Source organism: Desmodus rotundus, chromosome X (genome assembly GCF_022682495.2).
Source record: "Desmodus rotundus isolate HL8 chromosome X, HLdesRot8A.1, whole genome shotgun sequence".
NCBI classification, from domain to species: domain Eukaryota; kingdom Metazoa; phylum Chordata; class Mammalia; order Chiroptera; family Phyllostomidae; genus Desmodus; species Desmodus rotundus.
This window is the reverse complement of record NC_071400.1, coordinates 40650839-40701823: the sequence shown is the minus strand read 5'-3', so window position 1 is coordinate 40701823 and position 50985 is coordinate 40650839. Positions and strand designations below refer to the sequence as shown.

Genomic DNA, 50985 nt, shown 5'->3' with positions numbered 1-50985 from the left:
TGCAGCATTAAGTGTCGGAAGCAGTGCTTTTGCAGCCACTCTGGCTTCCATCTCCCTATTCGCGATGGAAGCCAGGACTAGAGCCAAGTGGAGGGGCCCTTCACCTCACGTTCCATTCCTGTTCCACCTCAAGGACACTGGGACCATCTTTTGCAGCCAACTTCTGGTTCACTGAAGGCTTGGAGGGAGCCAATGCTCTAGTTCACCTGTCACATGGCCAGTTCGTCCATTCAACAAATGTGTTGGGCACAATAATCAAATAATCATGCTAGTAAATGTTTAATTACCGACTAAGTACCTTGTAAAACAGGAACAATGATCAGCATTAAAGCAGCCCATTTTTGTTGAGGGAGCAAGTTGGCTGTCCGAGGCTCTGAAAAGTGAGGATGAAATCGTTGAGCTCCTGCATTAGCAATAATCAGGTCAAGGGATAGAAAGTATCCAGCAACTCTTCTCCTCCCTGTACACCTGTATGAACAAAAAAGGGGCCACATACTAAACCCGACAAGCTCGGGGGAAGGCCTGCATGGCAGAGCTAACAAACTCGATGACAAGAAGTAACCGCAGGAAGGTCCGATCATTAAAATTCTTAACTGGAGTAATTAAAGTGGGGGGAAATGTTGAAAGCAGTATTATTACCTGGATTCTCTGCAGACTGTCTTCTTCCCCAGTGGCCCACCACCAGTGGTTTTCCTTCAAATCTCAATGGTCTGGCTGTGTTAGACTGTCGCCCTTCTTTTAAAAAACTGGTACATGCAGCACTATTCATGGTTTTATTTTAGTCTCAGGTAGAGTTAACCGTAATCATACTGTAGTAAGATTTATATGAATAACAGTTACTAATTTTAGGATTGGGTAAATGCTATGCCACTGGCTATATCTGGCTGAATTCGAATGACATTTCCTGAGAATGTCTGCAGTCTATTTTGGGTCTTCGCTAAACTTCCTAAATGGCTTCCAGGGTCTCCTTTCAATGCATTCCTTTAAGTGGTACCAGGAAACATTGCTACCCATTTTTAGCTTCTCTGCCCCTTATCTGACAGAGGGACAGAAGAATTGGGCAGATGTTCACATTTAAGGCTGCAACTACAACTTCAAGTTGCTGCAAGTCAAATTGTCTAAAAGTGAGTGAGTAATCTCAGATACTAAAGTCATCCCCCGGGAGGAACAGGGTGAAGACATATTCTGGTGTCTAACATCTGCCTCAGGCTGTGCTCACTTAACCATTAGAATTCCCAGGAAAAAGAGAGTAGGGAACTCAAGGCAGGCAAAGCCAAGAGATGGAAGCTTTTGTGGACTGTGAAAAGTTACTTTTCTTACCTTTCTAGCAAAACCAAGTTTCAGGAAAATAACTCTTTTTCAAGAGACTTTCAATTTATTTTTAGAGAGAGAGGAAGGGAGGGAGAAAGAGAAAGAGAGAAACATCAATTGGTTGCCTCTCACACACACCCCAACCAGGGACCAAACCCACAACCCAGACATGTGTACTGCTCGGAATTGACCCAGCAACCCTTCGCTTTGTGGAATGTCGCCCAACCAATGGAGCCACACTGGTCAGGTCATGGAATAAAACTCTTTACTGTTTGTTTTTAGTGACACTTTCTTCTGTAAGGTCTTGTGAGTTGTATCTATCCTTTACCTGGCACTATTAAGCTTTCCAAGGTATCTTTGCAGACCTGTTGGTGTTTTGCAGTCTGTGGTCGCTGTTCTGGGACACTACAATGACTGCCTCTGGCACAGATCTCTTTAGCCTGTCAGTACCAACATCATTCTTCATCCAGAAAAACAAGGGGCTGCACTTTTAAACATTTCAGTCTGTTTACTGAGGCACTGGCAAGTCCTAGGACTAACATGGAGCCTTCCCTAGAGGGAATACTGGAGTGAGCTGGGTATGAAGGTGGGCCAAAGGAAGTGTCAGTGGGTGGGTGGAGGAATGAACAAAATGGCAGTGTTCCTTTGATTCAGATTCCTAGAGTGTTTTATAAGATGGAGTTTTGGGGAAGAATATCATCTCACCATAGTTACTTTTACTTTTTCCACTTTTGTTATATATGTATTTATTAGATCATTTGCATATTGGTACCTTTTATTAAAAGGCTCAATGTGGCCCTGGCTAGTGTGGTTCAGTGGATTCAGTGCCAGCCTGCAAACATGGGGTTGCCGGTTCGATTCCCAGTCGGGTCACATGCCTGGCCAGGTCCTCAGTTGGGGGTGTGCAAGAGGCAACCACGCATCAATGTTTTTCTCCCTCTCTTTCTCCCTCCTTTCCTCTCTCTCTAAAAATAAATGAATAAAATCTTTTAAACAAAGGGCCAATGTGGTGTTTTGCTGTTGGAAAAAAAAGTTCCTAACTGGGCACGTCATAGCGAGTAGTGGTGTCCCAGGCCTATAGCTTCTTCAAGTCAATCTTTATCTTAAGCAAGTGCTGCCCATTGTTCTTATACATCTAGAATAACATAGCTCTGAAATGTCAGAGTAATTTTCTTTTCTAGGCTCCTTGAAGGCACCACCACAAGTACCAGAGTCCAAGACCACTAGAGCACAAGACCACAGAAGACCCCTCATACCATCTCTATGTACTGTAAATGTTAACTATCCTCTACCCAGCAATGTAAAAGACGTATGTGTTTCTCCATTTTTCTTTGTGTGCAGTCCTAGGGATTTCCCCTTTTTGCTTTCTCCTGCCTCCTTAATTTACCACCAATGGATTTCATGGACCGTCCTTAAAGTTTTCTACTTTGATTGTAAATGCATAAAAGGAAATGCAAAACTACCATTCTTCAGAGAGTTTTCTAAATCCATTGACATCTTGCTTCTAAGCATGTCCTCAAAATTGTGACTCAGATAAACTCTTATGAAACTTTCCTATAGGTTTGGACATTCTTTCGATGACACCTGGCAGAAGGCATGTGATAAGTTTCGAAAGAGTTACTCTAGTAGAGAAAGACTTCAGGGTATTTAAAATGGATTGTCATAATATTCTCACAGTAATTTTAAGGAGGTAAGCATTACTATAATTCTCATCTTACAGATGAGGACATTGAGACCATAGGCTGTTTTTTAAAATTGCCAATTGTTAACATATTTAGTGGAGCCAGGTTACAAACACAGGTGATCTGATTCCAGAGCCTGGGTTCTCTTACCATTCATTATACAATATGACTATTGTGGCCTGGAGATTGTAACAGCTAACAATTATTGAGCATTTATTATATGCCACACATTTCCCTAACCACCTTATATACTACTTCTTTTAATCCTACCAACCCACACAGTTTATTCTATTATTATAGTATTTAACAGGTGAGGAAACTGAAGCATGAGAAACATTAAATTTGCCTAACCAAAGTCACACAGATGATTATTTTGTAGAGCTGGAATTTTTCCCAGGTAGTTTAATACCATAGCCTTGCACTTAACCAGAACATCACACAGGGGAAGCAGGGGAATCTGTAGGGCACAAGAGGATGAAGAGAGAGAGTTGGGCAGGGATGCAGGAGGTGGTGCCAGTGGATTAGGGGCTGAGGAAATATGAGAGCCTAGGGTCTTCTGTTTGCATAACCTTTGAGGAATACCCATGGGTCCTGAGCTGACTCTCTGATAATCCCATCCCCATTTTGTTGGATGGTCTCTGGGAGTAAGAAAATAAAAATGTTACCACTACTTGCTGCATTTCTTAAAAGTTTCCTTGCCAAACAGCCAGCCTGTAGTGTCACAACATTTTCTTTTCTTCAGGCTCTTAGGCAGTCTCACTGGACTTTGAGGAGTTTCTAGAGGTTTTAGATATTAATAACATGGAAATATGAAGACAGTGAACATGGCTTCTGTTAGTTCTTTCTATTATATCTCGTGTGACATGGCTTTTGGTTTCTATTCTCTTCACCAATCCTGGTGTCTGTTTTGGACATACTCCTGCTCATTAATTTTCCCTAAGGTGAGGCCCTTAAAACTGAACACAGGACTCTAGATATGGCCTGGCCATGCAGAGCAAGTGGCTTGTTCATGTTCCTCTATCTAGATATGTTACTTCTGCAAGGAAGTAACACATCACCTTGTATCACCTAATATCACCTTGTAACTTCTGGCAGCCATGTTACTGACATGACATTTCTCTCTATTACTATCAGCAAAAACCTCTGAAACATTTTCACAAGTTTTAGTGCTGCCCAAATTTCACTTGGGTCATCTGAAATTCAATGTCAGTGCCCAATTATGGGATGTAACCCTTAGCCCTGGTAAAATACACTTTGTTGAATTTGGCTTATTACATCAGGTGATTAAGATCTTTTGGGAAACTGCTCTGTTCTGTCATCCCATCTAGCTCACAAAAGCCTTATACCATTCACTGATTAGCTAGGCTTCTTTTTATAGATTCCTCAAAGTTCATTAATAAAAATGTTGAATATGATAGCACCAAGCACAGAACTTATCTTACATTGTGAATCTTCTAGCCAAGTGTGTTAGAGGAGTGCTAATGGACAGAAGGCAAAGAAGCACCTAGGTTTACTTTCCCCTTTCCCTTGCCCTGCTCTCCCTTGTCCAACCCCCCATTGTATGCTTATCAATCTCCAGTCTTCACCCCAAGATGCACCTTGAAAAAGGACAGGGCATGTGACAAGAAGCAGAATGTGACTGAAGAAAGAGGGAGGAAAGGCAAATTTCTCTGAGCAACTCTCAGGCAGGCGACTGCAGCAGCTGTTCAGGGGTGACTAGTTGAAAGGATATAAATTGTCAATTAAATAGGAAGATCACCCCTGGTTTGTGTGGCTCAGTGGATTGAGTGCCACAATATGAAGCAAAGGGTCACCGGTTTGATTCCCAATCAGGGCACGTAACTGGGTTGCAGGCCAGGTCCCCGGTTGGGGACGCTCAAGAGGCAACCACAGACTGATGATTCTCTCCCTCTCTTTCTCCCTCCCTTCCCCTCTCTCTAAAAATAAATAAAATCTTCAAAAAAATTTTTAAATAGGAAGCTCATACAACACTTGTTGCCCATCTATGTTATCCAGATGTGAGGATAAACCACTGCACTACCCTACAAATGCTTTTCAAAAAGAAGTCCTGTTGTCTTAAAAATTCTGACAAACTTCTAGTGGGATCTATGATGTGTTTTTACATTACTATATAGCACCTGGGTCATGTAAACATGGCAGTCCCTGATATGTCAAGAAGGGCAAGCAGGTCAGTTATCAGGGGCTCTACCACGATCCCAGTCTGCAGCCAGTACTGGCTGAATTGCCTAGGAGAATCCCCTGGGAGAAAACTTCTGCTGGAACATAGAATAGGAGGTGGCTGAAGATACATTCAGGCTTTAAGTAACACACCTAAATCAGTTTCTCACTTTATAGGATTAATGAGAAAGGTGTAAATTAGGAGTTAATCCCTGAGACTAACTCTTTAAAGGGGAAAATTAACATACACAGAAAATGGGGAAGGTCACAAGTCTTCGTGTGGGCTTACATTTAGACATTTTTATCTGTAGAAAAAGTGCTTTCTTAGAAAATGACTCAGCAGGGGAAGTCTTGTCTCTCCTTCTGTCAAGCTCTGTACTTTGGGGTCCCTTCATGAGTACTCCCCATCCTTCACTATCAAGTTTACAGTGTGACCCAGCTCTCCTCTGCCTTGGATGACATAAGACTAAAGGCACTCTTCCCCTTTAGTCCCTTTGTTTTGTCTTCGTGGATCTGCATTTTTCCTCTTTCCTGTAAGTCTCCATTCCCTCTGCTGATCATCCCCACAGTTCTTTAGGTATGTTGTCCCTTTACCTTGAAGATGTGGGCCTGAGAAACTGCTCAACCCAGCCCCATCTACAGTCTCACTAACCCTAGTAATGTTGAGAAAGGTTCTTTCAGAGGGGACTGGAGATAGAAGTGTCAGAGGTCCCAAGCAAATGAAGGGCGGAGACAGCTGAGGTAGGGGGGTAGAATAGGGACAGCAGCAGGGAACCAGATACCATGTTGCTGAGAAGAAGAAAAAAAAGGCATTGGTTTAAGTCAGGAAACAAAAAAAGGGAACTGAGTGGCTGTGAAAGGGTGGGGTTTGCTCAGACTGTCCTTCCTCTCTGGACTGTAAGAATATGTCTCCAGGACCAGTGTCTTCTGAGATCGAGTCCCACCTTCAAAGTCCTGGCATCTCAATGCATCTGGGAAGCTACCTGCATTAAGTCAGGACTGAGGTGGGTTTGAGGTATGGCAGGGGCTGGGTGGTAACAGCAAGTACCTTTTGTGGGACCCCTGAAGGCCAAAGAGAAAGCATGGCTGCTGCTATATAGTCGGCTGGCAGAGCAGGCTGACTGAGGGTGGGAGTGTCATCAGCACAAGGCTCTGACGACGCCTTCTGATGATCAGAACAAGTTGTAACAGTCCTTTCTGGGTCTGGGGGGGGGCAGGAAGAGAAAAAAGTGACGTGAGGTGACTATCTGAACAGGTAGCAAATGTTATAAAGGGGCACCTGTGCAAAACTTGTCTGAAATGTAATATTGTAGGTGGCAGTAGGATAAAAATAAGCCCTTTGGTCAAATATTGCTTGGAGACCCAAAATGCGTACTTCTGTCATTGAGGTCCGTAGAAGAAAAAAATTTAAGATGCGGATTGTCTGAGAAAGCAGTAAAAGCTCACATGCCACAATAGACTGTTGACCTTTATAGCTGGAGAAAGGCACCAGCTAAACCAGGGTTTAGGCTACTTGCCTTAAGGCTGCACTGGGTCAATGTTACCAGGATCAGAGCTGGCTTTTGGAAGGACTGTGTGCACTAACCTCATAGTATTAGTGGGTAAGGGACTGGGCCAGAAGAAGGCAGCTTCAGCATTAGCCTTAGCCCCAGTCTCAGCCCAGACTGTGTGGCCAAACCCTGAGGTTTTTCCTGTTAACATTGTCTGCCATGTGCACGGCTTTCTTTTCTCTTGTCTTCATCATTTCTCTTCTCCTTTCCTCTCCCCTTCTCCTCTCCATCCCCCTCCTCTGCTCCTTCTTTCTCTAGCTGTATCCCCTCTTCTTCATTCTCTCCTTTATTTTGTTCATTACCATATCTCCTGGAACAGAGTTAGCATTTAATAATTGTTGAATTGCTTTTCTTGCCCCTTCCTTGCCCTGCTCTTTTCATTTACTTTCCTAATATCTTCCTCATAGGATTGTTGGGATCAATAAGTGTGTTAAAATATGTAAAGAAGTTAAAGACAGGGCCTGGCAACAGTAAGTGCTAGCAGTAATTGCTAAGTATTGGTTATTATTTTCATTGTGCCTGAAATCTGCCAGTGTCCCCAGACAGCCTGCCCAGAGCAAATGGTGTGGCATTTAGGACAAAAGAGATAGCTGGCCCTGACCAAGACATCATTGGATGTCTTGCTGGACCTCCAAAGGGAATCCTGATCCAGTTTCTACGCTACCCAGTTTCTATGCTCTCCAAGCTCCGAATCTCTATTACATGCTGTGCATTTCCAGAGGCAGGGGTCTACTATCTCAGGGGCTATCTTCTATGCTGTTAGTTGTGTGCTAGGTCTGCTCCTTCCCTCATTTTGCATGACAAACCTCTGAACCAAGGGTGCTACAGCCGTTTTGGAGTCTCCGTTATTTGATAAAACAATGTCACCCTCCATATAAGCCACAATATGCAAATATTCATGGAACCTAAAGTATTCTACAAAAACAGTATCCCTCAGGGCTAGCCCTACCTGCTCTATTCTGAACCCTTTTATATTCAGATGATTTAAACTATCAGCTTGTGTTGAAATCCAAATTCCTGTTGCTTATGAGTAATGATGTGTTTGTTTAGAATCCTTTGTAAACTCCTTTTGGTGAGAACTAGTACAACTTTCCATTCACTTCTAGGGTCTCAGCGCCATCTTAAATTATCATCAATATGATTTACTATTTCCATTAGAGCAAATTTCCTACAGAGAGTTTCCTTTCAGTGGGCTAGATCTATACCAGGAAGTGACTTAGGTATAAGGAGAAGATATGGCTTTTGAACCAGTTTCGGTGTTCTCTACAAAGTCCATAGATATCTGCTGCTTTTCACCCTCCAGGGAATACGGGAGAGCTAAAATTTTCAGTGAGGCAGTGCCCAACAAGAAGCTAGAGACAGGCCTTGACCTAATTCACTCCAAAACTGCTTGGTTTATGCAAACGAAGCCATCAGGGGAGGGAGATAGAGAACCCCTCTGAGAACCCTGAAACAAATGGGCCACGTGTGACTTTCAGTTTCTATAGAGGTTCATGTGCACTGACTGAAGGTATTCAGAGAGCACTGGAAACATGAGCCTTAATGTCAGGCTTCCAATCTCACCCTCTGAGACCCATCATCAGATGCCCTATGGTTAATGTTGGTCATCTGAACCTCAAGGATTAGCTCATCTCACTGTCAAAAGAAGTTAAATTTTAAACAAGTTGAAGGTTGGAATATAATGTTCAAGGTCATTGGTTCAGTGAGAAAACAGATTAGTCTGCAGTAAAAACAGTAAAAAATGATTAGAAATGAAGCACAAAAGAGGCAAAAGTAGAGGGAAATCAGGCTCTCAAAACCTACTAAAAAGAATGGAAATTGGCATACTGTTTCTGCAAACTATTTTATCAATATGTTTCAAACTGCAAAATATACATAGTTTGACTTGGTAAATGATGCTTATATAGAGATCCAAATATCATGGGAAAACAATCAGGAGTAATATTAAACAAAAATTTGAGATATTTTGGGGAAAAAGTATGTTGGATGGATGAATGAATGGATGGATAGATAGGTAATGTTAAGAAAAATAAGCAAACTACCAATAATATGTGCAATATAATCTCAAATATAAGAATAATGCACAGAAAAAAAGTGGAACATTTGGCAAAAGAGGAAATGGTGGTAAGTACAGAGGACTGTGGAACACTTTCCTCTGGTATACTCCTCCATGCTAGAAAAGATGATTTGTCCTTATTACTGGTTAACTGTACTTTTTCCCACATGAGGATTCTTGTCAATCCTGCCAGGTTTCCTCACATTTTTCTTTAAATCTTCGACAAGGAGATCTTAGCTGGTGGACTCCTGTACTTACTTGCTGTTTCCTTTTTAGGATTTTTCATTATTGATGGAATAAACTCTCAGGGGTTAGGTGGAATGCCCACTTTTTTGTCCCTTAGGTTGTTATTGCTCACAGTGGATGTAAAACTTTGAATGAACTATTTTTATATTATGAAATATTGCAAATAGACAAAAGTACAGAAAATAACATTACACTCAAATACTCACCACTTAGGCCTAACATTGTGCCATAATTCTGGTGTTTTTTAGAAATACTGTACTGTCCACAGAGTAAAAACCTTCTTGTGTCCTCCTTCACAATCAAATAATTAGGTCCCCTTCATCCTTAGAAGTTAGCAGTATCTTGACTTCAGTGTTTGTCATTCCTAGGTGTGTTTTTATATTATTACTATATATGTAAGTATCCATAAAAGATATTTAGTATTAGTTTGCATGTTCTACAGTTTTATGTAGATTGTACATATTCTTCAACAACTTGCTTTCTTAATGTCTTAAGATTTATTTATGTTAGTAGCCTACAAAAAATCTCATCTCAGTCATAAGAAGCATCTCTCAGGTTCTGACTGAGGTTTTGATTGAGAATTTCCTGGCCTTAGAACCAGAAGAGAAGTGTTCTTTAAAATATCATAATCACGCCCTGGCTGGTGTGGCTCAGTGGATTGAGTGCTGGCCTGTGAATGAAAGGGTCGCTGGTTGGATTCCTAGTCAGGGCACATGCCTGGGTTTTGGGCCAGGTCCCCAGTGGGGGGTGTGCAAGAGGCAACCACACATTGATGTTTCTCTCCCTCTTTCTCTTTTCCTTCCCCCTCTAAAAATAAATAAACAAATCTTAAAAAAATAAAATAAAATAAAATATCATAACCATAGCAAAGAAACAAAGCAACAAAGAAATTTAATTACATTTGTTAAGATCCCCAAAAGCTCTATTCAGGCCCTAATGAAACCTAATTATTTAATGATAAGCTTCAGGGTCAGCACTACAGATAACCAAATTTATGGTGAGGACTTCCAACCAGAATTAGTTTTCTGGCTGTGTGTTAATGAGAGAAATTCTCATCTGCTGTAGTCATTCCAAGAGGTCCTGGTGCTCTGGTTCTTCAGTATTTTATGTTAACATTTCACATTTTCTTCTGTGGTTTTGGAAACTTCTGGATCTCTGGGATTCATAATCTCTTCTGCCCTGCACTAAAGAGTAGATGCTGGCCAAGTGATGATGAAAGGAGAGCCAATTCACAAATTTACATTCAGCATCAGATTGAGGGTGACTGCTGGTGTGCCCATCTTTCACTCTGAACTTGTGTGCTCCTTTGTTTTTTTTTTTTCAGTGTTTGTTTTCCCTGGTTTAAACATTTTAATTTATTTTTTCTTTGATATCAAAATAGCATATATTCATTATAGAAAACGATTCAATTACAGGAATATTAAAAACAAAACATCAATTATAAGCTCATTATCCAGAAACTATTATTTGGACATATTACCTTCCATTTTTTTCCATGCATTACTCTTATATTTGAGATTATATTGCACATACTATTTGTAGTTTGCTTATTTTTCTTGACATTATATCCATTCAGTCATCCAACATACCTTTTCCCCAAAATATTGCAACTCCTTGTTTAACATTACTCTTGATTATTTTCCCATGATATTAGTATCTCTATATAAGCATCATTTGCCAAGTCAAAAGTATGTGTATTTTGCATTTTGAAACATATATGATGACTGAATCACGCTTTGTTTATCCACTTTCCTATTAATGGATATGGAAATTGTTTGTTTTCAATTATAAACAATGGTGCCATGAACATTCTTGTACATGTGGTATAGTTTTCTTTTCTCAAAATACATTCTTTTATTCTGATAAAGTGGCAAACCCAAGTCTGGCTTATTTGTTGGACCATACACTTTGTGTTACTCTTTGTTCCCTCCTAATTCCTACCTTCCTAAAGTTTTACTGTGCAATTTCATAGAATCATCTATCAACCATATATAGAGTATAATCAATGGACTAAATTTGGCCTACAAAAAAAATTTGTTCTCAGTCGCAAGAAGCATCTCTCAGGTTCTGATTGAGATTTTGATTGAGAATTTCCTGGCCCTTGAACCAGAAGAGAACTTTTCTTTAAAATATCATAACCATAGCAACAAAGAAACTTAATTACCATTGTTAAGTTCCTAGAAGATGAAGAAGGGTAGGTCCAAACTGCTGTTTGATGATAGCCACAGGAAATGACAGGATGTGAGGTAGATGGCATCACACCTGAATGAAGTGGGGAAAAATCCCTCTGGGAGGCAATGAGGTACCACAGAAACAGCAAGGGTTGTGGAGTACAGATGGATGATGCTGGACAATCATATAATCTCCATGAACCTAATTTCCCTTGTCTGTTTGTTGTAAGGAATAAATAAAATAATATGTGTAAAATGCCTGACAGGTAGACTACACTGAGAGAAAAAGGAGTTTCCTTCCATTTCCCTGGGGAGAAAATGGAATAACCAGAATCTTGTTGAACAATTGAGTGATGCTTTAAAGGAGAAATAAAGAAAAGTACTGCTTCTTGGATATTCTGGCTAAGTAGTCATTTGAACTATGATTAACTGGTTATTTCTAACTAGCATCTCCTGGACTCTTCCTAATAATAGGCAGGCTATGAAATTTTCTGAATTTTGCTCTGGTGTTGTGCCTAATAGTGTTTTATCTTGTATGAGTAAAAATGTGAGCCAAGGGTGGTTTAGTTTACTGATTCTGCAATGATATACATACATATATATATATATATATATATCTGTATATCTGTATAAATGTATATATGTGTATATACATATATATGTGTATACACATATATGTATATATATCTATATACCTCTCTCTATATATATAATGGAAGTGACATGAATGTCATATATATACAGATATATATATATATTCTGATTCTGCAGTGATATATTACTGATTCTGCACTGATATATATGCCAAGGAATATATGTATATATATATGAATATATATGTATATGAATATATATAGTGTATATATATTCCTTGGCATAGTGCAGTCTGTAAGATGACATCCTCTTTCTGAATTCTGCTGCTCCGTGGGGAGCTGGGAGGATGAAAAAGGAGGCCGCATGAAAATCCTTGCATTTGCACTTTAATAAAGAGAACATTATAACACTGGAATTCTATATTCTAAACGAAGAGCTCTGTCTTTCTATTATTTTTCCTCCTCCTCTTTCTTTCTCTGTATGAACAACAGTGTGTGTGTGTATGACATTCATGTCACTTCCGTTTCCACCCCCTGAGTGAGGTGCAGGGTTAGCCCTCATGGTGCATCTTTCATGATCAAATCAACACTGTAGGCTTCTAAAATTGTTAGAAAAAAATTATACCTGCTACAATACATACCCAAAGAAGATGCAAGTGTTCTTTAACACACAGAGTCTATTACATACCATTCTTCAGGAACAATTAGAGATGGATACCTCTCCTTTCACATTATTGCTGCATGGACCAGTGGTGAGTAAGGACAAATCATTACAATTTCAGGCTGTGTTTCCAGACTGCATCACAATGAAATAGGAGGAAAGTTGTCAAAGGAGGGGTGACCAGGCCATGGAAGTCCTAGTAATCCTTCAGCTCAGTGTGGGTAGAGGCCATTTCACCCCTTGCTTACAGGGGCGATGGTTAATAAGAGGCTTACTTACTTCCTCATACTTAGGCCAACAACACTAAATCCTACCCCAGCGAAGACACTTGAAAGAGAGGAAGCCTCCCTTTTGTACAAATTGGATCTGTTCTAAAAATGAAAAAGAGCAGAGGAAGCTTCTAGAATGATCTGTCTTATTAGAAATAAGAGCAGAGATCAAGACTGAAGCAGATGTTATGTCTCAGGAGGGAGTGTATCCACCAAGAGTTTTCAACAAACCTGAAGGTAAAATGCTGGATGTGCTTTACTCAGCTAAATAAATAAATAAATAAAAATAAAAGCATACCTGGACATGTTTTGTTGGGAAACTTCAGAGCCAATTTACTGGTTATGCTACTCAGTTTCTTTAGGATTTTATTTTGTCTTCTGTAATTTGAATCTTTGCTTGTGAAGAGGTACTTAATTGGAATTCATCATGGGAACAAATGTGATGTTATTATAGAGGTCTTGATGAGTTGGCAGTTCCAGAGAATAGAGTATTATCGGTCGGTTACCAGTACTTCTCTGTAAATGAATATTTTTAACGTCAAAAGAAAACTCTTTGGAGTTTGAGTTGAATGTGAACGTTAGGAAGGATTCTCAATGGTTGTAAACTCTTACAAGTCTGTAATTTCTGTGAGAGACCATTTAAACCAGGGAGTCAGGGAAGAGAGCTGTGTGGCAGAGTGTGGGGAAAGGTTTGCTCCTTTGACCAATTTTTTTCTTGAAAGATCACTTACAAACCATGAACTAATCCACCCCCCAGAAGATAATGGCATCCACATAGTGGATCATTCTGAACATCTCTGGTGTTCCATTAACCTATTTTTGTTTCCCCAGTATGAAAATAGACCCTTCTACACCAAAGAAAAGAGCAATAAAAGGGCACAGAGAGCCTGAGGCTTCAATAAAAACCACTCCCTTAACTTCCCCGGTGTGAGCAATAGTCTGTGCTTCATAAGTAGAAAATAAAAACCTTGCTGACTTTATTTATTCTGCTTCCCTGGTGCCACCAAACGTGTAAGGAGTTTAGTTTAAAAATTAAATCCACCCCCCCCCAGGAAAAAAAGTGCACCACAAACAAAACATGTGGGGGAATGGTGATTTTTTCAGTATTTATTTAGTGCTCTGTATTTGTGACAGTATTTATATTTTCATTTTGTATTTCTAATGAAGGTTTGAAATTAGTAATGTAAGATCTTGATATGAGGTGTTGGTTGTTTTGTGTGAATAAAAAAAGAAAACAATGGTGACTTTTTATAACTTCCTTTCCTTTTCTGTATTTCAGTTACGTAAACTAAATCTTTCTGGGGTATTGTAAGTTTGGGGAGGCTAAACAAGTTACTTTTTATAAATGACCACAGATGACATACCTAAGACTAAGATTTTTGCATCATTTTCATGATGCTGTTTAAGAACTAATCTAAGCAAAAAGGTGGGGAAAAGTCAAAAAACAAAAACAACTCCCTCCCCCCAAATTGTTATTTTTTTAATTTTAGATCACAGCTTCTATTATTTGTAGCTCAGCTAGTGGGTGATGGGCAAAATCGGTTGGGTGGCAGTTAGTATTCATCCATAACTGCAGGTGCAGCCTCCATATCCTTATTAAACCTCTCAGTTACAGACCCTAGTAGGACAATGTTTGAAAAATTACATTCACCATCTAGGAAACTAGGAACTGAAAATCCAATGTCTGCTTCAGTAGAGTTCTGGCACCTATATTATCTCTGTTGGGGATATCAGAGTCAACAGCTACAAAGAGACTTTTGCTGTTGACAGATTCTGCACCTATCATAAAAGGGTGGTTAGTATAAATTTGTCTCTAAACATTACCAAGCACACAAGTATATGTCATTTGACATCCAGAGCATTCCATTGCCTTACACAAAAACTCAGTTTATGTGAGCTGACAATGTTGAACCAATTCTCTCAATCCAATGAGCATCCATTATACCTGAAAACAGACAGAGATAGGGAATGTGGAAGGAGGACCACAAGGTAGGAAGAAGGTCCTTTGTTAGCTTTGCACATTTCTGTTTCATTTGAAACTATGTGCCTAGGCTGAAGGGAACCAGGAGGGGTGAGGATTAATGTCAAGAACTTTCATTATCAACAGGACATACGTGAGCTCCACAAAGACGAAGCTATGGCTACAGTGATACTGGAGAGCATCTTTCTGAAGCGATCCCAGCAGAAAAAGAAAACATCACCTTTAAACTTCAAGAAGCGCCTCTTTCTCCTGACCATGCACAAACTTTCCTACTATGAGTATGATTTTGAACGTGGAGTAAGTTTCTCTGCTGTGAAACCTGAGTATCAAGGATTTGGCCTTAGATATTCCTTGGGAAGGAAGCAGAGGCTTTTTGGTTGGAGAGTGATGGAAGGGACTTCAGTATATTTCAAACTTGGCAAAATGTTTTCTAGCCTAGAATTAGCTACAGCCATGTGGGAGCAAAAATTCAAAGTTACTAGGTAGCCGTGGGGGAAAACTTACCAGGGGATCTGGCCACTGGTGAGCAATAGTTAAATGATTGTTGAAAATGAAATTCAAGACTTGAAAATTGCTTTCTTATTTTTTATGATGAAAACACGCAGTCATGCACTCTTCCATAGTATTTGCCCTCCATCTGGTAGTCAAAAAAGAGTGAGATTAATAGATCTGAAAGTTGTGTTTTGTTTTGTTTTTTTCAAAATGGTAGGTCCTGATAATAGAGTGTGGGTGCCACCTCACTATGTTGAATGATTAGATAACAAAGTCTAATCATCCGGTTGCTTAATCACTCTTAATCTTTCTCCATTTTCTTCCTCATTCTCTTTCTCAGAGAAGAGGCAGTAAGAAGGGTTCAATAGATGTTGAGAAGATCACCTGCGTTGAAACAGTGGTTCCTGAAAAAAATCCTCCCCCTGAAAGACAGATTCCGGTAAGGAGAGACCATTGACAAAGCAGGGTGTTGGTAGACGAGTGGTTAAGAAATTTGGAACGCTTCAATTCTCTTTAAATATGCTGGTGATGCTGTGCAATGTGGAACACACACACAAAAACTTCTTTATAAAATTATTCACTCTGCCATGTACTGATTATATGGAGTCTCAGCATCTTTCCTTCAGATATAGAACAACTCATTTATCCTGGAAAATTTGTAACAAGATGGCATCAAACCAAGTTTTCAAACTGATCAGAGATGGTTGGTTTTACTCCCTCAGTTACCAGGATCAGATTTACAAGCTTGAGTTAGTCTGAAAGCTAGAATCCTGAGGCCCTGAAACATGTGAGATTTTTAAAATAGCTAATTTATTCTCCTCTCATTTCCCACAGCCTCTCCTGGACATACCACCTACTGAATTACTTTTTAAAACATGATTTATTTTTCTCTGGATTACAAGAGTAATGAATATGTATTATAGAACCTTTAAAAATATTTAAAAGGCACAAAAAGAAGATAAAATCATGCATAATCCCATCAACCAGTGAAAACAACTACATATTGGTGCATGTTTTTCTCCACTAGCAACACATACATCCACTCTAATATATGTGATATATTTCAAACATAAATTGTACTATATATCTTGCTTTGCAACGTACATTTTAAATTTAACAATATATGAAAACTTTTCTCATGACAAGAGATACTCTTTAATATCATGAGTTTTATAACTGCCTAGTATTACTTGTCATGGATATACTGTATTGGAATTTGTTTAACCAATCCCCACGTTTGTTTCCAATTACTTGATATTTAAACCATGTTGGAGGAACATCCTTGCGTACATCTTTTCCTTATAATAAATTCCTAGAAGTAAAATTTTGTCTTCTCTTTATGGAATCTGTGCACTTTGAGTTTTTAAATCTTTTTATTCTATTTTGTTTTCTAGGAGTGGAATTTGAATTTCATACACTCCTACAAACTATGTATGAGAATATCTATTTCCCCACATTTGCTTCAATAGCAGATATTTTATTTTATTTTTTTTATTTTTAATTTTATTTATTTTTTTATTCAGTTACAATTGTCTGCATTTTCTCCCCTTCCCTCCACCCCACCCCAGCCAATCCCACCTCCCTCCTCCACCTCTACCCTCCCCCTTGATTTTGTCCTTGTGTCCTTTATAGTAGCTCCTATAGACCCGTCTCCCCACTATCCCCTCCCCACTCCCCTCTGGCTATTGTTACATTGTTCTTAATTTCACTGTCTCTGGTTATATTTTGTTTGCTTTTTTCTTTTGTTGATTATGTTCCAGTTAAAGGTGAGATCATATGGTATTTGTCCCTCACCGCCTGGCTTATTTCACTTAGCATAATGCTCTCCAGTCCCATCCATGCCATTGCAAAGGGTATAAGCTCCTTCCTTCTCTCTGCTGTGTAGAATTCCATTGTGTAAATGTACCATAGTTTTTGGATCCACTCATTTGTTGATGGGCACTTAGGTTGCTTCCAGTACTTGGCTTCTGTCCTGAGGTGGGTCTCTTGTAGGCAGCATATGTGTGGGTCATGCTTTCCTATCCATTCAACTTCAATAGCAGATATTTTAAATGTTTGTTAATTTGGCAACCAAGAAAAATGGTGTTCATTGCTGCCTTATTTTACAATTTTTTTGTAATTCATAGGGTTTATACATCTACAGCTAAATTGTATTTTCCATTTGTGAATTTCCTGTTAATTTTTCACCCATTTTCTATTAAAATATATACCTTATTCCTAGTATTTTCTTAAAGATCTTGATATTTTAAGCATATTAATCATTTAACTGTAACATATGTTAAAATTATTTTTCCTGATTTTCATTTATCTGTATATTTTGTTTATGGTATTTTTACCATACTGGGTTTTAAAGTCTATATCATCAAATTAGTTCACATTTTACTTAATCATTCTAACTTTTATCATTACATTAGAAAGACTTTGCCCCACAAGATTATATATAGTCAGTTGTTTTTTCCTCAGTTATTCAGTTGTTTTTATGTTAAGCTCTTGAATACATTCATAATTTACTTTAGTGTATGGTATGAAATAGCTACCTAACTCCCCCCTACCACTAATATTAGTGGTTAAATGTCCCAGTAGCATTTATTGAATAAACTCCCTTTCCTCCATGATTTAAAATGTCTGAGGTTTTTTAAATCAGTGTATTCTGGATCCTATGAATATATGCCTTTACTGGGTTATAGGAAGCAGTCAACAAGAATCTGCATTGTCTGTGAAAGAGAGCCTTCTGGAGTTACTTCAAAGAACTCATGGTACCAAAGAAAATCCAGGAAAGAACAATGAATGAACGAAAAATCATGGTTCTTTTTTCATTACAGCGAAGGGGTGAAGAGTCTGGTGAAATGGAGCAGATCTCAATCATTGAAAGGTTTCCTTACCCCTTCCAGGTGAAGTATTTTCTCCCACCAGCTCTCAACAGGACCTGTAATGTAATCATTAGGGGTAGGATGAGGGGCAAAGAGAAGGATACTAAGTTCCACGAAACAAAAGTTGAAGTGGGCAAGGAGATTGGATTGAGAAGTGAGACTGGAATGATCTAAGAATGTTTGCTTTTTTATTTTCCACATCTAACATAGTTTCTTTTAGTCTTTGCACTTCAAACAGACTGCATAATGGCCTTAATTCTGTTACAGTATATCTGGTATATGATAACTGCATTGAGAAAGATGCTCTTTTTGTCGAGTGAGCATTTCACTTCCTTCTGGTTCTGCCTATCTGTTTAATGGTGGTCATGTGGGTTGAAAAGTCAGAAAAGGGGAGGGGAGGTGTATTAAGAAGTTTGATATGGGGAAGGCTCATTAGACTTACATATAAACCTAAATTCTATTCTGGCCTCATAAACATATATTTTGTAGATGCATTGTAAGCCATAAAGGAGAACAAGAGATTAAATCTTCAATTTGGCTTGCTTAAGTCTTGAGAACTCTCTAGGCTACTTGTCTTGAATGTAGCAGCCTCTGCAACAGTGAAAGCCAGAAAAGGAAGTGGAAAGTCTCAGGGGAGGGGGCTTTCTGTCATGGATTTGTGAGCACAGCAAGACTAACAAGCAAAAAGAAAAATGTAAAAGGATCTTGTTAATGTCCTTAACTATATCAAAGTTTACAAAACCTATGAAGGAGTGGTGTTTTAAACATAGTTTTACTACCATTGTGTTTTAACAAGATGATATTTAGGTGGGCTAGTGGAAAAAGTGAAGCAGGAGATAAGTCAAAATTAATTTACATTTGACTTTAGAGTGAGGTCTATTAAATCTGTCAAACATGTAATATGTTTTATACACCTCTACAATACCTAGCAAAGTGCCTTGTACTTGTGAAGTGTTCAAAAATATTGACTCTTTAATTTGATGAGAGTGCTTAATATATACTTTATTCTTTTTCAAGTACATTTGTAGTTCCATGTTTGGTTTACAGTGGCTAATATTGGCAAGGGGAGGCCACTCGTCAGTGAGGGGAAAATTAGTCATGAGTTAAAATTTGGTTGCATATTATCCAAGTGAATAATCCATATATACTAACCAGGACTTAAGTTATATAAATCATTACTTCAATCCTCCTCTACAAAAACTCAAAGTTTAATAGGATCATAAAATACCCTTTTATGGATAAACAAAAATCCTCTTTCCACCACAGGCTGAGGGAAACATTATGAACTAAGTTCGGACACAAATTGAAACATAAGTCAAGGGAACCTAGTATTCAATAGGCTAAAAGTTAAGGCTTTCTGAATCCTACATCCCTGGATATGAATTGCTTAGGGATTGTACAGATAGTTTACATGATCCCTGCCCAGCCGCTGACTGAAGATCCCACCTTTCTTTGTTTTCCACTGTGAATATACAAAGTTGTAGCTTAATATTAGTTATTTCAAGGTCTTTCTTCTTTTATTCTGAATCCGAACTGCTAAAATCTGTGTGTCCATTGCTTCAGGTTGTATATGATGAAGGGCCACTCTATGTCTTCTCCCCAACAGAAGAACTGAGGAAACGTTGGATTCACCAGCTCAAAAATGGTGAGAATTATTTGGAAAATAAACAAGTTTCCAAAGGAAGAAAGAAGGAAAGATGGAGGAATGAAAGGAGAGATGGGTGGGTGGAGAGGGAGAGGAAGGTACCACACACTAGGGTAACCCAATTCCACCACTCTCTCTGTAGGGCAATGTTGTAATTGTAGGTATTTCCATTTATTTATTTATAAAAATATCCCATTACTTTTTTTTATTTATTTACTTTTTTAAAGAGAGGGGAAGGGAGGGGGAAAGAGAGAGAGAGAAACATCAATGTGTGAGAGATACATGGTTGCCTCTTGCATGTACCCAACTGGGACCTGGCCCCCAGCCCAGGCATGTGCCCTGACTAGGAATCGAACCCATGACCTTTCAATTTGCAGGCCAGCTCTCAATCCACTGAGCCACACCAGCCAGGGAAAAATGTCCCATTCTTTACACTGATTACAAGGGTAGTATGGTGTGGCATTCCATGGTTATTGCAATATTTTGAATCCTAAGTATGTAATACCTAGTTCCAAAAAAAGATGGATGATTACGGGAGTGCTTGAAGTCAGAGTACAAAACCTGGTTCCAAGCCCTCTTCCACCACTAATAAGCAAAGTGATCTCTGGCAAGTAGGCCAACAAGTTTCTTTGAAGCTTGCTTTCTTTTTCTGTATTAGGAATAATAATAATGCCTGCCATATCTACCTCCAAGTTTGTCCTAAGGGTCAAATGATGCAATATATGTGAAAGCACATGAAAAACTGTAAAGCACTGTACATATTTCCATTGTGGATAGTTTCCAAGGAATTATTTCATATTCTTAGCTTTATGAGGATCTAAACTTGAACATAGTTTCAGCATTTCATATAAGCCATACAGTGTGCTCAGATAAACTTGACCATAAATGCTTGTAGCACAGGATGCATGCACACATATTTGCGTGTATATATAGCTACATGTCAAGTGACTGAGAGATTAACTGGTTGACTTGACATCAGGAAAGGCTGCCTAGAGAAACAGGAAGGATGGCAGACTGATAACGGCATGGTTGAGTTGTTGCATGACAGCCCTTTGTGTTAATAACATTTAGATTCTGATACTCAGTAGCGGGCTATACCAGCTCTGTCCAATCCCTTGAATGCAAGTCAATTGCTTGAAATAAAAATTATCAAATTTTTCAAGCTAAAAGAGGAGTAAAGAAGATAAAGGTCATTTATTGGACTCTTGCTATGTGCCAGACACCAAGCTAAATGCCTTATATTTATTTTCTCATTTAATTCTTATAGCAACCTGGGGCAAAACAACAACAGTAATAACTAATGCTTAATGAGCACTTACTATATACCAGGCTCTGGGCCAAGTATTTCGAATGCACTAGCTCATTAAACCCTCAAAACAAACTTATGAAGTATGTATTATTCACCTATTTACAGAGAAGGGACTGACGCTCAAAGAGGTTAAGTAACTTGCTCAACGGCACACAGCTAGTGAGTGGGGAAGCCTGGATTCTTACCACATCCCTAGGTCTATATGACTCCACAGACTAATCTCATAATACAGTCTTATGCAGCTTGGTTCTCTAGCCCAGAAATTGCACGTGCAGTTGGGTGCAAGATACAGTCATGTACTGCATCAGGACATTTGGGTCAACAACAGACTACATATATGACAGTGATTGCGTAAGATTATAATGGAGCTGAAGAATTCTTATGATCCAGTAACATCATAGTGCAACCCATTACTCACTTACTTGTGGTGATGCTGGTATAAACAAGCCTACTGAGCTACCACTCATGCAAAAGTACAGCAATACAATTATGTATAGTACATAATACTTGATAATAATAATAAACGACAATGTTACTGGTTTGTGTATTTACTATACTACACTTTTATTGTTATTTTAGAGTATACTTTTTCTACTTATAAAAAGTGTTTGCTGTAAAACAGTGTGCCATTTTTACACTAGCAGCAGCTTCATACATCTTGTGTTTACCACATCTGCGGATTACATCATTTTCTCTTGTGACTGATTTAATCTTGTGTAGTTTTGTACAAGCAGCATGCTATATAGACTTGTAGCCTATGAGCAATAGGCTATACCATAAGCCTAGGTGCGTAGTAAGCTATATCATTTAGGTTTGTATAAGTACACTCTATCATGTACATACAATGATGGAATTGCCTAATGACACATTTCTCAGAACCTATCCCCATCATTAGGCAGTGCATGATTGTATTCTAGAATAAGGCTATGCTGAGTATTACAAGTAGGTGATATCTTGTATCACACAGTTTAGTTCTTGGCATGTTTTGAGATAAGAGGCTTGCTTTAGCCCTGGAGGTGCAAAACAAGCAAATGCTTCAGTAGTGCTTATTATGATCCAGAAGCCTCTAAGTTCTTTACCAGTATTAATTCATTTCTTCTTCATATTAACCACATGAGGCAGTTATTTTTATCATCCTCATTTATAGATGAGAAAACTGAAGTACAGAGAGATGAAATAACTTAGCCAAAGACACTCAGTTAATAAGTGTCAAGGTCAGGCTTTGAACTCCATGCTCTGAATGAACAGGCTATTTCCAAGTCAGGGAAATATTTATAGGGGCTTAGATAAGAGCTCCAGAGGGCATATATATTTATGTTTCTTTGTTTCTCTCCACAGTGCCTCATACAGTGCCTTGCACACAGAAAGAGACTGATAAATAGTTGTGTTAATTGATTTTTCTGCAGGAGTACACAACCACCACTAACATGTGCTCCACATTGATGGACAGCTAAGATTTAGTTTGGAAATAGGGGAAGGTGGATATACTAGCTGAGGTAGAAACAAAAGAGAAAAAATGAACATATATAAGTTAGTAACTCCTTTACACTTCAAGTACTAATTTCAAAATCAATTGTAGGTTAGCCCAACAAAAATTTATTGAGTGCCTACTATATTCAAGGTGTAAGTAATAGCCCAGGATAAGAATAACCCATTGTAAACTTGTTTTATTGACACAGATGTTACCATTACTATGTTGATTATGCAATTCTATTAAAGGTCATTAAGTAAGTAAAATTACAGTAAAAATAAAGCCAAAACAAACAAACATAAAACATAACCACTTCAGCTGGGTCATTACTGTGGGTAGGTACAATTCTACCTTCTCTTCCCTTATGTTTTACTGAAGGCATTTTTTTTTTTTATCCATTTGTTCCAAACTGGGTGTATGTCTTGCTGAACCTGCTTGGGCTGACAACCTGAGCCAAAAAGTAGGTGCCTTACAACCAAAACCATATTTGCTGAGAGATTTAGATGCAAGTTCTAACAACCCCATGGCAGACCTAGGTGTTAGCAATGCCAATAGTGTGATAGTCTAGGAGCCATAAAATCCCACTCTAGTGATGTTATCCCACTTTAGGGTAAAATGCACCAATTAAAAATCATTAACATGAGAAGGCTACTTCATCAGAACCTTGGCTGTCTCTGCTATGAAGAGGCATGAGGGACCCTTCTGAGGTGCTAGATCTGAGTGGTGGTTAAACAGTTATAGACAAATGTGGTTAGCTGTATACCTTAGATCTGTGCACTTTATGATATGTAAGTTACATCTCAGTTTTAAAAAGTAGAGCCTCAGGTACCTCATATCCAGCTGCCATTTCTTTTTCAGTGGTACTTTCCACGCCAAGATTGTATGCCTGAGGACTTAGCCTTAGGCTCTCTTCTTCCATTTCTTTGAACATGGTAGTGGACACTTCAGTGTTACAGCACCACAGATATTTGGCTATATTCACTCTAGAATCTTTGTTTACTCAATCTCAATAGAGCCTATCCTAATTGCAACCTTAAAAATAAGCAAATTATGTGACCTCACCAAAATGAATGAAAGAGTGGCCTTGGCAAAACTCCAACCAGTTTAGGGTAAAATCATTCATTCATTCGTGAAACAGAATTTTAAATATTGTCCTGATAAATATGGATATGAAACACCAACCCGTCAAGTACTTAAAGAATGTGCACCAACTATTAGTGCTTCCCTATGCATTGGTAAAGTAAACCGTCTTTCCTAGCCTTCCCACTTGAATACTGTCCTTAGCTCAGGCTGTCATAACAAAATAACATAAACCAGGTGACTTAAACAACAAACATTTATTTCTCACAGTTCTGGTAGCTGGGGTGTCCAAAGTCAAGGTGCCTCCGATTTGGTTCCTGGTGAGAACACTGGCCTGGCTTGCAAACTGGCCACTTTCTCACTACATTCTCACATGGCACAGAGACAAAGAGAATCTCTCTCTTGAGTTGCTTCTTACAATGGCATTAATCCCATCATGAGAACTCCACTCTCATGACCTAATTCCCCCTCAAAGGCCTCATCTACCAATACCATTCCACTGGGGGGCCTCATAATATGAAGTTTGGAGGACACAAACATTCAGTCCCTAACAGACACTCTGCTTCTGCATTTCTCTTCTAAGTTGCTGGAAATACAAGCTTTGGATTATCCAACAAAAAAGTGTCATCATCTTAAAGTGACCTCTTAAAAGGCAGACATTATGTGATAATGTAGGGTGGGTTCTTAATGTGTGTGCTGGAGGCAGGGGGCAAGAAGCCTTATGTTCCCTCATTAGCATATTACATAGCTTAGTTTATCAGAGTAACTGGTTGTTAAGAATTCTTGTCATATTTACTGGTGTCCAGACCTGCGCCCAAGGGCCTTCAAACCCCTGGGCAAAAGGTAGTGGCATGAGGGGAAAGGGAAGGAGTGATGGAATCAATCAGTTCTTGACGAGTATATGGAATGTTGTTTAGAATTGCCAGTACCTGGTAATAATAAAAGTCAGACAGATGTTTGGTTGTTTTTACTATTATTTTTAAAATTCTCTATGGATGATGCAGTCCCTTGTAGCTTGCACCCCATCTGAATAGCTCTCGCCACCATGCAATGGTGAAGGGGAGTGCTGAAAAAGTGAGGGGTCAGGGTGGGCAAGGTAGAGTGGTTAGAAATTTTCAAATCCATGTTTAGGAAAACATCACGGTAGAACTTCATTTTATTTTATTTATTGATTTGAGAGAGAGAAAGAGGAAAAGAGAAAGAAAAACATCAATTTGTTTTTCTACTTATTTATGCATTTATCAGTTGATTCTTGTATATGCCCTGATGGGGGATCATTGAACCCACAACCTCGGCATATCAGGATGACACTCTAACCAAATGAGCTACCCAGCCAGGGCACCACTTTTTTTTGACACCACTTTTAATCCTTTACACCTGGCCACCAGAAGCTTCTAGGCCTCCTCAAAAGCCTTAAGTGGGTAGAATATGACTGACAAGCTCTTAAGGACTGGAGTTGGTCTCTACAGAGAAAGGTTTTGTTTTGTTGTCTTTTTAAAAACGTTATGCAGGGGTTCTTCTTATCAGTAAAGGCTGAAATGTATATGTCCTCAAATGTGTATATTCTTAAACCAGCCTAGGTCTTTGTCCCAATGCTAGCTATTGTCAATTATTTTAGTTGTCTTTGCTTCTGTGTTATATAACATGATCCCATGATGACTTGCCTAATTGACTTCATGTTAAGGTTCTTGAGATGCAACAGTATTATACTATATTCAAGGTATGAGTAATGACCAAACTGTATTACCAATTCTTCCTGTCTACAGACCACTTTATTCTTTACCAAGTACTTTGGATTCTGGGAGATCTTTTGAGTCTCACAAACCTGGAACAGAAATGGAGCTACTGAGTTTATCTCCCACAATGAGTTAACCCACCTTTGTGGTCCTGGGTAGATTGAAACCATGTTTATTCTAGACAGAATCTAGAGGGAAAATAAGTTTCATTTGCCCGTGAGCTCACTCCATTGACTAGTCTATGAACACAGAAAGCATGATGCAGAAGTTCCTACTAGGGCAGATATGGCTAAAAGATCACTTAGGGAGCTGGGACATTGGTATATTGAAAGCTGGAGTGAGAGTTTGGCTTTGCAAAACTGTGTCCCTTTCTGGAAAGGTATACCATAATCAACAGCTGCCTTGTAAGAAGACTGTAATGGCTACATGGGAAAATGGAGATAACATATTTTTGTTTTGGGGCTCTGGAGACATCAGATATTCTTATCATGTTGGTCAGGAGATAGTCATCCTGACTGACCACTGAAGAGAACTGCACAGAAAATCTCTGGGGCCAGGCACGGGAGCCAACTGATCCTGTTGTTTGCTTCCCTTCAGGTGTCTGATGAAGGGGCAGTTGTTTGAAGCTCACCACTAAGCTTAGTCAAAGAGGAAAACATGCAAATGGTGGATTCTCCTGCATGTCAGATATGATCTCTCTCTCTCTTTTCTCTTCTCCTCTGTTACAGTAATCCGGTATAACAGTGATCTGGTACAGAAATACCACCCTTGCTTCTGGATTGATGGGCAGTATCTCTGCTGCTCTCAGACAGCCAAAAATGCTATGGGCTGCCAAATTTTGGAGAACAGGAATGGAAGTAAGAGATCTGATCAATTATTATTTCTCCCTCCTTTTACTCTATCACGCACTCTCTCAACAGGTTTGTACATTATGCCCATGGCAAGAAGGGGAGTACTGAAATTCAGCTGGTGCTCTGTTCTCCAATCTGTACAACCTGCCACAGGGCTTTTCCTATCTTGCAAAGTTCCAGACCAAACCTGTCTCCAGGCCTTTTCCTAATGCACATTCTGTATCATCTCTTGTATCTTATTTTGCAGGCTTGAAACCTGGGAGTTCTCACCGGAAGACAAAAAAGCCTCTTCCTCCCACACCTGAGGAGGACCAGGTATACAGGGGAATTGGGTGCTGCTACAGCTCAAATAGAAAATTACAGTCACCCCAGAAAACACTCTGAAGTCTTAGAATTTCCCTGAGACTTGGTACTGTTAATTGATAGTCTTTCTGAAACATGGAATTTGTCCTTCTAATTAGGACTTCCACTTCACTGGAAAGATAGAGGGCTATTTGGAAGCTCTTGACAATCATTTAATCCAATCACCTGTTTAAAACAAAACAAAGCCCTATTTTTTTAAATGAAAAATATTTTCAAACATTAAGTTGAAATAATTTAATAGGGAACACCCATATGCATAATACCTTCATCCTACCACTAATATATTACTTCAAACTTGCTTTTCTTGGCTACATTTTGAGGTCTGGAAAGCCCTTCCTCATATACAGGCAGACCTTGGAGATATTGTGAGTTTGGTTCCAGACCACCAAAATAAAGTGAGTCATAATACTTTGCTAGTGGAGGGTCTTGTCTTCAATTTGTAAAAAACGGAACATCTGTGAAGCACGATAAAGGAGGGCAGAAATCATTATACTCATTTTACAAACAACAAAACTGAGATTCAAAACCACTTAGTAGACCCATGAGCCAGTTTAGTGCCAAATAGTTTTCCTGACTGTGTTTTTTCTCTGGAAGCTCTAAAAATACTGATGTCTGGCTCTGGCTGGGGTGGCTCAGTTGGTTGGAGTGCCATCCCATACACCGAAAGGTTGTGGGTTCGATTCCCAGTCAGGGCACATACGTAGTTTGCGGATTTGGTCCGTGATCCAGGAGCATACAGGGGGCAACCAATCAATGCTTCTCTCTCACATCAGTGTTTCTCTCTCCCCTTTCCTCTCTCTCTAAAAGCAATGAAAAAGTGTGCTAGGGGGAGGATAAAACAAAGTACTGATGTCTGGGTTCCATCCTCAGAGATTTTGATGTAATTGGTCTGGGAAACTGCTTGGGTGTCAGGATTGTTAAACAAATATTCCCTACATGATTCTGATGCGCACCCTCGACTGAGAACCCCTGCATAAATGCTTAAAAATGGATGCTGAAAGATGTTTTTATTATGCCTGATTTGGGTTATAATGGTGTGTCTAGTAAGCCAGAGAATTGGGAGAGAAGAGAGTACTTGATGTGTAGCCAAACCACCCTACTTTTTTCTCGTATTTACACAGATCTTGAAAAAGCCACTGCCTCCTGAACCAACAGCAGCACCAGTCTCCACAAGTGAACTTAAAAAGGTTGTAGCCCTTTATGATTACATGCCAATGAATGCAAATGATCTACAGCTGCAGAAAGGTGATGAATATTTTATCCTGGAGGAGAGCAACTTACCCTGGTGGCGAGCACGAGATAAAAATGGGTGAGTCCACGACAGTCATTCCTGAGCCTTGTGACTGCCCACCTCACAGACATGCAAAATCCTGCAGCGTAATTTCCCTACTTGGTATCCCAATCAGAAATTGTTCTTCCCACACCAGGATGAATAGGCTGTCCCTCCAAGTGCTTCCCAGAGTGTAGCTCTACATGTGGCCATCTCTCTGAGACTGTAGGGTCTGGCCACATATTGTAATGCACAAATCACCAATGCCACATGTGCAGAAGCTACACGTTTCACTAGCCTAGCCATGCATCTGCAACACGATCCTCTTTAGAGAGGGGCATGGTTTATGTACCTCCATTTGAGATTGGTTCTAAGCTCGGGGATATGGGCATATGAATCTGTCTCTCCCCCAGGATGGGGAGTGCTGGATGACCTACCACAGTGTCTTCTCTACAGGCAGGAAGGCTACATCCCTAGTAACTACGTCACCGAAGCAGAAGACTCCATAGAAATGTATGAGTGAGTATGCTTATGTTTCCAGTGCACAATCGTCCAGGAGAAATAAAATATAGTATATACATTTTTTGTAGTTTCAACAAAATTTTGGCCCTGGCTGGTGTGGCTTGGTGGATTGAGTACCAACCTGTGAACCGAAAGGTTGCTGGTTCAATTCCTAGTCAGGGTACATGCCTGGGTCATGGGCCACGTCCCCAGTTGGGGGCATGTGAGAGGCAACCGACTTATGCATCTCTTGCACATCAATGTTTCTCTCCCTCTCTTTCTACCTTCTTTCCCCTCTCTAAAAGTAAATAAATAAAATCTTAAAAAAAAGAAATTTCCTTATAAAAATTATTTTGATTTCAAGTACTTATTAAAATCATTGCCAACTAAGTCAATGATGCCACCACCCCAAGTTAGCACCCATGTCTTACCCTCACCATAAACACCCTGTGCTTATGAGACCTAAAGAGATCACCACACGCTTGAAATCCAGAAGAACCACACTCAAAGAGTTGACAGCCTTATAGAAAACATTTTGAAAGGGTGAAAATGTTAAACTTCCGCCATTGTCCTTTCTTCTTAATCATAGAAGTGGATTTTCTTTAAGTGCCCTATTCCTGATCCTTTCCCTGCAACTCTTTGCCACATGTTTTTGCCCTATACTCTCTACTTCCATGAAATTTCAGTACCAGCTGGGCTTTGAGAAAGGGATGCAGTTGTGCTTTACACATGGTAAGCACTCAATAAATGGGGGTTGAGTGAATTGAATGAATCACTAGGATGAATAAGCCTTGGAGGGCACTCTAATCCCACAATCAGTTACACCATGACCTAGGAGCTATTCAAGTACTCTCCCTTTACAGGTGGTATTCCAAGCACATGACTCGGAGTCAAGCTGAAGAACTGCTGAAGCAGGAGGTAAGTGTGCCACCACAAGCAAATGGCATTCTCCTTGAACAAAAAATGAGGACACTGAATTGAGGGCTTGCTGCTGCCCACCACTTCCAGGCAAGGAAGTGTCAAGGCCATTATTTTATGGGGTCCCAATTAAACTTTTCAGTATCAAAAGCAATGAGTTTGTAGCTGAATCATGGAAGTTGGCAGTGAAATCCGGGCTTGTTCTATTTTATTCCAGGTTTGGGCTGGTGGGGTGCAGATGTGACCACCACTTCCTCCTTACAGTCAGCTTCTTTTTTGTTGTTTCAGGGGAAGGAAGGTGGTTTCATTGTCAGAGACTCCAGCAAAGCTGGAAAATATACTGTGTCTGTGTATGCTAAATCTGCAGGGTGAGTGCTACTGTTCCAAGGCCCTGGGGACAAAACAGAGGGGAGCCCTCTCAACAGCTCTTTAATGGTGTGCCCCTCCTACTTCCTCTGTCCTGGAAACTCAAAACTCATCTCACTTCACTTCTTGCACCTTGGGTGACCCTTGTTCCCAAGTTGTTGACTTAGAATCTACTTCTTCAGGGACCCTCAAGGGGTGATACGCCATTATGTTGTGTGTTCCACACCTCAAAGCCAGTATTACCTGGCTGAGAAGCATCTCTTCAGCACCATCCCTGAGCTCATTAACTACCATCAGCATAACTCTGCAGGTGAGTATCAGGGCCATGAAAGAATGGTGTGACAAGTACCAGATGAAGCAATTCAGAACAAGGTGATGAGGGGAAGAATAAGCGTAACAGGGCAGAAAGTACAAATTAGCTGTCAAAGTCAGCCCCTATGATGCTTGGTGGAGGTCAAAAAAAGAACTTGTACCCATAGGGACTGATTTCTCATTTGAAGATTTATGCTCAGTGCTAAGGAATGACATAGATGAGAGTGGTGATTAATGAATCAGCAAGTATTCATTGAGTTACTACTGTGTACTCAGCAATCTCCTCAGTACTAGAGGAGAATGCAGGAAAATTATTAATCAAGGTCCTTGCATTCAAATTAAATAAGTTTAGAAAGCATCAGAAAACAGCTTGTAAGTACAGTAAGTCCTCACTTAATGTCACTGATAGATTCTGCAACTTTAAGCAAAACAATGTGTAACAAAGCCAATTTTACCATAGGCTAATTGATATAAACAAGTGTTAAGTTTCTATGGTAGCACATCAACATTATAACAAAACGACATTATTCAAGGACCTGCTGTAGTGTAGATATTCTAAAAACTGGAAGATTGGTAAGGGAAAAAGGTTCATGGAGAAGGTTGTAATGTGAGTTAAGCCTAGATTTGGAGGTGGGGATATATTTAGCTTGGGGGTGTATTTCAATTAATATTTTCTCTTTTTTTGTTTCTGGAAATTCTTTTATGAGAGGAGAAACTTCCAGAAAAATTTGGGTTTGTGAACATCTTCTGGGATTCAAAACGTACTAGAAAAGTGAACATCAGAAGTGTGAGGTTTTAAGTGAGGGTGTGTGAGGTATCCTACCACCTATGCTACATGAGGAACATGACCCCCTCTGTGTGTTTCAGGGCTCATATCTAGGCTCAAATATCCAGTGTCTCAACAAAACAAGAATGCGCCTTCTACTGCAGGCCTGGGCTACGGTAACCGCTTATTTCTCTAGGGTAGGGTGGACTGTCCAGGTGCAAAGACTGGCTTTGGTAGACCCAATTAGACAAGTGTCCTTGCAACACACTATTCTGCACCAGCTGTGTCAAGGAAAGTTAAGACAGAGCCAAACAAAAGTTATTTAATTATTTTATCCCTCTGGTGGCTCCTACTGGGACTGCAAAAACATAAACTCATAAAGGGATTATTTTTTTTAAATTGTGGTTTTAAAAATATATAATCATAAAGCATTTTAAGAGGTTGTCCTTATGGCTGACTTGCACCTAAAATTTCCAGATTCCTCTAACCAGTAATCCCTTGTTCCTGAGATTTACCTGAGCAAAGATGTATTAGTACTCCTGAGAATTTCCTTTTTACTGTTTGCCTATTTCTACCTTCAGTAGGGATTCTTGTCTATTGTAGGAATTATACCTACAGGACTCCCAAAGACTCACACTAGGACTTTGTTGTTGTAGGATCATGGGAAATTGATCCAAAGGACCTGACCTTCTTGAAGGAGCTGGGGACTGGACAATTTGGAGTAGTGAAGTATGGGAAATGGAGAGGCCAGTATGATGTGGCCATCAAGATGATCAAAGAAGGCTCCATGTCTGAGGATGAGTTCATTGAAGAAGCGAAAGTCATGATGTGAGTTGTAGCCCAAAGTAAACTCTCAATCCAGTTGCTGGAGTCTAGGCATTACCAGGACAATCCACTGTGATTTAACATGACTTTTAGTGAAGGAGATTTGGAACCAGGGCCCGAGGTCAACCTTTTATTGGTGGGAGTCCTGATTTTTAAGGTAATCATTTATCTGCCTTAGACATTGGTTGAGATTAGTGTTGATCATGGGTGCTTACCATCTCAGTAGCATTTCAGAGTGGTTGTGGAAAATGAAACTTTCCAAAGGAAGACTGACTCTGATTTACCCCTTGATTTGTTTCCTGTTCTATTGATGGTGCCCAAGTCCCTGCTCACTGTTACATATTAGGCACTGTTGGAATTTGGGTGGGGAGGAGGAAAGTCAACTTGCTATTGTGGTCCCTTATCTGCCACTCTAATCCCAGGCCAACCCTGTTCTACTGCAGCCCTTTTCTGACTGGTATGCAGAGCCAGAAGGGCAGGACTGGTTTATTTCCTCTCCTGTAGGAATCTTTCCCATGAGAAGCTGGTACAGTTGTACGGTGTCTGCACCAAACAGCGCCCCATCTTCATCATCACTGAGTACATGGCCAATGGCTGCCTACTCAACTACCTGAGGGAGATGCGCCACCACTTCCAGAGTCAGCAACTGCTGGAGATGTGCAAGGATGTTTGCGAAGCCATGGAATACCTGGAGTCAAAGCAGTTCCTCCACAGAGACCTGGTGGGATCTCAGAAGTATTAGCCTGGGATCAAGGGCTGAGGGGGTGGAAGTAGCAGAGGAAGACATATAATTACATGGATGAGGAGGGTTGCTGAAGCCATCATTTCAGTTTTATCTACAAAACACTGAAAGTTAGGTGAGCCTCTGCCCAGTGGTCAGCCAGTCAAGGATCTCCAGACTCAACACCACAAGTCCTGCCATGGTGGGAGCTAGAGCACTCACTTCTAGCCCCCTACCACACCAAGGAAATGGTGGTGTCCTTCAGGGGCAGAAGGCCAACACTGCTTCCCAAAGGGGCTGCTCCTGGCCAAGAGCCATCATTTGGTTACATCAGAGTCACAAACCAGGGCCTGTGGGTGTATGTTATTTTTTAATGTTACATATTAGCAAACTCTTAAAAAGAAATGCTTCATATTAAAAAAAACCCTGAATTTCCAGCTTCTCTTGAAAGTCTATACAATCTTGTAACACCAGGTCCATAATCTCACAGGCCATGCTAACAGTAGGCTGGAGCTGAGGAGCAGCTGCCTGCTTTAGATAAGCCACGTTCTCTGCAATTTCTTGCAATTTCCAGCCACCACACTTCACTCTCTCACTTTACCTGCCTGGCCTCTAGAGGCATGAGTTTGTGCCCCTGCCTATTTCTACCAGGACAACGCTCAGAGGGTCCTAGTCCCACTGGCAGAAAAGCAGAAATCAAAGCACTCTTGCCTTCTGTTCTCCCTTAATTCTCTCAGTGCCAGACGGGGTGTTGTGGAATTGCCAATGTGAATGAAATGATTCTGCATGTCCTCAGTGTTTTACTTATTACTACACATATCAGGTTACTTTACATATGGTGGAAATACATTAACATTTCTCAGTGTCAGCTGACTCCTGTAAGGTGGAAAGGTGTCTCTAGTTGAAGGAGATGAGGCTACCCTGGCTTCACTCTCCTGGTGGGAGGGAAGTTTTGTGCCTTTAACCTGTGTGCCAAGGATTGAGTCTCACTGCTATCTGTTGTACTACAGGCAGCTCGAAATTGTTTGGTAAACGATCAAGGAGTTGTTAAAGTATCTGACTTTGGCCTGTCCAGGTAAGTGTGTCTTTTTCATCTTTCCCTCCAAAGGTAAAAATATCACAGTACAAACTTAAGGAGACATTGCAATTTTCAATCCTTTTTCTTTCTTTTTTCTCATTCTAGTCTTTTTCAACATCTTTCTACATTTTTTCTTTTTCTGAATGATTTGTCACTTTTTTCATCCTTTTGTTTTATTGTTATATTCTTTTCTTCTCCTTTCTCCTTCCCTTTTATTTTTAAGCGAATTTTCCCAGTGCCTATCTTGATCTCTTAATCCTGTTGCCTTTACTAGATCCCTCCTTATTTCTTAATCAGTTTAAGTCTCACTGGCAACTGCAGAATGGAAGGGAGGGAAGGAGAAGGATAGAGAACAGAAAGGGATAGAGAGGAAGAAGGGAGTACCTATTAGGTCTTATTTCACTTCACCTTTGCTGTAACCAATTGTCAATCAGGGAGGCTAAATCAGATATAAGAACAGGAATTTGTTAAAAAATAACATTTTAAAAACACACTGGCTGGCTTGTAGGCATGTATTTATGCAATTCTTGTGACTGTGCCAAGAAAACATAGATACGTATCAAGCTTCCAAATCCTAATAGTAATGAGCCCTGAATCCTTTGCAGGTATGTTCTGGATGATGAATACACAAGCTCAGTGGGCTCCAAATTTCCAGTCCGGTGGTCTCCACCAGAAGTGCTTATGTACAGCAAGTTCAGCAGTAAATCTGACATTTGGGCTTTTGGTGAGTGGATAAGATTATAAAAATTATGCAGCTCAAAAGTAGAGGAATGCAATAGGGAAAATGACACTTTGCATCCTACACAGAGAGGTAATTTGTTCTTGCTTTTCATTCATCTAATCCTTAGGCAGTGCTTACTATGTCAGGCACCCCAGGATTTCTGGGGATAAAACCAGTAAACTAGACACAATCCCTGCCTTCTTAGAATTTACAATATATTACGATGAGGGCAACAAACAATTCATTCTGTATTTGACAGCTTCTGAATACTGATTATGTACCAGGCACTCTGCCAGACCCTATAACCACAAAGACAAATATGATGCTGTCTCTCTGCTGGAGGAGCTAATGGTCCAGTGCAACCCTGATTAGCCTCCAGTGTAATCAGTACTATAGCGGAAGTTTGGACAAAACGCAAAAATCACAGAGGGGCAGTTGGGCTGAATCTACTTTCTGAGGTTGTTTTAGGAAGACTAGGATCCCTGATACCTGAAAAGACTGAAAACTGACTTGCTACATTTTTTTCATTTTCTAGGGGTTTTGATGTGGGAAATTTACTCTCTGGGGAAAATGCCATATGAGAGATTTACTAACAGTGAAACTGCTGAACACATTGCCCAAGGCCTGCGTCTCTACAGGCCTCATCTAGCTTCTGAGCGGGTATATACCATCATGTACAGCTGCTGGCATGAGGTAAGTGTTTTCTTGGGACCTGTTAAATTATTTTCTTGTACCTAGTTTCTCATTTAGCCAGCCAGGCACCCAGTCCCTACTCTCTTTGACTGCATGGAGCTGCACACATTTTAAGACCCTAGCCTGCACCCTAATTCTTCTATGGCCAGAAACTGTCCTGGGCTCACTCCAATTCTCACTAGAGTATTATTAGCAGACTCCAATAACAACTCAGCTTTAGGAAGAGGGGGTGATGTGAAGTCATATCACCTAGTATACACAGGCAGCCAAAGGCACTCAGACAAATGTATGGCATTAAAAAACAAAAGTCATTAAAATGTGTATTCATTCTTTTGAGAGTCATTGGTCCTTTCTTCTACTTTACTGCCACCCCTTCCTGGCTGTGCCCATAGGTGAGATTTTAAAAATAAAGGCACTATGACCTGAAAGGGAACAAAAATAGGTAGTACTCTTTTGAAAAATGGTACATTATGGGGCATGTCATATTTTTAAAATAAAGAGCCTGTCCTACTATTACTAAAATGCTTTGCTGCTATCACCTTTGGTTCTTCCAGAGGTACCTTCTCCACTCTTTAGTAGATCCTTGGCAACCTTAATTTGGCAACCTCAATATTTAGTGAAAATAAATGCTCAGCTTTTAGTTCTGCCCCACTAGAAACAGGAAGACATTGTCCAACAAGCACATATGTGAATCTGGAGCCCTTTCAGTGGAGTAAAAAAATTAGAAATCTGGATCAGAGCATGGCATCTTTTCCTTCAAAAAATGACTGGGGTCACAAGGAAAGTATGGAGAACCCCTTGGTGCCATTTCTCTTCTCTCTCCTGTGCCATTCAGAATTAAGGTTGAATGGCTATGCTACCTCCCAACTAGGATATCCTCACTCTGCTAATTAAGTGTTTCAGAGAGGCACTTTCCCCACGGCCTGTTTAAAGTAGTAATCTCCAAAGTGGATGTACATCAGAATCCCTGGGGAATGCCTAAAGCTATAGATGACTGGGCCTTATCTCCAGAGATTCTGATGAGGTATGTCTGGCGTAGAACCCAGAAATATCTTTTTAATTTTTTTTTAATTTCAGAGAGAGAGATAGGGATAGAGAGAAAAAGAGAGAGAGAGAGAGAGAGCGCCACTTGTTGTTCCACTTATTCATGCATTCATTGGTTGATTCTTGGCTGTTCCCTGACTGGAGATTGAACCTGCAAACTTGGTGTTATCAGGACGACACTCCTACCAACTGAGCTACCTGGCCAAGGACCCAGAAATTCAGATACTCATCTAGGTGTGAGAGCCACTGATTCAAAGGAACAGAAATTGATGGCTTTTTGGTCCTAATAAATTGAGATCTTTCTGGCATGACTATGCCTTGAATCACTAAATACCTCAGAGGCTTATGGACCATGGCTGTCACAAAGAGCCTTAGTCTGCAAACCAGACGGTAGGTTCCAGGTGCTCAGGATCCCTGCCCAGTGATGCATGCAGCCCATGGTCTTGAAATGTTAATTCCTTTGTTAATTTTGACTATGAGATGATAGAAAAACTGTTTGAAACCAAGCTAAAAATTATCAAAGGTTATAGGATTTCAGTTCTGTCAACCTCTTGTTTGGTAGCCATTTTTCAGTTGAGGATACAAAATAAGAAGGCATTGGTGTACAATTACATAATGAATTCGCTGTATTTTAATCAATGTTTGTCAGTTTAATTTGCAAATTGTCCTCATCACATTAATAATCTGAGTTATTAAAGATGAAAAGTGCACAAGTATTTTATAGAGTGCTATTTTTTCCTTTTTTTTTTTTTAATCAACAGGATATGTTACTAGGCAGATAGTATGTACTTAATAAACTTTTGCTACTCTCTCATTGCATTTCCCTTGAATTCCAGATTTTATCCCACTATAACACTGTACTTTTTCTTTGGTTTTAGAAAGCAGATGAACGTCCCACTTTCAAAGTTCTTCTGAGTAACATCCTAGATGTCATGGATGAAGAATCCTGAGCTCACCAATAAGCTTCCTGGTTTTACTCTCGTCCACAAACCCCAATTTCACTTTCTTTGGGGCAAACCCAGTGTATAGGCCCTGAAGCCTTTGTACTTTCACTGAATACACAAAGACCCCTCTCTACATGTAGGGATGCCTCTCTTCTTTGCTTCCCTGGGATAGTACCTTGTGAGCAAAGGCCATGAAATTATTGTGCCTGGTGTTGTGCCCCAGAGAATAAATTTCCTGAGTATCAAGAGACTAAATTTGGGATGCAAACAGTTTGTGGGGGAGGGAAGTAAATAGCCTCACAGGGGGTCCAACAGCTCTTTTGGGCAGGCATTAGAGTTTATGGGAAGGGAGGTCGAATCTGGCAAAAATAAAACAGTGTCATAGAAATGGGAGGGGAGGGTGTTTTGATAAAATAAAATTACTGGAAAGCATGAAGGTTTCTTGCCATCTCAATTAATTATGCAGCCTTTCTGAAATGCCCTATCTCAGTGTTCTAGAAAACTGTTTTGTGGCACGGGTTTGGCATATTCCTGTCTTGAGAAATCCATAGGATCCTCGGCATTTAACCCCTCCGGCTCTGGGAAAATTCTGCCTCTGCAAATTCTGCTCTCAGACAAATCCTGCTGGAGCCTCTTTCCCGAAGTTAGGAGGGGAAAACCCGGGACCCCTAAGAGAAGGTCGGATCAGTCGGGGCTGGGAACAAGGCACCTGGCAAAGTGTGGAATAATTCAGCAGTGGACAAAGGTGGGACTGTTGGGCTGGCCAGGAACCGCCCATGTGGTCTGCAGTAACTTCCTTTTTTAATTGATTTTTTAAAAAATTTCTTTTCCAAATAAGGTCTGTACAGGGATGAGGCGCTGGGGTGCAAGTCCTGAAACCTCAGTGCACAGACAGGGTGGGGATACGGGCGGGAAAAGTGTGCACAGGCGGCCAGGAACAGCTCTTGGTAGGGGAAGGGAGGGAGTGGGCACTCCGACAGCCGTTAGGAGCGCCCAGCGTGAGCCGGGTTGGGAGCACAAGCAGACTGGGGCGTAGCGGACTTCAGTGGAGTGCGCCAGCTAGGGGTAGAAGGTGGGTCTAGGAGGCTCCGAGTAGGGCTGCTGGGAGGAGCGCTGTGTAGCAAGTGGGGCCCACAGGAAGTCTCCCGCAGGCGCAATGCGCTCACGCTGTGGGGGGGGGGGGGCGGTCCCCAAGGCACAGGGTTCCGGTTCCGGTTCCGTCGCAGAGACACGTGAAGGTCGGTGAGTTGCTACGGAGTTCATTTCAGCACCCGTGGCTCTGCTGGGATGGATTCCTCTTCTTCTTCCTCCGCAGCGGGTTTGGGCTCAGTGGACCCGCAACTGCAGCATTTCATTGAGGTGGAGACTCAGAAGCAGCGCTTCCAGCAGCTGGTGCACCAGATGACCGAACTTTGTTGGGTGAGGAGCCTGGGGCCGAGACCTGGCCACCATACCTACTTTCCCCTTGTCCTTTCCCCGCGGGACTCGGGGAGGAGGGAGCACCCGCCAGCGTCCCTTGGTTTCCTTAGATTTCTCAGGCCGAACAGGGTGGGAAAAAAGGTGACTCCGCTTCTCAGGGGATTGTCACTCCAGACCTAGACTGTGTTGGTACAGAGGACTGGGGATCATAGAAGACATGCCGTTGTCCCAACCAGCACTTGAGGCACCTGAGGTTGAAGCTGCCTAGTGCTGGTCAGCAAGACTGGTGAAAGAGAGTTCCCAGTACTAGAATCTAATTTTTGAAACTCCGAGTCTCAGGGAGTCACCGAAACTCCTGTTCTGGACTCTTTGGGGTTTGCTTTGACTACCTGGTTTCTCTAACCTCACCTGTGACAAATGAGTGCCTCTAGCCTGCTAACTATAAAAGTGGTGTAACCTGTCCCAATGTACATGCTTCCTTGCCTTTTTGAGGGGTTGTTTTGTAATATCAAGACATTTGGGATCTGAAGGTTAAGGAATTGAGTATGCCCCATGAGGGGACTTTGGCAAAAGGGTGGAAGGCATTTGCACCTTGGAATTAAAGTGTTCTCTGGCTGCCAACGACAGAATAACTGCCCTGCCCTGACATACAAAATTCACAGAGTTCAGAGGCCAAGGGTGATTTTCTTTGGAACAGGAGGGTCTGAGGCTTATGTACACAGCAGAGAATAATGACCAAAATTCATTTGAACTGCTTAACTTGAACTAGATATAGTCATCGGTTTCCGAAGTCCTTTTTTAATAAATTTATGGTATTGCTGGACTCTGACCCTTAACAAATGCTTACTTAACTCCTGTCTGCCTTGGACCACAGTGCTTTCATTCTTTAAAAAAGAATATTTGTGATTCATTACATTTGGCCCAGTGTTGGATGTGGTTAAGGACTCCTCTAAGAATTGGTAAGCTTTAGGAAAATTTATACAATTTCCCATTCACCTTATTTAAGATGGAATCAAGAACCTCTAACTTAAGTAGACAAGGTTACAGAATCTCAGGTCATAAATTTTCTTTTTTTCTTTGATACATTTTCGGGTGTCTTGCTGCAATGATTTATCCTTTCACCCTTTTAATTCTGCAGTTATTTTAAACTCATTTAATACAGTTGGCATTGTGGAGTTGTAACCAAATTCAGCAAAGGGTTAATTCACTTGTAATTTGTCATTTTCCTTGTTTTGTAATATGTCAACTCCACAATTTTCTGGTCCCTATGACATTAGGCAAAGTTTCTCGATGTCACAGTTTCCCTCTTTGTAAAATGAAGATTAATAACATTACTTATTCTGTAGGGTTATGAGAATTTGATGTAAAGTTGTGGAAATTTTCTTGCCACAAAGTAAGCTGCTGCCAAATGTGAACTATGATTAACGTATCAGATACTGTTATTAGGTGAAGTTTTTCTTTTAAACAACAAGTTACTCTTTCCTTTTTTTTTTTTTTTGCAAAATTCCCTTTTGTGATTCTTAATCTTGTCCTGACCAGGAGAAATGCATGGACAAGCCTGGGCCAAAGTTGGACAGTCGGGCTGAGGCCTGTTTTGTGAACTGCGTTGAGCGCTTCATTGATACAAGCCAATTCATCTTGAATCGACTGGAACAGACCCAGAAATCCAAGCCAGTCTTCTCAGAAAGCCTTTCTGACTAATTTCAGCCTTACCTTTTTGGAGAAGGAAAATAGTTGAAGAATGGTTGAAGAAAAGGCTATAGGAGCATTGGCTCCCACCTTTGGCACTCTTGGGGCATCTGGTCATCAATCAGATAATGAACAAAGACCAATTTTTTGTGTGTTTGGACTTTAAGGGTCATATGTGTATTTGGTGTGTTTTTTTTAACATTAATCTTGTGAAAACAGTGGACAGATGAATGGAAAACTTTCCTAGATGCGTATTGCTGTTTGTGGGACTGTGTTTTTCTCAAAGTCCCATTAACTGCTTCCTACAATTTGGATAGTGGAACTGCTTTCTGTAATTTGATAGTAGGACCACATGAGTAAAATCTTTCATTTGTGTGGAATCGTTTCAGATTCCTAGGGACATTGATAGATATCTGGGTGTCTCTGAGAAAGGGCAGCAGTGGGGGAAGAGTAATTTCGTACTTAACTGTAGGCCTCCTTAACTAGTGTTTTGATCATCAGTGCTGGAAAAAAATACGGAATGTTCACATAATACAGTTCAGCTTTCTAATTTATCTCCCTTATACTGTGATTTACTTAAAGTATGGTTTCTAGGCAGTACAGGCAGCTGAGTATCTAGAGGCCTTTAGTTATAAAGGAATCTAGCCAGTGAACATAATTCTCATTACTAAAGTGCCACAAGGAAGAAGTTAACTTACCCTGTATATCAGGGTCCGAGAAATTCAAAGATGTGCCTAAATAAGTTGTAAAGATTTAGACCTGTCAAAATTTAACAACAGCTTGAGGTAGAGTTGCATGCCCAATGTTAATCAATATAGGTCCCATTTACTGCGTTCTTTTGATCACTGAAATAAAAGCTTATTTAAGATTCATCTCTGTGATTGAGAAGGCTTTCTATTTTGGTTATCACCTGCACCCTGGAGAGATTCGGTGTGGACTGGTTCCAAGGCTGAAATGTAGTCAGTCTGGGTACCTGCTCTGTGCAAGTTATAACAGTATTCCACAGATCCCTGACCTTTCTTTGAGAAAAGAGAACCTTGAGGTGAGATGGGGAAGGAAAGAATTCACTGCTGAGTCAATTCCCTGAGTGCAGTAGAAAAGGTTATATTGATTGGATTCTCCTCCTCTTACTTCAAATCCTAGTAGACTGGAGTATAGACCTAATGGTGCCTCTAGTGCAAATCCATGAAAGCTGGGGAAATAACATATTTCTAGAAGCCTCAAGTTGTTTTAGCTTTTCTGCATATAGGCACAACAAGGAATTTTTTTAAAAAGTCCTGATGAAGCTCTGGCTGCTATGGCTCAGTGGTTTGAGTACCGGCCTGCAAATCAAAGGGTTCCCGGTTTGATTCCCAGTCAGGGCACATGCCTGGGTTGTGGGCCAGGTCCCCAGTCAGGGGTGCACAAGAGGCAACCACACATCGATGTTTCTCTCCCTCTCTTCCTCCCTTCCTCCCTTCCCCCCTCTAAAAATAAACAAATAAAATCTTTAAAAAATAAATCCTGATGAAAACAATTCAACAAACATTTAAGTGCTTACTTTGTGCCCAGGATTCAGCAGTGCACAAAGTCCCTGCCCATGTGGACCTTATGTTCTAATGAGGAGAGATAGGCAGTAAACACATAAATATGTCTATAATGAGTGCTACGGGGAAAAATCAGAGTAAAGGTATTGGGGAATGTTTGTGGGGCATTGTTATTTGAGATAAGATGGTTAGAGAAGGCCTCTTTGGGACAATGGCATTTCAGCAAGGACCTGAAAGAATTAAGTGATGAAGCCATGTAGGCTTCTGGGAGAAGAGCATTTCAGGTAGAGATGACACAAGTCCAAAAGCCCCAGGGTGGGAGCTGCATGCTGTGATGCTAAGATAAAACAGTCAAAGGGTCAGTATAGCTGGTGTGAATTGAGTAAGGAGAATGGTAAAGTCTGAGAAATATGCTAGTAATGGATTTGGGCTGGGGGTGTCAAGGGTGTACAGTGATCGTGTAGGGGGTTGTAGGCCATTGCAAGCACTTGGATTTTACCCAGCAAGATGGGAAGCCATTTGAGGATTATTTTAGCAGACAAAGTGATAAGATATAACTTAAGTTTTAGGAGGATCTGGCTGCAGTGTGGAGTATATGTACAAGGGAAAAAGAAGTAGCAGTAGCAGCAGCAGCACAGTAGTAAGAACAATGCTATTTTGAGGTCCAGGAAAAATCAGGCTTTTAGGGTAGGTAACTGGCATATACCTTGTATCAATATGCTTCTATTGATTTTTTCCCTACAAAATATAGTGTGTTCATGTAAAACCTCAGGTCATGAAGGAAACGTCCTTTTGTCTTTTCCTTCTTATTCTACATTCTTATTTTTTTACTATAATTTATTTTATTATTATATCATTGCTCCTTCTTATTCTTCATCTAGTATTAAAGTATTCTCATTACATTTACACACAAACTTAAATGTCTTTGTTTTACAATATCCCTTGCTTAGCTAATACAGTGAGAAGAGGATCCTGTCAGATTCATACAATATGCTTCAGCACCAAGGGATGTGTTTTGACACTACTAGGCACAAAATGATGACAAAGAAAAGTCAGAACATTCGCATCCATCCTGAAGGGGGTTAACCGCCAGAGCAACAATTTGAGCTTTCATTTGTTTTGTCAATCTCAAAAATTTATTCTCAGAACCTTGACAGAAATGTACTATAAGCCCTAATGATATCAAAGTCCTCATTTCAAATATTCAGGGTAGAACATTCAGGACTCAACTGTAAAACAAAAGGATTGGATTAGCAGACTCTTTTTCCTGAAATAAGATCTTTCCTGGAAGCCTAATTAATATGTAAAATAGAAAAGCAAAGCTGCTCTGGTGGCGGGGGTATCTGGAGGCCTGCCCACTGCTGTGGCCTCACCCTACCCACCCCAGGCCCTTACCCCATGCCCCCAGCCCGTGGTGCCTAAGGCATTCATTAGCTTAGGACTTCTAGGGTTTTATTAAGCATGCTGTGAAAACGGGAACCATACTATCCCTAAGACTCCTGCCCATGATCCCTGAATGAATATTAATTAGGAATGACAGATACAAGGACACCAAGCAAGAACTTTATATTTATTTACAGTAACAAACCTATCTCCATAAGGAATTGGGATTACAAAATGGATCATCAATAACCCCCCTGTAAAATAGACTTTACATGGAAGACAGTTGATTGTCCTTTTTCAAAAACCATTTTTTCCTTTTATCAATACCTTAATTTTAAAAAATCTTGGTCTAGGGAGAGATTTTATTCCAACAACCACCCAATAGTGCTTCTTTTAAGACTCTTCATACTGTTTTTCAGTCTTATTGTTGGCGTTGTCTGGACTCGAGAGTATGGTAACCTTCATTTTCATTCCACAGAAGAGTACGGGTATTGTTCAGATTTATTGATCTCCAGTCAGAACTCAACAGGTACAGACTAAAAGGGACATCTCAAAAGGTGTGGAGGAAGAAATGTCAAGAACTATGACAAGGAAATCACAGGTGATACCACTGAAGTTGTTGAGGGCCTATGCTGCCTTCTAAGAGAATGACAGAGCAGGTGGTGACAACAGTAGGGAAAAGGAAATACTACATGGAAAAGACTGCCATAGGTACTGAAAATATCCAAGGCCTTGTTCAGTTAGTTCATTTGAATGCTTAACACAAATCACAAGACAAATGAAGAGTATCCCACCCAGGGCTGGTTTTGTGTTTGGCTCCTCTAAAACAGGTGTTTCAAGGCAATGTGCAAACTTAGTACCTGACACAGAAAGTGAGTCAACTGAAGAGCAGATGATATACACCAGGAGGTTACTCTGGCCATTGTAAAGTTCCACTATGAAGACAAGCAAGTGGAACTGATGATTACACATAGGGCAAAAAAGACAAATCCTGTGATAAAAGAAAATAATGAATTACTATTTTAGTACTTACATAAGAAATGGTAAAGCAATTGGACAAATCATTACATTAGGTAACACCTTAGCAAGTGGCCAGCATATTTCAGTAATTAGCCATTTAATGTATGAACTAATAAAATTTGTATTTGAAAAGCTGTATCTGCAAAAACCACTCCTAAAAAAGCAAAGCTACACAGAAATGTGTAGAAGGGATAATTAGGATATAGGAAACCAGGAGTCAGATGTACTGATCAGGAGCTCTACATTAACAAAAGGGCAAACAATTTTGATATGTATCAGCAATATAATAATAATAACAACTTTCTTTTATTGAGGGTATGCATACTATTTGCCATATTAAATATTTTACATGGGTCATCTCTTTAAAAATTACAACTCTATGAGAGAGGAACTATTATTACCATGCCCATTTTATAGATGGAGAAGCTGAGGCTCAGAGTAATAAACTTATTCATGGTTACAGAGCTAATAAGTTGTGAGGGTGGAAGTTGAACCCAGGCAGTTTGATTTCAGAGCTCATGGTCTGAGCTATAGTAAATTGCCTCCTAATGTATATTTAAAGATAGGAAGTAATGTTTTTCTAAAAGGCAGGGCTAGAATGACCAGAAGACCATTTCAGAGATAGGATGGTATAGTGGAAAGAGCATAAGTTTTAGAGCTAAGCAGAACAGGGTTCAAATCCTGACCCTGCCAACATCTACATGACCTTAGGGAATTCACTTAACCTCTTTGATCCTCATTTTCACTATAAAACTGAGTTGTAATGCCTACCTTACAGGGTTGAAAAATGAGATCACACATAAAATGCTTGGCAGATTATAGATGCTTTAATTGGTGCTATTGTGTATTTATTCAGAACTGAACATCTTTGATAATCCTAGCAGACTGGGAGAATAAGAGGAAAACAAGAAGTCACTTACTGAAGCTGATTAATTGATGAAGTGGCACAGTTAATGGAACATATAATACTAAGAATTTTGAGTTTTACCTTGCAATCAATGGCAGCTATAGGAGGATTTTAAACAGTGGAGTGATATAATGATATTTGTACCTTTTTTAATGACAAAAGTACTACATGCATGTTTTAAAACTTTTAAACAACATAGAATTGCTTAAATGAAAGTCCTGTTATCCTCACATACACATTTAGAAAGATCATTTTAGCAGCTATTTTGGTGGCTGGATCAAGGCAGAGGAATAATAATAAATATTTTGCTAATTTAGGCAAGAAACTATGGAGGATACAGTTCAGATAGTGGAAGTTGGGATGGACAGGAGGAGACAATAAGAACCTGGGGGAGCTGTGAGAGAAATCTGGAGTAAAGTGGAAAGGAGTAAAACATGCTATGAAAGGAAGTAGGGTATAGAAAAATGTGCTATTGAAAGGATACCATGGGTTTAGGGAAGGAAAAGTGACTGGAAGAGAGGAAGATAGCAGAACCAATCATGTTGAACTTGCTGCAGAGAGAAAATTATATAAATGGCTCTCCCCAGTTCTATTGCTCCAAGTGTCTGGATAACCACTGGAATTGTTTATTGTAGCCTAATTTAAGGAACATACGCAGAAAAACTTAAGTCAGAAATACTTAAAAGATTATTCACAAATACAATGTTCTATACAAGCCAAGAGGGAACAAAAGATAAAATATCACTTGAGTTTTGCTGTGGCCAGCATGGCTTGGTTGGTTGGGCTTTGTCCTACAAAGCAGAGGGTCACTGGTTTGGTTCAGGGTCAGGCAACATGCCTGGGTTGTGGGCCAGGTCCCCGGCTGGGGACATGGGAGAGGCAACTGATTGACATTTATGTCTCACATCAATGTTTCTCTTCCTCTCTTTCTCCCTCCCTTCACTTCTCTGAAAATAAATAAATAAAAAATTTAAAAGAGCAATCATTCAATAGAAAAATATGCGAAGTATATAGAGAGACAGTTCAAATAAATGGCTCCTGAACATGTGAAAAAATATATTTTTTATTTAATAGAAATGAAAAATCCTACACTGAGCTGTCATCTCTCATATATTGGACTGGCAAAACACAAAATATGGTAAGTGTTGTTTGTGGGTGTAAGGAAACAAGCGCTCTTACATTACTGATGGGAGTATAGATTGGTACCACCTTCACGGACAGCAGTTTAGCAACACCTACCAAAATATAGATGTACAAAGCGTCTATTCTAGAAATCTGATTTCTAGGAATTCATCCTACAGATATACTCAACATGTACAAAATGACATATAAACAAGGCTACTCACTGCAGCATTGTTTGTAGTAAAAAGGGACTGGAAACAACATAAGTGTTTCTCAATAAGATATTGGTTAGATAATGTTCCTACAATGAGATACCATGCAGCTGTAAAAAGGAAAACTTTATTTACTGATATGGAATGAACTCTAATACATTATGTTAAATTAAGACAAGGTTCAAGACATACATGGGAGGATTAAAATATATGTATATATTTGTTTTAATAAGCATACATTATCTCTTGAAGGATATTGTTAGTATTGGTTGCCTCTGGAAAGAGGAACTGGGTAGGGGAGGGAGGGAGATTTTCTACTATGTATCTTTTCTCTGTGCTCTTTGAATTTTGAATTATGCGACTGTATTATCTATTCAAAAATAAATATTTTAAAAATAAAAATTTCTCCCCACTTCAGAACTCTGAACTCTACTAAAGAATGAAAAGGTGTGATGGAAACCACTTACAGGAATAAAAGCTCTATATTTTAACTACAATATTTGCAGATGTCTCTAGTCTCAAATAAATTACTTATGTCTAAGGACCTCAAGCAGGGTTGGGCTAAGAGTGGGGTGTGTAAGGCACTTGCCTGTGTGCAAAATTTAAAGGATGCCAAAAATTCAATAGTCTAGACAAATAACATTTAATGCAATATTTTAAAATCAAAATTAATTTCAAAATCCATGATGATCAAAATATCAAAATACTAAATGCCACATCCAGCCATACTGGAGACTGAGGCAAAAGGAAAAATGTGGGTCCTATATACGTGTTTCTATGTGCTCTTAAATGGTTAATTTTTTCCAGAACATTAAAGCGGTCGAAAAAATGTTGAAAAATTGACAAAGATAGGTTACCTTCACAGTATTAAATTTGTTTTTTTTAAAGATTTTATTTATTTATTTTAGACAAGGGGAAGGGAGGGAGAGAGGGGGAGAAATACAAATGTGTGGTTGCCTCTCACATGCCCCTCACTGGGAACCTGAACTGGTCCACAACCCAGGCATGTGCCCTGACTGGGAATTGAACCAGGGGCCCTTTGGCTCACAGGTTGGTGCTCAATCCACTGAGCCACACCAGCCAGGGCACAGTATTAAATTTAAATATTGTATCTCCCCCCTTTCTAAAATCAATAAGCAAGCCTGGATGAGGACAAAAAAATAAAATAAAAATAAAATAAAATAATAAAATATGATTAAAGACATAACTGAAAATGTGAGAAAAGAACAAAGCACCATTTTTTTTAAAAAAGACCAAGTAGTTTTGAAAAAAATTATAGAAATGAAAAGTTTTTAAAACTTTCTGAAAGTAGTTTGAAAATTCAACAGACATATTAAACCACAGATTGAGCACAGATAAAATGTGGTAAAATGGAATATAGATATACAGAATACAGCTCAGAGAGATAAAGAAACAAAAACGTGAAAAATAAGTAAAGAGACATAGAGGATAACTGGAAAAAATGTAATATTCAATGAAGTAATGGCTGAGAGCATTCCAAAACTGATGAATTAAAGATGCAAATTCTCAGATACAGTAAGTATGAGTCCTAAGCAGAATAAATACAACTAATTTCACATTTAGATGGTTTTGGAGACTCTTCACAAGATCAAAACATGATCAGAATGATAATATTAATATTTTCTATGTGCCAGGATTGTTTAAACACTTTACTCAAAAGATAATCATTTTAATATTGGCATATTTTCTTCCAGTCTTTTATCCATACATGTTTATGTATGTACAATAATTTCAAAGGAAAATCAAGAATAATACTACACATATAATTTTGTACCCTACTTTTTTTTTCTTGTCTTTTCACCCTTTGTCTATGGGTCAGTTTATTGCTACAACCCTCTAATTTTTTTTGTTTGTTTTCCCCCCTTCATTCTTCTTTTTTAAATTTATTTATTTATTTTTATTCAGTTATAATTGTCTGCATTTTCTCCCCTTCCCTCCACCCCACCCCAGCCAGTTCCACCTCCCTCCCCCACCTCTACCCCACCCCTTGATTTTGTCCTTGTGTCCTTCATACGCAGCAGAGAGAAAGAAGGAGCTTATACCCTTTTCAATGGCATGGATGGAACTGGAGAGCATTATGCTAAATGAAATAAGCCAGGTGGTGAGGGACAAATACCATATGATCTCACCTTTAACTGGAACATAATCAACAAAAGAAAAAAGCAAACAAAATATAACCAGAGACATTGAAATTAAGAACATTGTAACGATAGCCAGAGGGGAGTGGGGAGGGGATAGTGGAGAGACGGGTCTATAGGAGCTACTATAAAGGACACAATGTACCCTACTTTTTTTATTCAACTTTTTTTTCATAAGCATTTTCCTAGGTCATTAAGCAGCAGCAACAACAGCATAAACAGCTAACATTTTAGTTCTGTGGTTATGAACACAGGTTTTAAGATGAAATTTTTTGTTTGAATCCCTGCTTAACACTTACTAGCTGTGTGACCTTAGGTAAGTGGCCCACCTTGTCTTTCATCCCATTTTCTCATCTGTAAAAACCAACATCCTAGAGTTATTGAGTTACCATTTACTAAGCTGTCTTCCAGGCACTGTGTTAAGTATATGAATAATCACATTTAATCCTCACACAACACCTATAGGTTGAAATGGTTATTGCCCCTATTTTATAGATGAGAAAAGTGGGGCTTAGAAAGACTGTAAAGCAGGGGTGTCAAACTCATTTTCATCGCGTGCTACATCAGCGTCACGGTTGCCTTCAAAAGGCCAAATGTAATTTCAGCTCCTCAACAGTTAAGGAGAAGTTACATTTATAAAGTCCTGAAATTATTTTGGCACTTTGAAGGCAGCCGCGAGGCTGATGTGGCCCCTGGTGAATATGACTTTGACACTCCTGCTGTAAAGTGATTTGCCCAGACTCCCATAGTCTATGACGGTGCTCCGACTTGAATTCAGATCTGTCTCAAAAAGCTATGCTCTTGATTGTTATGCTTCACTCCTCTTCTTTGATATCATTTAAATGGCTTCATAGTATGTACAAGTCGTAAAGCTAACCACATCTCCCAAAATTTGCACATTTAGATCTTTTGCACATTTTTTTCGTATTATAAATCACCCAATGAAGACTTTCTTTGCATATAAAATACTGCACTTCAGAGAGAACCTTTAGAGTAGTTACTCCAAAGTGGATTTATTAACTCAAAAAGTGTGAGCATTTTAAGGCTCTTAATATTTGTTGGCAAACTGCTTTCCAGAAAGGTTAAACCACTTACATACCTGTTGAAAGTGTGTGAGAGTAAGTTTGAATTTTTACCATATGTTGACCACCTATTTATGTGGTTTGCCCATTTTTCCTTAGACATGTTCATTTTTCTGATTTGTTTTTATGTTATATGGTTTTGTGTTATTTCATATATTATATACACTATATATGTATATATATCTATGTATGTTATATAGTATTCCCCTTTTACCTGAGGGGGCTAATGTGTCATCCCCAGTGGGTGTCTGAAAATGGATAGTACTGAACTCTACATATACTATGCTCTTTACTGTACATAAATACCTATGACAAAGTTTAATTTATAGACACAGTGAGAGATTAACAACAATAACAGAATAAAATATAGCAATTATAAAAATGTACTGTGATAAGAGTTATGTGAATGTTGCATTATTAAGTAAAATAAGGGTCACTTGAACAGAAGCACTGTGATACCAACACAGTCCATCTCAACCAAAAGAGCTGCTAAATGTCTAACAGGAGGGAGGCATATACAGTGTGAAAATGCTGGACAAGGGATGATTCAGTCCCTGGGCTGAATGGAGCATGATGGTTCAGGATTTCATCATGCAACTAAGAATGGTGCAGAATAAAACTTATAAATTATTTCTAGAATTTTCCCTTTAATATTTTTACATTTATTTTTAATTATATTTTATTGATTATGCTATTACAGTTGTCCCAAATTTTCCCCCTTTCCCCATCTCCATCCAGTCTCACAATCCCTCAGGCAATCCCTACATTGTTGCCATTGTCCATGTCCCTGGGTCATGCCTATGTATTCTTTGGTTACTCCATTTCCTTTGCTGTACTATACATCCCCATGGATATTCAGTAACTACTAATTTGTACTTCTTAATGGTTCACCTTTTGCCCATCCCCCTTCCCCCTCCCATCTGGCAACCATCAACATTGATCCTGTTTCTGTTCCGCTTGTTTGTTTATTTTGTTTTTTTAGATTCAATTGTAGATAGATATGTATTTGTTGACATTTTGCCATTCATATTTTTAAAGATTTTACTTATTTATTTATTAACAGAGGGAAAGGGAGGGAGAAAGAGAGGGAGAGCAACATCAATGTGTGGTTGCCTCTCCTACACCCCCTACTGGGGACCTGGCCCACAACCCAGGCATGAGCCCTGACTGGGAATCAAACAGGCAACCCTTTGGTTCACAGGCCAGCACTCACTCCACTGAGCCACACCAGCCAGGGCTACTGTTCATATTTTTTATCTTATTCTTCTTAAATAAAATTCTTTAACATTTCATATAATACTAGTTTGGTGGTGATGTACTCCTTTAGCTTTTTCTTATCTGGGAAACTATCTGCCCTTCAATTCTAAATGATAGCTTTGCTGGGTTGAGTAATCTTGGTGGTAGGTCCTTGCTTCTCATCACTTTGAATATTTTTTGCCACTCCCTTCTAGCCTGCAAAGTTTCTTTTGAGAAATCAGCTGACTGATTTTTATGAGGGCTCCCTTGTAGATAACTAACTGCTTTTCTCTTGCTGTTTTTAAGATTCTCTTTTTGTCTTCAACCTTTGACATTTTAATTATGATGTGTCTTGGGGTGGGCCTCTTTTGGATCATCTCATTTGGGACTCTCTGTGCTTCCTGGACATGTATGTCTATTTTCTTCACCAAGTTAGGGAAGTTTTCTGTTATTATTTTTTCAAATGGATTTTCAATTTCTTGCTCTCCCTTTTCTCCTTCTGGCACCCCCACGATGCAAATGTTCGTATGCTTGAAGTTGTCTTAGAGGTTGCTTA

At 39.7% G+C, this 50985-nt stretch overlaps 2 protein-coding genes across 4 annotated transcripts; both read left to right on the top strand.

The window, feature by feature from the left end:
• The first annotated feature begins 6022 nt into the window (after positions 1-6022).
• BTK (Bruton tyrosine kinase) lies at positions 6023-37106 on the top strand. 3 transcript variants are annotated; one of them, XM_024578729.3, is made up of 19 exons: positions 6023-6175; positions 14825-14995; positions 15531-15629; positions 18013-18081; positions 19624-19705; positions 26030-26158; positions 26400-26467; positions 27637-27824; positions 28242-28304; positions 29150-29204; positions 29493-29572; positions 29753-29880; positions 30750-30824; positions 31305-31476; positions 31978-32194; positions 33205-33269; positions 33878-33996; positions 34529-34686; positions 36609-37106. In XM_024578729.3, exons 2-19 carry the CDS (start codon positions 14855-14857, stop codon positions 36678-36680), a joined length of 1980 nt encoding a protein of 659 aa, XP_024434497.1. In that variant the 5' UTR covers positions 6023-6175; positions 14825-14854; the 3' UTR covers positions 36681-37106. The 3 variants fall into 3 exon arrangements, with proteins under 3 accessions (XP_024434497.1, XP_053773568.1, XP_045042515.1); XM_045186580.2 differs by having other exon boundaries at positions 6035-6186; XM_053917593.1 differs by lacking the exon at positions 26030-26158.
• A 765-nt stretch (positions 37107-37871) lies between these two features.
• TIMM8A (translocase of inner mitochondrial membrane 8A) lies at positions 37872-40654 on the top strand. The gene is made up of 2 exons (XM_024578740.4): positions 37872-38093; positions 39633-40654. Exons 1-2 carry the CDS (start codon positions 37962-37964, stop codon positions 39792-39794), a joined length of 294 nt encoding a protein of 97 aa, XP_024434508.1. The 5' UTR covers positions 37872-37961; the 3' UTR covers positions 39795-40654.
• Positions 40655-50985: the final 10331 nt, after the last annotated feature.

Excerpts from the sequence above, each read along its gene's own strand:
- BTK (XM_024578729.3), top strand. The coding sequence starts at position 14,855 with ATGGCTACAGTGATACTGGAGAGCATCTTTCTGAAGCGATCCCAGCAG. Across the intron at positions 15,630-18,012 it reads CCCCTGAAAGACAGATTCCG|CGAAGGGGTGAAGAGTCTGG; the intron begins GTAAGGAGAGAC and ends TTTTCATTACAG. Across the intron at positions 28,305-29,149 it reads GACTCCATAGAAATGTATGA|GTGGTATTCCAAGCACATGA; the intron begins GTGAGTATGCTT and ends CTCCCTTTACAG.
- TIMM8A (XM_024578740.4), top strand. The coding sequence starts at position 37,962 with ATGGATTCCTCTTCTTCTTCCTCCGCAGCGGGTTTGGGCTCAGTGGAC. Across the intron at positions 38,094-39,632 it reads AGATGACCGAACTTTGTTGG|GAGAAATGCATGGACAAGCC; the intron begins GTGAGGAGCCTG and ends TGTCCTGACCAG.